Below are 71,353 nucleotides of genomic sequence, written 5' to 3' on the forward strand. Positions count from 1 at the left end.
AAACTACCTGGGAGTGGGGGAAGTGGTGATAAGGCTGTCATAGTGTTTGTCTTGGTGATACTGATACCACTTTCTGGACTGGTTCAAATACTCTGGGAGTTTCATCATGCTGCAGAAAAATGCACGTAAATAATAATACAGATTTCGGCACCCACTTTTTTCATTTGCTGAACTGTAGAAGTCTTACCTGAAGCTAAAGTGTCTTTGAAAACTTAACCTGCCATAAGCAGAAGCAAGCTATTTAAAAAAAATTGTGGGTATTGAGCATGTCTACTCTAAAATGTAGAATACTATATTTAGTAGCTTCTGTCGTGCTTAAATGTAGAAAAAAAGCACGTAAGCATCTTTGATCCAAGTACACTGTTTTATCTTTGTCACAAGTAAAATTTGATATCTGTAGAAATGCAACAATAACTACTTTTTATAATATTGTGAATATAAAAGACTAAAAAGTTATGCTAAGCTGAGTTACGAGTTTGTTGAAAGGTTAATGAACTGTTTTCCTAGGTATACTAAACATGATTTTTTTTTTTTTCTGAAATTTGTATTTATTGCAAATCAGGCACTCTAATATTGTATTCAACAATTTGATCCTTTTTTTTTAAGGGTAGATAAGGTTTAATTAACCATTTCTAAGAATGAAAACCTGGTTACTAACTTGCAAGATATATGTCATGAATGCAGCTGGCTGAGGATCAGTTTAGTTTGTAGAAACAGTTTAATATTTATATATGAGGTTATAGGAAAGAGAATGCCACTGTGTACTTAAGATTGTATGTGCATATTTTACACTTCACTGTTCAAGTGTGACTTGAATAACGTGTAATGGATAGTCTGGTAATAACCTGTTATTGGCAAGGCCTTGTTCTGACTGATACTGATAAATGAGAAATGATAGAAGAATGCAAAAAGTGAAGTGAGAGTAGCAAAATGAGAGAAAAATGCTTTTAAAATGCACTAAGCAGCATGCAGTTGCATTTGTCAAAGCGAAAGGATAATTTACCGTAATAACTGAAATAAAACACAGGGGGTTTCATCTGCGTGTGGGGAAGAACTTCCTCACTGTGAGGCTGCCAGAGCCCTGGAACAGGCTGTCCAGAGAGGCTGTGGAGTCTCCTTCTCTGGAGGTCTTTATCAGGAAAGAACCCCTAAGACTTCTTGTGCATACGAAAACAGCAGGAGTCAAGATGCAGAGGCTGATCATACAGTGAGCAACTGGCAAGTTTATGTGACTGAGAAGTATTTCAGCTTGTGCTTATGTTGCTGGCTGTGCCTGCACAAAAGTGTGTGAAAGGCTGACATCCAAGTCTGAACAGTAGAAGTCCCTGGGAGAGAGAAAGAACATCCTCACCGGTTTGGAAGTGGTAGCCATCTCATTTGGAAACATGTGGAGATGAGATGTGGAGGGGAGAGACAAATTGTAAAGGATAAGGCCCCGTGGAACACAGGAATATTGATTTTTACATCCAGATTTCTTTTGAAGTCTTCCATGTTTTATCAAAAATCACACAACTTCTTCATATGCCTCGTTAGTATCTAGTGGAGTCACTTCTATAAGCAATTTGTCAGCAATCAACTTCCCTGCTAGAGGGAATCTCCTTGTTTTTTTTTTTTTTTTTTTTTTTTTTTTGACAGTTCCTTTAAATCAAACTTGTGCCTACAAAGCTTCTGTGGAAGAGGTCAAGTCTACTCTTTGCAGCAGGTGGCTGCCTTTGTGTATCTAGAGCAGAATTACTTACAAAGTATTTCATGGTTATTAGCATGTAGTAAAGTATTTCATGCTCATAGTCTGCTCTTTGACTGCAGTTGTGAAATGTGCTGTAAGTGAAGATTGTTTAGTTGGAGATGAGAATTGTGTTGAGACCGTGTATGTGTCTTGTTTTGTTATTTTTACTTGTCTCAAGATAGAAACGTACGACTATAACTGCATTCCTGGCTCCTGTGAGCGTGTCGATTACATCTCTTTTGACTGTACTAGCAGCAGAGAGATGTCAGACACATGTACGTGTCTTGACCTCCAAGTCCTACAGATTGCCGTCACTGTTCATCTCTATCGTGGGTGCTGTGTTGCTGTGCATAGTAAAAGCTTTTCTGTTCACCCCTTAAAAGATGTTGAAAATTCTCCAGAGCATTGGCCTTCCCTTCTGAGCTCCCTTGCAGACCTTTTCTGTTTCGAAGGTGCTACCACGAGCAGTGGTTGCTTTGGCTCCGTGCTGGAGCCCGTGCAGGGCTGAGGGGCGCGCGCGCGAGGAGCCGCAGTCATTTCACAACTGCAGCAGTTCCTGAGCTGACCCAGCAAGGGGCTTGCTGCTCTCGTGGGCCTCTAGCAGGCAGAGCTGTGTTCAGTGTGCGCAGGTTTGGTGAAGTCCTAAGTGCCCTATTTGTCAGAGAACATATGCCATTCTCATTATAATGGGAAATCTTTTTTATAATACAGAATTAAAATTTAATGTAATGCAAAAGACTCACTGTTTTTAATGACCTAATGGCTCAATAATGTTACTACAGTAAAAGGAAGCAACAAAGTTGTGTCTTGGATACTAGCATGTTGTTATTCTTTAGTATGCTAAGGCATAACTTGTTCAAGAAACCTTGTCAATATGTGTTACTTATTATCTGGACACAGGGAATCTTTTATTTGCTGGTTTGTTAGTAAATATCAACTATACAAACTGGATTTAGCCAAATTAAGTGTGTATCCAGCGCACTTGATTGTGTTCGGCTGTGGACGGAAGCCATGCAAGGTGTCTTTGTTGCTCCTTGCTTGGGTACACTGCCACACTCAACTCCTGTGGCTTCCAGGTATGTTGTTCATACCTCTCTAGATAAGGAAAACGAGCAGAACACGTAAGCAGCTGCTTTTGGAGATGGGTCCTGATAAATCCCAAGTTCTGAATGTGCTGTAATCTTTGTGGCACAAAAACTATTTATTAGATGGATCAAAGGGGAAAAGGAAAGGTGGAATCCAGATAGTCGTGGAGATGATGGCTTAGGAAGCTTTTCATTTGTTTACTTCAAGTTTGATTATTTTTAGCTACCTTTGCATTAAAGGTAGACATTTTTTTTGAGCAGCTTCTATGTGCATGGCATTTTAGAAATCTCAAGATGACTGTATTGAGAATTTGTGGTTCTGGAAGAAGCTCGCTCATTAAAGCATCTTACAAATTACTCAGTTCCTGTAAACCTCATGTTCTGTGAAGGATATTGTTGCTGGCAAGGAAAGTATTGCTGTAAGAGCTCCATGGCCTGCTGGCAAATTCACTGTACCAGATTGAGACTCACCTTAGGCACTTGCTCTCACACATGCTTTCCCATCTTGATGAGACTGTTTTCCCTGTGCTCATTATTCTGCTATCCTTAAAATCCTTACTCTAGGCAGTCTGCTCTCCCTCCCCCATCCTGTTTGATACAAGTTTGCTGAGAAACAGCATTAATGTATTTTCGACTTCTCCAGTATGTCTAGTTTAAAGCTGAAAGATTGCATTAAGGCTTGCTAATCAAGGTCATAAGTGTTTCCATTTATGTAACATAATTTCCCACGCATTTTTTTCTTCTCCTTTATAAGCTTATACCTAATTCAGAATTTCCCAGCACTCATATCGTTTGTCTTCAAAGTGAATTTTGCCCCAGTCTCTCCATGTTAATTAGTCTGTATGCAGTATCTGAAAGGTATAGTTGTACAAGAACCTATTTGTGCTCGCTAAGTGTATTTTGTATGCTGGGGCATTATGCCTGCAGTTTGAAAAATAATGATCTAATGAAAGCAAAAATGAATGTGTTCCTCCTCCTTGGAAAGCTAGGATGACTTTTCATAATTTGAACTCTTAACTGTGGAAGAAAGCTCTTGTCTCCGAGTTTGCAAACATCTTAAAAATGTGTTTACTTAAACGTAACAGTAAATGTAACAGATGACAGCTTTCCCAAAAGCCAACCATGACACTGAGTAGGATTATTTACAAGAAAGTTAAAATATATATTCCTAAATAACATATTCTGAATGTGAAGTGAGAAGGCCTAATAATTGTGTGTCTGTCTACAACAGCAAGAAGATTTGATTGTGGAATTTTGGCACTGAATTATAAATTTTATGTTGGATTAGTATCCAAGTTAGAAAAAATATGAATCTGCAGTTGTAAAGGGTGCACAAAAAAGAAAGTATCACATGCTTCACAACTTTATTGCAGAGTATATCTTTACAACAGAAGCAGTAGACTAAGTAATACTTTAGAGAAGTCTAAGTTCCCATACAGAAAATGGCGCTCTCAAGAATTTTCTGCAGCTGTTTACAGTAAAGTTTGTAGTGATAGTCTTAGTTAATTTAAGCACCACTTCCCTTGTAAGCTGCCTCTTGCTGATTTCCTCCATTCCTGCATCTTAATCTCTGTTCCCCAGATCTTGTATTTTAGCTTCCACCATCGGCCCCTTGAACTCTTATTGCTCACATCGTTTTTTTGCCCCTACATCCCACCCAAAGGCTCTTCTTCCTTTTAGTTGAAGTACCTCCAGATTTTTTTTTAATACCTCCAGCCCCAGCATACCTCGTTTACATAAAGATTTCGATTTTTTCCTCCTCATTCCTCATCCACTTTTTTTATTATGAAGCTTCTTTCAGTTCTTTAACTATTTTCTTTCCGCTGACAGGCCTGATGTCTTACAAGAAGCTTAACTACCCATCCCTGGTGCTGGGGTAGGTGTGACTTGTGTTTTCCTTACCCAACAGAGCGTTGCACAAAGAGGTGAGGAAGGGAGGAGGCCTCTGCACCACCAGCTTGCTGCTGTTGCATGTGTGCAGTGCACGTCAGCCTGAGATAAACTCTTTTCTCCTATTCCATCTTCAGTGACCCCAAGTAAATGTTAGTCTTGATGCAGAAAAGAGAGACTTTAGTGAATGAGGGGGAAACACAACCCGGATGTGATAGTCCGCGGGCTGCTTCTTGCTGTGCTCTGCGTTTCTCTGCTTTTTCACCAGGCAGGACCAGGCTCTCCAGGTAGGAAGTTCCTATATTAAGGAACTGTATAGTGGAAGATACAGCTTCAGCAACTCTCCAAGCTGAGCCTGGAAACCACAGAAATGCCTAGTGCTGCTTCGAGTGAACTGGAAGTTATTTCCTGTTCCTCTCTCCCTGTGACAGTTCTCTCCAGAGCTAAGATGTGGGCATCCTTTGTAAGGAGGCACTTTGTCTTTCACTCCCCCCTCAGCCAGCCAAGGCAAATAGAACCATCGCTTAGCTTAAGACATTAAGTACTCATAAATGTGACCAAATGGGCTCCTGTCTGTAAAACTGTAGTTGAGTTTTGTGGTTAGCTGAAAAGAGGAAGAGAGCTATGAACATCCTGTAGTGGTACGTGTGCAGCGCAGGACCGCAGGCGAGCTTCCTCGTGCCTCCTGTGCAGAAAAAGGAAGCGGGCATTCTGATTAAAGAGAGAAAAAAAAAAAAAAAAGGCATCGCTGCCTTTATTTGCCTTTAGTCTAGCAATTTAGCCAGCAGTGGTTTAGGTAAGAAAATTGTTCCATATCTGGACCTACAGCATTATTAAATGAGCTTTTTTTTTATTTTCAATAACCTGCCATTTAACACTTTCAGAAAACAATAGATTTATGGCTTATCTTTACACAATTTTACATCAATTGGTATTTTTAATCCATAATGAAGAAACATGGTATGTTTTGATAGTTTGGACCTTTTCTGAATGGACGCTGGCCTTTTTAAGGATTTCATTGCCCTGTTAGCCACTCTTCAATCTGTGGATCTAGAATTTTTCATTTAAAAGTACAGAAGGTTTTTAAATTGTTAATGGAACATGAACTATTGGTTGCACTCAGTTTCTACTAAGAATTCAATATTTATTCAACAGAATAAATATCTTTAAGAAAGAAAGAAAAAGTTGCATTTCTGAAAGATTTGCCCATATTGATATTCTGGCAATATTTATACATTTGAGATTTCTCTGTGAAGTGTTACCTTCTGTGTCTTAATTCATAGTTATATATGATGAAACCTGGTGATCTTTTTTCCTCTGGTAAAATGGATTTGATGCTAGATGATCTTTCAGCTGACACAGCTCTTGCTCAGTCCATCTCCTGTTTTCATGTTGTGTTTTTATGATATTTGGTCGATATCTCTCAGTGCTTTATTTCTTCATTGAGACTCTTGCTTAACGCTGTTGCACATCTCTGCCCTTGACTGCCCATAAGGAACAATTTCTGTTAGTTACTCTGTGCTGTTTCTGCTGTGCAGATGAGGGCTGCTTTATGGAACACATGTTCCCCTTGCTGCTGCTCCACGCTTCACAGAGTGTCCCCAGGGAGTCTGTGTCTTGCACTTGCCATATCTGCCTTGGCTATACCTTTCTGTCCATGGTAACCAAAGCTGACATGTAGAAAATGTCAAAATGTAGGTGCTGTCCAGAAAGGATTTGTCCTGTCCTTTCATTCCCTTGTCCTGCTCTGCCAGCCGGCTGTGCACCCTGTAGTTGCACTAGTGGCCTCAGAGGTGATGGAGTGAACCTGGGCAGGGTCTCACAGCAGAGAGCGGGGTTGAGTTTGTTGGCCTGAGCTTTGCCCAGGCCTGGCTGGCGCCAGCGCTCACTGAAGTGATGAGCGGGGACGGTCTGGGTAGTGGCGTGGGGTGGACGCTCTCAATATGCGGTGTGTGTGTGAGGCCGCCCTCGCCCTATTTGTTTTGCTGGGAGGAGCAGAGGGAAAATTTATCTGTTTAGATATGAACTCTAATGTACTATTTGTGAAGAGGCAGCCCTGGTCTGATTTCCTAATGCAACCAGTGAGAGCTACCAGGAGGCAGGTGGCTGCAGTGCTGGACATGGGGCCAGCTGCTGTAGCTCTCTCCTTACCAGCATCTACAAGTACCAGAGTGAGGGTCAACTCTGCTGCTGTTCCCATAGCTTCCCGTAACACGATGTCTTCTCTGACATTAAGGCAGATTTTCTTGCTAGCAGCAGACCCAGTCTTATCTCTCTCTGCTCCTAGAAATTGCCTTGGAAACGTGGGAAGATTCAAGTGACTCTGAGTTTCCAGCAGATCAAAGTGCTTCTGCACGTAGCAAGTTGCTGCGGCTGATAAATTATCAAGTGTGTTTGACCTACTGTGAATACAAACTCAGAGGTGCCTGAGCACCTTTTCTGATTTCAGGGTGTGCCTGTGTGATGGGGGGAGTCATCTGGTAAGATCTGGTTCATTTCCAGCTGTTCCTTCATAAGCTGCATTAAATACAGCAGAATTTACCTTAAGGGCTGTTGTGTGTCATCTGTTTCCTGATTGCAGAGCACTGGCCTAACCAGAAACTATAGTCGTGTGCCTCTTGAGAGCTTCCGGTGAGATGCTGAGGGCTCTTGGAATCTGCAGCTGCTTTTTAGATAGTTTTAGCAGTTTTCTATGTCTTTAGACTAGCAATTTATCTCTTGGTTGAGTTTGCAGGAGTGACGTAGCAGGATTAATGACCACTTAATCACCACAGACATTCTGTCAATTCTGGTACCTCAGCTAACGCATTTGGGTCTCTTAGGGCTGCAAGAGTGTGAGCTCAGGCCCTTGGTCAGTTTTGTCTTCCATATCTCCTAGATGTAGAGCACATTTAGGCAGCACTGGTCTTCAGACACTCACCTGAAGCTTTTCAGTTATAATTTGTTGTCCTAAGAGCTCCTCTTCCCCCTCAATCTATTTTTTTTTTCCCCCCCCAAGGCCTGTATTTAAGTCAGCACTAGGAACTGGACCCATGGTCATGTTTGATGCTGTGTAAACGGTTCTTCCATGGCAGGTGGCCTTTCTGTCAAAGGAAAAGGAAGATAATAATCCATCATGGATTTAGAAGCTGGATGCTTTTAATGTTAGTTTTAGATGGTGATTTACACACCAGTAATTCTGGCTGTGGTGCTTGCGCTAGAAATCAAGCGGTGCAGTACCTGTATCCATATGCTGGGGTCACTCGTGGCAGATGATTTTGTTGCTCTGGGGTCACTGTGTGTGAATTAGGGAAGGAATAGCTGACTCGTGCCAAAAACATGAGCCATAAATGAGGATGGCAGCCTTATATCCTAGAGGCTCTTTTTTCAAATTGACTTTTTTTTTTTTCCCTTCCACACTGGACACTGCTGCATTGCAGCAGGGTGTCTTGTTATGGCAGATTAATCTCATCCTGGAATAAGGTAACTGGCAGTTGGATTCTCCAGAGGGCTATAATGTCTGTCACAGAGAACTGATGTTTTTATATGAAGATCCCATGGTCTGAGGTTGCAGATCAGCTACCGTGCTATTCTGAAGCTCTGTTTCATGTTCTGCACCACATGGATGTTAGAGGCCTTTGTCGCTTAAAAAAAACCTTATTTTGAAGGATGTACTTCTGAATAATAACTGTTCTAGTAGATCCTTTAATCACAAAGTTGATTAGTTTCACCTTAAGTAAATGTACCTTGGATTGAAATTTGGGCCTATAGGAAATCTGTATTTCTTTGTTTTTTCTTAAGTTTGGTTAAGACCTACCAGTGCTCTCCCATCAGTGTTTGTCCCAGCATGAAGTTTCTGGTAAACAAATTTATTTCCTAGATTTTTTTGAAACTCAATTATACAATAAGCATTTAATCTGATGTTCATTATGTTCACCAGATTAATAGGTTGCTAAAGGCTTGGTGTGGTTCTCTCATCTGTCTCTCCCATTCTTTTTTTTTTTTTTTTTTTTTTTTTTTCCCCTCTTCAGGAACAGAGATACTCTATTCCTATAGCCACACGAAGTATTTTGGGTAGTGTGTCACTTTTCTTGAACTCTTACTCATCTCAGTCGCTAGGGTAGGTGCATTATCTTAATCAAGATATTATGAGAGCGACTGGTGCACTTAGCTGGTCTCAAAGCAAAGCTCATGCAAAATGGGCAACCCAGTGTCTGCTTTGGCCAGAGAAGCTGCCTTCAGTCACCAGGGCTTCAGTTACATCTGTGCCTTTATGGAGGAGGATCTCCTTTCCAAACATGGAAGAATGTATCATTATATGTCACTAATAACCTTTTTTGTTTTTTCCCCACTTCTATTTAATGATTATAAGCAGTACTAACAAACATACCATTTCTGTTACTAGATACATTGCTGCACTGCCCTATATTTATATACCATCATGAGACCAACATAACTTATCATTGTACAAGTGGCAAATGGAGATTTTCAGAAAGGGGACAAACACTTAGGCTGACAGTAGAACTGTTTGAAACGCTCTCAAGCACAAGAATCACCAACATTTAACACGTGAGCCTCATTGCCAATAGCTCCAGAACAGATTGAAATACTTGGATAAAAACAGCTCAGAAAATGAAGCGTGTAATGCTTCAAATCTCATACTTAACTAGCGTAATGATAGTGGCTGATTGAGTTGCCAGTGCATTGCGTGTTGATTGTCTTCAGTATTTTCTTGTCATTAGGATCGAAAACAAAGCTAGGCTAAGAGTATTTTTCTTTTCATTAATTATTCTTTTGGCTCAACTTTTTGCCTTTTATTAATTCAGGCAATATTATCCTAAAGAGTAATTTTCAGTCTTAGTAATGCTTCTTCTAAATGTTCTTTAAAACAGCCATTTGCTATTAAGAGGTTATTAAATGCACTAAACTACTGTCTTTGTGTTATAATTATGTTGGTGACTTTTTATGGATTCTAAAAACTTTTTTTTTTCTTTTTGCAACTTTGCACCTCACAGAAGATGTAGTGCTCCTTCAGTACTGTTAAAAGGAGAGTAAAATCATTTTGGGTTTATCTGTAAATTCAGACCAGTACAGAGTTTTATTGTGCCATGTAATATGTTTGTCATACCTACTGAATAATATTGAAAGGCTGCACTCATGAACAGCAGTACTGAGCTAGGGCAGAGCTCATGGTCTTCAGTCTTTGCAGGGATGCTCTTACTCTGCCACATCCAATCATTAATATTTAAGAATAAAACTTTGAGAACAGTTTGCTGCCTCTGTTCCTCGTTTCTACTCTGAATAGCTCACTGGAAATGCTATGTAAAGCTGTGCAAGCAGCTCTGCACTAGAAGAAAAATGAGTGTCTTGTGATTTAAGCAGAAATTGGTGTTTTCTTCATGAAGAATAAGCAAGCAAGCATAGACACTCAATTGTTGAGTGTAGGAGAGAAATACATCCTGCTGCCTTCTTTCCACAAGATCCTTATTGTATAAAGGAACAACTTCTCAACTGCAGATTAGTAAATTCTTTGCAGTTTTTTTTTTGTGTTCTAGCAGAGCAAGCAGGCTCATGGCCCTAAGTGACAATCTGGAATTGTGAGGAACTATGGAGGAAGAAATTAGCTTCTTCAGTAGGCCTCTGCATTTAATTTTGGCTAGTGGGTGGTAAGTTCCAAAAGAAAAATGTTAACTTTGTTGTTTATGTTGAACTACAGAGCCTGTGTCATGGAATATCACTGAAGGCAGGGCCTGGATGCAGATTTTAAGAGGCAGAAATAGCAATGCCAAAATTGTGTAACTGGAATACTTCAAAAGAGAAAGAACCTAAATACGTGGGTAGTTCTTACTCTTTCTGGAAGACTGTGTCAGAACTAGTCTAGAGGGCTACTTGAGAAGTACTTCTGTTATGTGGTCATATAGCTCCTTTGATATTGCCAGGGTCAGGCTGCGTTTGTGCGTATGGATTGTGCGTAGCCGTATGGATTTCTGGATCCTTCTAACTGCAGGAGGTAGTGACTATTATTGATATTAGTTATAATAAGTACTACTTTAACCAAGGTTTCATCAGTCGTGATGGAACCGTATCAGCATTTAAGGCATGTCCGAGACACTGAAGGGGTTACATGCGTTAAATATAACCTGACGTTCACACGTTTTGGGGAGGACTAGCACTAGTCATGTATTGCTCATAGCAAATGGATTATATGGCTCCCTCGAAAGTAATGGATTTAACTGCAGGAGCTTCATCCCTTTTCTTCATCAGTAGTTCTCAAAGTGCTTTACAAAGGTAGGCGTCAATGTGTGTATGTTGCAAAGGAGGAAACTGAGGCACAGGGGAGAAATAAATGCCAAGGTCGGACAGCAGGCCACTGACCGAACCGAAGCTGAATGAGCAATCTCCCAAGCAGCCATTTGATGCTTCCACTATCAGGTATCTGTCCCCTTCCTAATGTGTGTGAGGCTTTTTTGTTTTGCTTCCTTAGCACTGTGTCCAGGGACTGAGCTTTGAAATTGGACAGCTATTGTATAAGTACTAAATCTGCTGTTTTTTTTTGTAATAGCATAATTACTTTTCAAGATTTATAATTGAGGATCATGTCTTTTATAGCAGACTCGAAGCTATAGATAGGAAAAAAAATATGTAGGGTTACAGATTTCCTTATTTTGACATAAGTGATCAAAACTTCTGTTCAAACGTAAAGTGTTACAGGAGGAATCAAAAGGTTAGTTGCTGCACAGCAAAAGTGGGAGGAGTTGCCTCTGGAACTACCTTTATGTAAGTGGCCTGTGTTTGCTTTATGGGACAGGACACAAGTCATACAGGATTGCAAGAGACCAGTTGCTGGCTATTACTCAGCAGGGTTTTACTTTTAATAGTCTTTTCTCAATCTTGGCTTGCAGTTTGAAGGGATTTCTTTGTTTTGCATTGGCACAAAATTAATGTTTTCTTATAGAAGAGATTTTAAAACAACTTAAGCTTTTTCATTCCATTGTTCTCTAGGTGTCTGAAGTCACCGTTCCTGAGTGGTTATGGTCCTGTCCTCAAATATAAGGACTTTAAAAAAAGTTCACACGAATCTCATCACTGCAAAGCAAATGTTCATTTCTATTTTTCATCTGTACATGGGAATGAAAGTAGAGGTTGGATAGAATTTTCAAGGACTTATTAATGAGTATTCCAGCATAAGCACAGTTCAGGAATTCCTGAGGTTTATACCTTACCTCCTTTCTTTAATCAGTTTAGCTGTTGCTCTGAAGACTTACGAATGACGATGCAGATACCATTGAGTGGATCTCAAAGAAACTTCAGTAGGTCTAAAACTTAAAGAGAAGAAATTGTGCCTGTGTTGGTTTTCCTGGCTGACAGAGGACTGTATTCTGCTTTATTTTCTTAAAGGCATTTTCAGAGTAATGTGAAGTTCTACTTAGGTGAACCTGCTTTAAATACAGAACTAGCAAATGGCATTTGGAAGAACATTAATGGGTAGAAAATGACCTGCTTCCTGGAGCACTAAAGAAAAAGAGGAGCTCAGTGCATGAAGGGAGAGGTAGTGGTGTTTGGTAGAGGAGCAGATAATGATGAGACACAAGTTGGTCTCTATTATAATCGAATAAGCAATGGTACAAGACAAAATAGATTGTACCCACAGTTTTGTCTCATGGATTGTGTAAATTCTCAGTGGTGGCCAGTGATAGGACAAGGGGTAATGGGTGTAAGTTGAAACACAGGAAGTTCCATCTCCAGGTGAGGAAGAACTTCTTCCCACTGAGGGTGACAGAGCTCTGAAAGAGGCTGCCCAGAGGTGGTGGAGTCTCCTTCTCTGGATGCCACCCTGTGCCACGTGCTCTAAGTGTCCCTGCTGGAGCAGAGGGGTTGGACTAGATGATCTCTAGAGGCCCCTTCCAACCTCAACCATTCTGTGACTCCGTGAAACTCTGCTGCTGTAAGCCATAGAGATTCATGGTGCGAGTCCGTGGCAATACAGTATGCAATACTGTATGCAATACTGTCAGTATGCAATACATTAATTGTTTCCTAAAGCTATAAGTATCTGTACAGTGCTTAATTTATGTAAGGGTCTCTTGAGTCTTGATATCTTAAACTATTTACATTTGATTTTAAGCCATTTTATCTAAAAATTGCCTCAGCTTTGGAAAAGAACAGTCTTATGTATGCCTATGTATCCCTTCCGAGGGACCACAGGACAGAATGTGTCTTTCGTAGCAGTAACTTTTCCTCCGTGGCAGCAGGACACAGTTCTGTCCAGTGTCTGTGTGCTCCACCTTTTCATTAGTGCAGAAAGCAGCTAAATGTATAACTGCAGCAGCAGCAGCACACAACTGCTGCAGCATTTTGTCATGTGCCTGCTGCTTGTTCAGCCAGGGTTTCGAAATACTAAGGCATGAGACACAGTTGATTAAGCTGGTAATAATGCTGTGCAGGTAAACAGGAAGTGACAGTATTAAAAGGTTATATGTCATCTAGCAAATTAACTGCTCATGGAGATGGACCAGGTCATGGTTACGTCATATCTCTGGAAGGCTGAAGATTGTCTGTGCTTATCCAGACTGAAATTGTCCATCAATTTTAATTAATGATAAGTTTTTTGATTTGTTTTTTGATTCTTAATTGCTGGACACGTGGCCTACAGTAGAGCAGGTTTTGTGATGTGACTGTTTTAGGAAGCGAGGAGCATTTGGAAGGAATCGCCAGGCTCTGTCCAGCCAGACTGAAGGGTTCTTGGAAGAAAGGACTGGAAACGTAAGCAAACTTGCACGTGAGCCCGCTCCGAAGACGCGAGCTGGCTCTAGCTGCCCAAGCAAGGATTAGGGGTCGGGGATCGCTTCACTAGGTAACTGCAGACCTGAAGCTGGACAGGCACTTTTTATAGTCACATAGTTACAGAAAAGAAACCATTTTTCAGTTTTGAAGCAGAGCACATAGAGTATGAAAAGAGTATCAAGATCTCTGAACTCTTTCCACTTTGCCTCTCTGCGGATCATTTCGTAAAACTGAATCTAGCTTTCCAAAAACATATAAACTAGGCATAATTTATCACTTTGAACTGTGTGTGTCAAAGCAAAAATCTTATAATATGCAGCATATAAAGTCTTGCTAAGCAAAGGAAAAACAAGAACACGTTATTAAAGTGTCCTTTCATGTCCTCTATCTATTTCATGGCCATTACTTCATGTCCTCTACCTATTTCTGCAAGTTCAGAATTTAGTGTTTTGAGCTTCTTTCTCCCCTGAATTTCTTAGAAAATAATTTCCCCCCTGTTATTTATGCTTTATTAAGTCTACCTGTATTAAGCACTATTCTCTTGCTTCATCCTCTCCCCTCCCCCAGTTTTATCAGTGTAATGTCACTTAGGGATCCATGGCAACTTCTTTGCATAAGTAAAAGTTTGTGAGTCAGGATGTTGCAGCTGATCAGAATAAGGTTATCGAGTGTATCGATGTCCCCTGATTAAGGAACCAAGTGACCAAAGAATTGAATATTTTGTGCTATGGTTGCCTGGACCTAGCTTAGATTAAGATCTTCATATTTCCAAGATGATACGAAATACTTAAAGTGGGGTTTTTTTTTGTTGAACAAAATCTTGTTCTGTTTTCAGAAAATCCTGTTCCTTTTTTTTTCTTCTTCTCCTTTCTGATAAGTAAAAGGCAACATCTTTCCTGCTGTGACTTTATTTAACAAAGCGTAACTGTGAGTAGGTGTTAAAAACAGGAATTTCTTAGCAACTATTCATAATATATTTTTAAATCTGTTGATAATTATGGGAAATTAAGGAGTAAGAAGCAAGCATTAAGCTTAAATTGAACACCGGTGATATTAACAAAAATATCTATGAGCAATAGAACTAATGAGGCCTCTAAGTCCTACAGTTGGGTAATTTTTTAACTTGCACCAAATAGAGCTTCTCACGTATTCAGGCATTTACAAAAAGTTATTTTATGTGGACTCTGTCAAATAAAATACAGAATTTTGGTTTAGCCCTCCCCTCTATGGGGAATCAAAGGCTGCTTCTCAAAATAACTTCTTATAAGTTGCATTAAAATTGCAAGATCTGTTTCCAGCTGCTTGACTTTTCTGAAGTCTGCTGCCTGTTTCAGTGCTCCCATATTTGTCTGTGTGGAAGTTAGTTTAAGATCCTCTTTCTGCATTGCATCTTAGGTTACATACACAACTGTATTGTCTGTAAAGATAAAATTATTAGCACTCTGTAATCAAAACCTATAGCAGCTCTGAAATATTAGTATACTTATCCTGAATTGCAAATATATTACTGAAATCAACAATAAGACAACATAACCAGATGTAAGACTAGGGGATAATCTGGTGCTAAAATACAATTTGTAAGCCAATCTAAAGATTGGAAAATACTACAACTTAAAATCTGAACCTAATAGTCAAAATATTGTAAACCCTTTGCAAGGTAATCTTAACTACAGCAAAGTCTTCATGGATCTGTTACTGAGGCACTAGTTGCGCAGGATTCAGCAGTCATTAATAGCTTGATCCCTGCTCTGTAAGAAAGAGACCGGGTCGGTGTGAGACACCTCTCCTGTGCCACCTCCATCATCTCCCTCTTCTCAGCATTGCTCTGTGGGCCACGGGCCTTGAGCTTCTTCAGACAGGGTCTGCAGGAGGCAGAGCCAGTCTGCTCATATGTTACCAGCCTCTCTCCTCTCCATCTGCAGCTACTTCCCATCTTCCCTTTCTGAAACTGCAAAGCCAAGTAATTGGCAGTTGACCTTGGTGAATATTTATTAAGGTATCGTTAAAAGCTGGGGAAGGAGCTGATTTGCATTCCTACTTCTAGCAGTGATGCCTGAAGTGGACCTGAACTGCTATAGCTGGCACCAATGCTTAAGAGATATTTGGATTACCTACGGTCCGGGGCTATGAAATATTGTAGGAATCTGAGCCTGTTAGGTAAACACACGTACAGGTCATCTGGGTGGCCTAATTAGTTAGGGATGATCCGGATAGTGAGAGGCATAATCAGTTCACCTAAGAGGCCTAGTTGGAGGCGGTGGCAGCGCTCGTCTTCCCTGGGATCCGCTGCACGATTCCAGGGCTCACCCTGGCCGTGGTTGCCTGCCCTCCCTCGTAAGGGAAGGAAGGGAACACTGCTTCTGTATGGTAGGAGAACATCCTAAATGCCAGGAAAATGGCAGCGTTTTCTCTTAAAACTGTGCAGAAGGGGATTGAAATTGCCAGAGAGAATGAGCAGGATTCAGTTCTGAAGGCCACGCGAGGCTTTTCTTTGAGCAGGGGAGAAGGTTCCTGAATCTTATCCTTGCAGCAGGCTTTCTGTGTTAACAGGATAAAACTCACAAGCAGTGTTGAGCACTATAGGCACGATTTTTTATCATCTCCATCTGTTTTGGACACTAAAGATGAGCTAATTGAGAACACTGTTCAGGTGTTACATTGCCTAGCTCTAATTTTGTTTGCTTTGAATACTGTGAATTTATTCAAGTATTGGCATTTAAATATCCAGTTGCATCACATGAGCTATTATTCTTTTGACATAATAGAGCTAATGCTTCAACTGACATTTCTACTTGATCAGTCATTGCTACCTGTTATCTCAGCCCCCTTTTCCCCTGTGTAGAACCCCTGCAATTTAGAGAAGGAAATATCAGCCACTGAATTACTTCAGTTGACCAATTTCCTGTGGAGCAGGGTGACTACACAGTTAGCTGCCCTGCATCGATCTGCTGCTTGTCTTTCTTTCCCACAAGTCTCTAAAGAGTTTACCTGTCTCCTGTAGTTCAGGCAGTGCTGGGCTGTTGGGGCCTCCTCAGCACTGCGGCTTCCTGCACTTGTGGTCGAGGTCAAGGTTACACCCTTCCTGAGCTCTTCACCTCCCCAAAGTGCTGCTTGGCTCTCGCACCTCCGTTGCTGGGCCCTGCCACCGTAACTTAGCTCTGGTTTAATGGCACTGAGCAGCAAGAGCCCCTCATTCCTGAGGAGTTGCTACAGGGATGTGGGATGTAGCAGGAGCAGTCAACACCTCCTGGTCCGTCTGCTTCTGTCTACTAGCTTGGATGCAGCAGGACTTCCACTGTGGTGTGTGCATTTAGAGCAAGCTTGCCTGTCAGGGGCACCCTGTTGCACCAGCAGCATGGTTGGTGAGGACAGCTTATATCAGCTGCCAGCTTCCCTTTTAGGGTTTTGAGAAACAGGCCGAATTACTGCAAGCCCGTGGTGAAGAGTCACCCAGAAACTCGTAGCATCTCAAGTATCTTCTGCCCAGCTTCCGGGCAGGAAGCTGATGTGATGACGCTAGTCTTCCTGCAAGCCAGTTACAGCAGGCAGAGGTGGTTTCACCGACCTCGTGTTGGTAACGCGAGCTCTGCAGGAAGTTTGCACGGGGACTAGACCCCAGCTCAGCCCCCGGAGCAGCCGGCACGGAACCGGCCAAGCCGACCTGCTCCTGCCCCAAGCGACCAGTCTGAGAGGTGCAAGGAGAGCACGGGCATCTCCAGGCACAGAGCACTGATGCTGGCAAGCTTGGAGGGAACTGAGGGCTTTGGTCCCCTCCTTTCCACCTACCACTGTTTTCCACCCCCACACAGCGGTCCCTTTGTGGATGAGCTTTTTTCTTCTCTGTCCACCTTTTGAAACTCTATAGGTACATAAGAAAAGCAAGGTCTCATCAGAATTGTTACATAAAGCAGTAGGATCAACTTTAAAATCCTTCTTCTGAAAATGCAGTAATGACTTTAGGTAATAACATCAAAACTACTCAAAGCTCAAAACATCTTGAGCTATTACTGTAGCTCAAGAAAAAAGTCACTAGAGTATTTAATGGCACTCCTGTAAAGTCAATGTCTTGACCTCTCTGGAAGAAATATTTACACATAATTAAAACCAAACAATCAGGCTTTTAGGTGGAATATTCAGCTTGGGAATGCTGGGTGAGAAATGAGCTGTGTGCAATAGCTGACTTCACAGCAAGCAAATTGAATGCTGCTCCAGAAAATGCAATCAAGTGTTTAAATTATGACACTAGCTTCAGTGTTCTCAGACCCTGCAATTCTGCAATTAAAGTTGAAAAATTTTTAATTGAACTTATTTGGCTGGGATTCATAATGAATAGCAGCAGATGAAATTAATGGCCCTGGGTTTTTGCAAGCTACAAGTTTTCCTAGTAGACCTGCAAGTTTCGAAGGCAGGGAATGATCAGAAGCCAAGTGTTTCTTTCAGAAACTGAGTAATGGGAGGCATCGCAGCATTGCTGTGTGCAAGGACAACTAACAGTACCTGAGTCAAAGGAGCTGGATTTTTTCTGAACTGCCTTCTCCACGCATCCCCAAATCTTTTCCTCCCTCTGATATCCCTTTGGAAAAAATGGTAGGAGCATGTCAGTAAATTTGTAATGTGAAAACCTCAGCGTAGTCTGAATGCTAGGAATTTGCATATGCTAATTAATAAGTTAAAGTGTAATTTAATTCTGAGTTTGGTAAGGCTTAAACACCACCTGCGTTAGATTCAGTGAAATTGATTTTTTAACATTCCAAATAAGCTTTACGTGCCAAAGAGCACCAAGTGTCAATTATGTCTATCGTGACTATGCAGAATGAGAGTTTACCCTCTTTTTTTATAGTATTCTTCCTTCTCCAATGGTAGGTGGTTTCCATGACTGGAAAATTCACAGGGATGAGTGAAGATTCTGTACTGGTTTAAGGCTGCTGTCATCAAGTTAAATGTGTAACTGATTTACTCAATTCAGGTTTTTTTTTTCTTTTATTTTTTCTAGGTGCAATAGGAAGCAGTATGTAGAAGGAAATCCTTGATAACAATCAACTTTAGTCTTCTGTGCTTTAAATTTAGGGCGTATCGGCCTTGCCGAGGCTGCCTGCTGCTTTGAGTGCTTAATGGTGGTGGAACTGGGCTTGTTTGGAGGGTTGAAAGCTTCTGAGTTCGGGCAGTGAGACAGTCGTGTCTGGGTGTGAGGCTGCCTCTGTCACAACTGTAGCATTCACTTGTAACATCCTCCCTGTTTTTTGTCTGCGAGATTTCCAGTTGAAGAACAAGCTGGAGTTGCAAAATCAGGAGAAATCTGTTAGCACAGATTTTGAGCAAACTCTGGCCATTTTGGTCACAAATAAGTCTTTACCCATTACAGTTGTGATATAAGGGAAGAGTAACTCCTGTTATACCCGCAGTATCCATCCACTGTCTACGTTGGCAGGTGATATGGCTAATTCAAGGTTCCCCTTCGTTATCTGACAAGTTCTGTTATGATTAAAATATTCGTGTTACTGTGTAAAGGTAGACGTATACTAAAATTATACCACCACCCCACCACCACCTTTAGAGCATTTGAAGAAGCAACTGTGAAGCTTTCTTCAAGTTATTTCTGCTAAAACTTTTACTGTAGGTTACAGGAAAGATTAGCAGTCAGTTCTAGTACCTCTGAAGAAGCGACTACAAAGAAGGGAGCAAAATTCATATCTTCACCCATGGGAGCTGCATTGTGGTTCTTGGACAAAGACTATAGATCTTTCTTAGGCAGTAGTTGACACTCCAGACAGTTATTCTGATGCTATTCTAGGGGAGAGAAATGAAGTTTGTTGGTAATAAAATCCTAAAAAGCTGGCATGGTGCTTCTTTTCATCACTGTTAACCTGTGGAAATGGAAGTATGATGTGAGTAGTGGTGGAACAGGCTGCCCAGAGAGGTTGTGGAGTCTCCTTCTTTGGAGATCTTTAAAACCTGCTTGGACGCAGCCCTGTGCCCCGTGCTCTAGGTGACCCTGCTTGAGCAGGGGGGTTGGACTAGATGACCTCTGAGGTCCCTTCCAACCTTGGGCATTCTGTGATTGTATGGTACTTAGATAATCTTGTAATGCAACAAGAGATGTTTTCATTCTGCATGAGTAAGCCACTTTGGCAAGATGTTGATAAAGGGGTTGAGAAAAACCTAATTTAGAGCCCATTACTCAGATTAGATATGGTCCTTCAAGAAAGACCTTGGAATTGCAGTAGATCTGTGAAGCATGAACTTGATGTTCTGTAGTTGAAAAAGGAGGTAAGGATAGAAAACAGAATTACATCTGCGAAGTGGTTGAGGTTGGGCTGAATCTCCAGAGATCATCGAGTCTAACCCTACTCAGAAAGGGTTAGCTAGGTCTTCATGATTGGAGACCCAACGGCCCCTCCAAGTAACCCATTCCAGTGTTCACTGTAAAAAAATAAGAACTAGAAAGTCTACCTTAGATTCAGACAGTGTTCCTGTATTCCCTTTCTTTTTCCCCAGTGTCTCTTGCCCTGCCACTGGGCATCAGTGAGAAGAATCTGCCTCTTCTAAACCTTCCTTCAGATATTCATACGCATTGATAAGATTATCCCTGTCATCTTTTCTTCTCCAGGCTAAACAGTGCTATCTTTCATTTTTATATCATATGAGAGATGTTCTAGCCTGTAATTACGTCCATAATTTATTATGCCTAAATGACGCCCATAATAAAAAGTTTGCTTAGGAAAATTTCTGCTAATTGAGGCCATCTGGTCTGGAATAATGTTCGTCTTATTTTTAAAGGAGGATGGTTTCATAGAGCCAACTGGGAATGATCCTAGTGAGTGTGAATTCTCAAACCATGCTCAGGAATTATAGGAAGTGGCTAGTAGCTGTAGACCAAAATCATACTGGGAAGTCATCAGAGTTGCTGCCCCAAATAAAGGACAAAATTAACAGATATTTTGCTAAAAGATGAAATGTATACTTGTAATTTGATCTAAAAGTAATAGCTGCTTTTCCTTTTAGACAATGTCTTCAGCAGTCGTTCAAATATATGCAGCAGATCGCAATGCCATGTGGTCGAAGAAATGCTGTGGTGTAGCTTGCCTTGTAAAGGACAATCCACAGAGGTCATATTTTATCAGAATATTTGACATCAAGGTAAGTACCCTTTTTGGCTTCCCCCCCCCCTCCTTTTCACTCTTTAAATTCTGTTGTATTCTTTCACTATTTTGAATTGAATGAATTGTTACATGTACAACTTCATACAAGAATGCTGAAGTCAATAGATGTCATACTGTAAGCAGTGCATTGCAATTACAATGCTTATTAATAGGTATTTGTGCATTTTTGTGAGCTATTCTAAATTCCATCATCTCATAGATATCATTTCTTAGGAAACAAAGTTCATGTATGATTTCTCTTACAATTCACAGAAGCAGTTTTCTACTAATCTAACTACTAAAATTAGTAGAAAATAGTATAATGTCACCTGTATGGGTACGTGTCAAAGCTTCAGCAGGTTTCATTGTGTTATATTTTCAAATTAGATACTGTCTTTGTAAGTGTGAGAAAAAGCAACTTTAAGATTGATGTGTTGGGGTATGTGGAAGTTGCAGGGCAAACGTGTATTTTCCATGATGTGTGTGTGTTCAAACTGAGGATGTTTATCCTGCTGTAATATTTCGTTCAAGACAGATTAGGGAATAGGAGCTATATAGGGAATAGAAAAGGAAACAGGGAATAGAAAGTGTGCATGGCACGTTTTCATAACCTGATACAGAGAAACGTAAGTCCTAGTGCCTTTCACCAAGGAGGTGACTCTGGAAGTCTCCCCGTTGTCCCTAGGGCTGGGAGCAGCATTCGGAGTTTGACCTCTGTCACTCGCTCCAGAATGCCTGCTGGCATTCTTTGAGATTTGGCCACTTAATTATTAGATTTGAGTGAAAAACTTGGTCCTTGGCTATCATACTGCAATGCCATAGATAGCAACTTCAAGAAATTTTCACCTTTGTAAAGTTTTATTTGAAGGCTGACCTGCAGGTAGGTAGCATACTGGCAGAAGCCTCCCTTACTGTAATTACTATTATAGCTATGTGATTGTTGTCACTGATATCACTGTTATTACTGCCAGTATCAGGATTGCAGATTGGAGAATTCGAAAGATATTTTTGAAAACATGCAGGAATTTGCACAGAAGGCAGAGACTTGTAATTGTCTGGGGCCTCTCCATGTCCCAGTGCACTTTGAACCCATTCTTTGGGGAGTGGCCAGGGTAGATGCTTAACACGACAGAGATCCAAACTTTTCATAAGTTCTAATGTGAAATGAGTTAAGCTTGGCAGTGTGATTTCAAAATATTTAAATATGTATATTTTTTTCCCTTTTTGTTTCCTTTTCAGGATGGGAAATTATTGTGGGAGCAGGAGCTGTACAATAACTTTGTATATAATAGTCCTAGAGGATATTTTCATACCTTTGCTGGAGATGTGAGTCTTAATGTCTTTGAGTACTTATTTTAAAATATTCTTTACTTATTTCAACAATAGCTTCTTCTAGTACAATTGAGGTCTTCACCTTCATTCTGTAAATTTCTTATAAAATACAATTTTAATTGTTCCTTGAAGATTTTTCTTTATAAAGCTTTTATTGTGCCTCAATTAGAAGATTTAATCCATAAGGCAAGCATAGTACATTTTCACTTCCCTGGTGATGCAGATTTCACGTATCCTTAAAGCATCACGAGTTTGGGGCTTTTTTGCCCCCTTTGATTTCAACCTACAGGATCTTGCTCAATTTTGTTGAAGTATGAGCTTTAGAAACTTGATTAATAGGTGAATATCCCCTAGTTAGAATATGTTTTCATTCAGATTTGGTGCCCAATTTACCATGTGGTGTTTTTCTTGTTTTTATTTTCCTGGTTATGTCTTCAAAAGGTTTAAGAAAACAATGAAGAAAGCCTTTAAAGTGTTTTCTTTAGTCATAGGTGGGGGGGAATATTAATGTTTTTCAGACATGTCAAGTTGGTCTTAATTTTGCTAATGAAGAAGAAGCTAAACTATTCCGAAAAACGGTAACAGATTTACTTGGACGACGGCAAAGAAAATCTGGTAAATATTCAAATTAATCTTAAGTTCAGGCTTGTTTATGTTGTTTTTTGGGGGGAGGCAGGAAATAATGTCTATGTTTGAAAGCTCCTGGAGCCATTTCTGCCATATTTCTGTGTAGAAATAGGAAAATATGTTTCATTTTTCTACTGAGCAAAAAATATTTTTCTGTTAATATTTTTTTATTTTTAACCAAGTTACTTGGTGCTTTCACTGCAAGTTTCTCTGCAAGTTGAACTCCAAGGTTATGGTGTTTGAAAATATAGACAAGAAGCAAAAAATTAAGTTGTCAGTGGGAAAACTGGAAATTTTCCTGTAAGCTGTTTTCATATTTGATTAGACACTCACTTAGCTCTGGGCTGTTCATAACTAATTTGTTTAAATTCAGCCCAAGTGGGTTGTAACGAAGGCTTTACCATCTGGGATGCTCAGGAGTGCATGTGAATGAATTACTGGCATCGGTCCAATGTTTAGCAGAGAAATGTCTTTTATTCACAAGCAGCAATCTTGTGAGAAGCCAAGAACAGAGACGCAGTGTGCCTATAGTGTTCCTAGCAGTGCAGGACGCTCTGAAGCATGACGTGCATTTTGCCAGCTGCACGGTGATGCCCGAGAAACATGGCCACAGTTCTGAAGGGAGTCTGGGCTCTTTACAGATCCTGTCTGGGTCCTTTTATGAGGAGCCCATAAACAACTTGCCCGTCTGACAGGCACGTGACTGCGAAGGATAAGCTGATGTTAAACATGGGCTGGGCACGCACGGATGTTCTCAGACTTGTTGCAGGCAGGAACATGGGCTTGTATACAAGCTGCGAGGTGCAGTTTTGTGCTCCATTCTGGACTGGAATTGCACTAGGAGTTCAGTATAGTCCAGTGTAAAGAGAGGAATCTCTGCTCTTGCAGTGCCCTCCTTGCCACAGTAAGCTCCTCCTTCCTCAGTAAGCTACGTGATCTGTGTAGTCATGTAGGTTTCCATCAGGGAAGGTGCCTCAAGCACAGAGCTTTTAGTCTGCAAGCTTAAACGCTGTTTTAAAGTTTACCTACAGGCCAAGTTAGAATATGTGTGTGACTTCTTGAGAAGAGTGAGGGCACTAAGAAATGGTGGAATTATGTATGTTTTGGAGATGTAGAATAATTTCGCATCAGCCTGAATCTCCTGATCCTGAAGTTTCATTCTATTAACTATCATCTGTCTAGAATACTGAGGTACAGTGCACAGACCTGACTAGGGAGGAAATAGATGTCCAAGTTGTTGGCCGTGATAAGCTATGTTTGAAAATGAAGTGGTTTAGTGAAAAACCCTTCTCCTGTTCACAGGGCGATCACAGTTCTTCCTCATGTAATTTTTCTTCACAGGACAACAAAAAATTTTCATGCTTGTTTTGAGCAAATGTCTTGGTTTCTGTGCTGAAAGGCACACTGTAGTATGAGCTTACTGATATGTTTTTAACTACATGTTGAAGATGACTTTTTTTTAAAAAAGTTTTTTTCCTTTGTTCAATTTTAAAGCAAGAATTCAAAAAAAAAAAAAAAGAGGGACTGGTCCTTGAACAAGCCACCGGATGGAGTTTCATATTTATGCCGTGGATGGGATTGTATCTAATTGCAAATCTAAAATAACAGGCTTTACACTTATCCAAGTCATAACCTGAATTGCAAATTGGCATAATACTCTTTAATGCAATTAACCTCTCAAAAATAGACCTTGTGTAGTCAGGTAGATGCTCTTTCTTTTTAAAGGGATTTTGCCACTTCTCTACCATCCAAAATATATTTCATTTCATCATGGCACCACCTGACATATTTTCCGCTGAAATGAGCGCTCCTTGTAATCACTTGGTAGCATCATTTGCCATTCAGCCTTGCTGCAAGATTTATCCAGGAGTCTTTCAGAAAGCCCTTGTCTTTGGGAGGTAGCAGGAACAACCATTCTGCCTCAGCAAGCTGAGGCTCCTGTGCAGAGTACCCAAGAGCTGCAGACACGGGCAGGTCCTCTGCCCTCTTGCACGGTGGGTGACATGTGTCCCGCTGTGGGGGCAGCTCTGGAGCCAGCGCGTCTGCACTTGCACTGAGGTGCAAGTCCACACTGAACACACACAAGCAGTTTGTTCATGGGGAGGCTTTAAATACAGTAGAAAGGGAAAGGGGAAGGAAGGGAGGAAGGAAGGAATTGATGTGAAATCTTCCTGTACCAGGGTGCTATCTAGTTAAATTGTTATTAAAAGAAAAAAAAAAAAAGTCAGAATTATATTCTCATCTTTAGGAAGAAATTACTGTAGTCATTTCATTTCTCTTGACTCATTCACATGGCCTTTATACTTAATTCTTAAAGATTCATCCCAAATAGTTCCTCTTAGTAAGCAGAGTGAACACTGTGTTCCACTTGGTGCTCATCAGCGTGATACGTTGATGCTTTGGGTCCATCTGCACTCAGGACCATGAATTATTTTAGTTTCTTATTTTCCATCAGGAATGTCGATGGGCCTATAGGCGCAGGGCCTGTCCTCGCTGTGTGCTGAGCTCTTAGCCATAATGGTGCAGCAGAGTCTTTTGCCTGGTTCTTAGCTTCCTTGGAGGTAGAAGCAGGTTTGAGTGCTTGGCTGACTTTATAGACAACTTGCACTTCCAGCGTGAGAGCTTTGTTGATGCTCGCAGAAGCTCTGCTTACTGTGTGAGCTTTAGCTCTTTACACCCTTCCCAATGCACTTCAGGAGCTTCATAGAGTGGCTGCTGGATATGGAGAACATCTGGCAGCTATAGAAGAACTGATGACTTGCAGCCACAGATGCACCTTTGTATAAACACCCAACAAAAATTTCTGGAAAAAGTGTTTAAAGTGTCTCAATTTGTTTTCTGTTACTTTATCTCTTGAACTCTGTTTCTCCTAATAAATATTGTAATGGATTCCTTTGATTTAGCACAAGGTCGCTCAGCATTTCCTGTGGATGCAGAGTGCTTTTGCCAGCATCCCATCCTGTGCCAAATGACTTGCTCTCAATCCTACGCTCTCCTTTACCATTTCTCCGAGTTGCTGCTTCCCAGATAGGACTGTGAATGTGCTCCAGAAGTTGAGTAGCCTTTTGGCAACCCAACACAAGTAGTTCTTAGGTGTTCAAGGAGAGAAAGCACAGTATTGGGCAAAAAAAAAAAAAAAAAAAAACCACCTTTTTTGTCCTCCAGACCTGGTAGCTTCTGCTGAGGTTTCCCTGCATAGGCTTTCCATCTCTGCCTGGCCAGGCTCTGCTGTGAGCTAAGAGGCGGTGCCTGTCCTTGGAAGACTTCTCAGCCAAAGAAGATTTTCAGAGCATTTTTCTTCTGTTCATCTCATGAAGGTTCCATGATCTTGAAAAGTTCTTTATTCTCACCTGAAGATCAGTTTGCCAGGCCACAGTGCCCTGCATACTGAAGTGTGGAGTGGATTTTACTGTATTAGGTCAAACCAGTCTGGACATGCCTGCTGGCTTCCTTGGGGAAGACCAAGTGTGTGTCTTGAAAGATACAGTGGACTTGGGCTTACTGAAAAGTCAATGGTCTACTAAAAATTCCCGTTACTACAAAACTCTTTGGAGTCCCTGTTAGGTGCCAGGTATTCTGGATTTAAAAGTGAGGATACAGTGTCTTATGTGTTGTATGGCAGGAGAGATGATAAACTGTGCTTGCCCATATGGGTGCTGTTAAACCCCAAACTTCTGAGAACGTGTGCACAGGTATGTCAGTGGTGTAAATGTAGCTGAACTACATGTCTTGAAGGGTGATTGTAAATGTCTGAGGCAGAAAAATGTGAACTGTAAGTGAGGGAAACACCTTTTAAAGGAGGGTTGACCATTACAGGCTGCCAGGAGTGTCTAAGGGTCCTGAGGTGTGAAATGCTCGCAACTACATTTTGATATTTCAAACCAATTTCTTCAAGCTCAGCGAAACAGTTGGGCTTAGTGCCTATAATAACAGCATTACTAGTTAGGAGAGTGGGTGCTGATTTTTAGTTATCTGGTCACATTAGGTAAATCGACTTGTCTCTTATTCTTTGCGTATAAAACAATTGTGAAGGGCTTTGGGGTCTGTGAGAACATCACTGCTTGGAAGTGCTATTTGTGCTTCAAATTAAAATGAAGGACGTGGTCTCATTTCCTAGTAATCAAAAAGTGCAACACATGATTTAGAAATCCTGTGTTGATGGGTTTTGTCAAAACAAAGTCATTTGAAAGCTGCTTGAGGACTACAAAACTTGGTAAAGTATTCAAAACATCTGAAACTCGGCCATTTCATTATGTTTGTATTTGGTTTGCTTACTTAAAATTCATGCCTATTTCTAAGTTTTTTTTATAGTTTTATAATGCTTAATTTTGTTTCAGTTGAGTTACAAGTCTAAAAACAAGAACGTTCTTAGGTTCTTAAGAGTGAGTTCAAGGTCATTCAAAGCTTCAGTAGAAAAGTAATATTTAGAAGGAAAGTTTCCAGTGATACCAATGAATAAACAGCTCATTTTCTTTTTCTCTCTTTTTTTTTCCCCATCAGAAAAAAGACGAGACCCACTGAATGGTAAGCTTCTTGCATGAATCTCTACGTTTTATTTGTTTTCCCCCAATTCTGTCCATTGTTGTTGCTCTACATATTTGCTTTGGACTTGGTGAGGATAGTTATGTGGTAGAGAAAGCAGTAAATTTGTATGCTGGAGGCCAATATATTTGTTTTGCTTTTATTCTTTGGTATTTGTTTAGTTCTTGCTTGGAAGATTTGTGGCTTTTGGAGGAGCATGATTTACAGCAAGTAGAACAGAAACCCTTCAGCTTAACCTATGAAGAAAGCTTTGTATTTTTTATTTGCTGCTGGATTTGCAGAATACATATATAAAGTTGATATACAGAACCTTGCTGAAATCAAAGGGCAGTTATAAGGGAGGTATTTACTTAAAGATAAGTTTAATCATGACTCAATTCATGAAACACTTATAAAATCTGAGTTTCAATATATGCCGCTACCGCAGTAGCATAGTCTTTTGGACATATACTGTATGTTTTTTGATGGTAAACATTTTCCTTGCATACAAGGATTATTTGAACACATCTTGCTGACATGAAGATACAGGCTCCCTGAGAAGATCTTCCCATCACTAAATTGATGGAAGGTATCAAAACTAAATATAACTTTGATTGAAACATGTTATCGTTTTTTCTAAGATGAAGTGAAAAATGCACAGCAGAGAATATCAAGCTTAGTTAAGACTATTATGAACCCACACTGAACCTAAAAAGTGATTTAATCTGTAGTATTTCTGTTGGTGATTGGAGCATAGGTAATATGGTAACAACTATTAGTTTGCTACTTGAGCAGAGATATCATCACCTGATCATCTGATATCCCTCAACCCTGAGGACAGCTGTAAACCTGCAGACTTGAGGTGGTCTTAGGCTTATACTAACCAAGGTGTCTAAGCATCTTGGTAGTTGGGTAACACAAGTAGGTAATTGCTAACCTATTTCCAAATAAAGCCTTCGTAGGGTCGAACATGGCTCAAATAAATGAATGTTTCTGTTCTCATAAACATTTAAGTTTGGAGGAAGCCCAGGCAGTAACGTGGGTAACTCTGGGTTGGTTGATCATTTCTGATACCTGTTTCTCGGTAGGATTCCTTCAGTTTCTTTGATCCCTTGAATTTCTTTAGGCTTCAGCTTGCAGTTGTTTTCCTTTTTCAGCAGCGTTTGCCTGCCCTCCCCTGAACAGTGTCTGCTTGATAGCAGCGTCTGCAGGGCAGAAGGGAAAGCGAAACAGCAGTGGTGGTACCACGGGCCACAAAATAAACCAGCTTTTGTCTCTGCTATGTTTACCTACAGTAACACAAACAAATCATTTGTCTGACTTGCCATCTCTGGCAGTGGGAGGATTGGAGAAAACCTATGAAAACTTTTGTACTAAAAATATAAATGGAAGTCTCCATTATTCATCCTGTTATAGCCAGGATGCCAAGAGCAGCTTCTTAGGAGAGCGCTGATGAGCGAAACTTGCCGTACTTTGATCCTATGCATTTTTGCTGGCCTCTTCTATAAAAAAACACAGGTTTATGCCCAGTGTTAATGCTTGTAATCACTAGTCAAAGCTCTGCGCACCTCTGTGTTTACTAACCTGGGCTGCCCATGTCCCTTTCATGTTCTCCTTGAATTTTATAAAGCTCAACTGTTTTAGTGATAAAGGTTTGGTTAGCCGTGTTCCTGCCTTCTGTAGTTGCAGGTGAGACCCCGATGGCGATGGACTTCACACTCCTCAGTTCTTGTAAGCCAGGCTAGAGCAGACACACATTGTCAGGGTTTAACTGAAGAAGCAGCTCTTGTAGGGTAAATTGGGGGTTGTATTGTTCTCTGTATATAGTGAAAAAATATTTTTCAAGAATGGTTTACCTGATTTTTTGTTTCCTGCTGTGCTCTGTATCAGTTACATGGTCTCTTATCAACTGAGGAGCAGGAACAGTCACGTCTCTGGAAGCGTGTGATCTGTGCCCAAACGCTGTGGGGCATTTGGTTTTAGCTGGGGCTTGGTTAGAGTTTCTGCGTATGCCGAGGTAAATGTCAAGTTGTATAGGAGAAAATATTGCTTTCAGTGGTAGGGATTAAAACTTTTTTTTTAATTTTATTTTTGTTTTGTTTTACAGAATTGCAGGATTAAACCAAATTAGCATTAACAGTTATGTAAAGTGTGTTAGCCTGTAATTTCCTGGGATTTACATTCCGCTCTCGTTTGTAATGACGAGGTCTCTATGCAAATAAAGAGGAGTTACTGTGTTTGGACTGACCTCTTGGTGAAGTCCTGCCCGAAAGAGGGATTTGTTGGACAACCGGGCTTGGAGGGAAGCTCTAAGCACCATGCAACAGACCTGTTTCAGCTGCTAACTGGAGCAGTTTGCAGTTATTCTTAGGCATCTGTTCGAGGCTACAGACAGGCCAGAGACATTCTAAAATACAAGGAATTTTCTAAAGTGGAAAATACTTCAAAATGTTTTGTACCACCTTTTCTGGACCTCCTTCTGAAGACATCGCAGATACTGCTGGCAGTGGGTGCTTAAAGCCGCTGTATTGTCAGGTTCTTCCTAATGATGAACTCTATGTGCCCCTCTCGTCTTCATTTATTGAGCTGTCTGTAGCTGATGGGGAAGGTGCATGTATTATGATGGGAAAATTTTTGCTGGATATAAATATGGCAGTTCTAGAAGAGTATAATTCTTTTCAAGGTCCTTATATCCCTCACGGACATCTAAGAGCTAAGGCTGACGGTAAGAATCACTTCATCTTAAAGATATTTCTGTAATATCTAGAACGGATGTTAGTGTCGAAGAACCAGGCTGTCAGCACTTAAATTGAGTTTGGGTAAATAATATCTCATTTTGTAAGTGTCTTTTGCTTCATGTAGCTTTTTATGGTTAATCTAGGCTTTGCATGCAAAAAGCAAGGCGTATATTGAAAGCTTTGGTCAACTGTGAGGGTATTGAGGACTTGCTGGCAGTTCAGCAGTTGCATTTTAAGTTTCACTGTAGCTTGAAACTGCAAATACCTATAACAGTAAGAGGGTATAATCAGTGGTGGAATAAAGAGGAAATTGCTGCAGTGTTTTATATTAAGCTATGAAATAAAGGCTGTAATTGTCTCTTCATCCTAAAGAAGCACTTAACTGCACATTTAAGTCTGCCATTGATAGTATTGATCAATTAGTGAATTTAATGCTAATGCTGAGTGTTGCTGTGCACAGCAGTATGTGGTCAGTGTGTGTTTGGGACTCTCACAAGACAGCAGTCTGGACTGTAGCCTTTCTGCTTTTGTAATTGCTGCCAGCAGCAAACACTTGCTGTCCTGTGTGCCCTTTTCATGCAGTTTTAAATCTTGTCCTCGCCCAGTTACAGTGGGATGTAGGAGCTGCCAGACGAGCTTTGTCTAGCTCAAAGCCTCGTCTCTTGTTCTGTTTTTGTTTCCCGTTCTGGCCATCACTAGCTCCTTGCTGCAGAGGTGTTAAACCACAAGGTCAGATAACGCTGCTGTCACAGGCCCCGCTGCATCGGCCTGCACGGTGTGATCCCGGCTGTCGGGGGGCTGGTGCTTTCAGAAGGTGTAGGGTGGCTGTGGGCTCCCTACAAACACCGTTGTCAATAGCTGTCAAAAGGCTTTTGTTCTCTTGTTTTTGCTCCTCCGCTTCAGCATGCGGTCAGAAGTCTGAGTTTGAGATAAACTGGTTAAATTGACTTGCTGACCGTTGCATGGCAGATTGGAGGGGAATGGAAGATGGCTGCAGTTTTGGAAGAATTAGATTAGTGATCCATGTAGATAGCTTTGTTTTGCTTTTTGAGGGCCTACGCCATATGAACAACAAGCTTAAATTGCTTCTTAGTGTTTAAATACCGCTAACATGTAAGAGCTATCTTCAGTGGAAATGAAGAAAAAAATGGGTGGAAAAGCTGCTAGAAAAGATCTCTTACTAGTGCTGTACACACAACAGATACAAGTAGAATGCCAAAATTGACAGGAGTTTAATTCAGATACATTTAAAATAAATACACTAATTATTTTAACATTTCTGATTTGTTAATCTCAAGAATGAGGTATGAGAATTTAATAATTTGAGTGTTTAATTTGTTTTCCCTGCTGCCTTTGTTCCTAGTACTCTTCAAGCTCAGTTTTTGTCTGTCTTTGATTATTTTGTGTTGTAATTTTGAATTATTTTGTAATTTTGAATTATTTTGCAAATACTCTGGTGCTTCAGAGACTTCACAACACATACAGAGTGAAGCCTGTTTACAGTCTGAAGTTCTTGTGAAGTTGTGTGTGCTGTAACAGAAATCATTCCCATTTGATGCTTGCTAAGCCACAGATCCTCTTTAAGATCAGTTTACTGTGCTGTCAGGTTGTGCTGCTGTCACTGTTTTATTTATGGAAGTCAGAATACCTACATCTAGGATTGTAGTTACAGTTGTTTCCTTGTACAGACACGTCTTGGTGTTTCTTGTTCTGATGAGTGAAAAATTTCGCGAATGCTGTACCTATCATAATTCAATTTCAAATCATCTCCTATGTCAAAATTACAAAAATTAAATTCTAGTTCATAAAACTATGCTGGCATTGCTCTGCTCCAGCAACATTTTTCTTCAAACAATTTGGTTAATACTTCTGACACCCAGCACTCAGCTGCATGTGGAACACTGGCTCTGGTGTGAGTAGTTTCTCATTCACAAGAAGTATATATGTATGGAGAGGGGTGGGGACTTAGTAGGTTAAGAATGATTTTGTTGAAGAAATAGTAAAAATCTTGTATGTTTTCTTCACAGGTCCAAATCTACCAATGGCAACTGTTGATATCAAAAACCCAGAAATTACTACTAACAGATTTTACACACCACAAGTCAACAATATTTCATATACCAAAGAAAAGAAGAAAGGAAAAACTAAAAAGAAGAGATTGACAAAGGCAGATATTGGGACGCCATCTAACTTCCAGTAAGGACATTCTTGAGTTTTGCCAGTCACACGTGCAAATACGCCAGGCTTAAACTGTGTGACCGTTGAGTCACCTCAGTTATAGTGGATATGAGCCAGCACATTGTGAGGTTTCAAGCAATTACTTTAGACACAGGCGAAGTTCACTTCAGTTCTGAACACAAGTAACTTGCTGTCCTTAAGTCACTTAGCTGCATAAAGATGCCTTGGTTAAGTGGTCAACCTAACAGCCTCATTGATCATCTTTTTAACACCATGTTCTTAGGCTGTGGCTGTAAGTTGTCCTACAAAGTGCACCTGCCAGTTTGGTTTTGCAAGGTGATGGAAACAGTAGAGCCATGTGCTCATCTCTGGCTTCCTGTTTGTAACGTTACTCACTGTGGTCCGTGGGCAGGCGCTGTGTCTTGTGATGGAAGCCCAGAATGCCTTGGACACCTGGTAATCAATGGAGTTTGCTTGCTGTAGTTTCTTACGTGATAGCTGTTGCTATGAGGGAAGATACTGTTTGGAAAAGCTCTGCCTAAGTTTACTGAATTGCTGGTTTATTGAGTGGTAATTTGATTGTTTGATCTTCAGCATTTTAAAATAAAATGCTGCTGCTTTAACAAATAAAAAACTTGAGTTAATTGCAGGAAACATCAGTTTGCTTGAAATCTTAGAAAGCAAATGTTAGGAATGCATCTGAAACTGGTAAGCCCTGTGCTTTTGAAGCACTCCCTGGCATCATTTACACTGATGCACTTTTCTAGATTGAAAATCCCTAATATAATTTTAGGGCTACTAGTTACCATAATATTACAATTATAGCAATATAGTGTTTTGAGAGAGTGTTCTGTAGAATAGAGCAGAGGACAGAAAATAAAGGAGAGGCTGAAATCCATCCCCGACCAGGTTGTGCTTAGATACTTCAGACGTCTTGCTGAGTAGAGAACTGACGGGCTGCATCTGTTCGGACAGGCTACATCTGTTCATGTCTCTTCATACTGGAAAAACAGAGGAAATTGGTAGCTGGTCACTGCTGTAGCTCTGCTGATGGTCCAGGCAGACAAAACGGCAAATCACAGTTTGCCCTGATGTACCTGGCCTCTGATCAGAGCTCTTGAGGGGTGTAAAGCAGTCCCCATAATATACTGAGTATGAGACTGTGCTACAGTGTCTGTCAGACTCTCACAGTTGTGGAACTCTTCATGTGCAGTCATAAAATATTCAGGTTGTCCTAGAAAAGCTGAGAATAAGATGATATGAAATATTGAATGAAGTTCAAACAAAGGATATGTTCTAGTTTGTGTCAGGATTTGTATACAGGCTAAGGTTAAATGTAATTTTAAATCAAATATAGTGAATCTTTGCAAAAGGAGCTTGAAAATGTGGGAGTAGCTTTTCAGTTTCCCTATTCTGAGCAGTTAAAAAAATATACTTATATAGCATACTGCTGCATGCACTTAAAAATATCACAGAAACTGTGGTTACCTCATGAAGATTTCCAGAGGTTTGTTTTTCATTGCAGGGCATAATGTTTATGGTCATTAGGTACAAGTAACTTACTTTTTTTACCTTCCTTTGAGGTATCAAAAAATGAATAACAAATATTAGTATTTTACTTCTTAAGAACTTTAGTATCCATGAAGTGCTGTAATCATGTTTGATTAATAGTTATCATGCTCACAAACTGTACAGGTATGCAAGGGTGTAAGATTATATTTGTTAGTAAACTTCTGTTAACTTGCCTATGCCAGTTTAAAACAGTATAATTGGATTTGAGACTATACATTTGGAAGTACATGTCCAGTTTGCATGAAGCAAGCTGTATTGTAACATCCAGAATAATACCATGGTGATAAGTCTGACTGTATGTTAATAATAAGAGGAATTCAATGTGCCTTCCATTTAAATAAATCTTACATATTTATATTAACATTTAAGCAAAGCAACGGGCTTTTAGTTCTGCCTTTTCTGTATACAAAGCAAAGGGCTTTTAGTTCTGCCTTTTCTGTAGCATAATGCAACTTTTAAGTCAGACTTTCCCCTATTCTTATCTCTTAAGCTAAGAAATCAGCTTCATGTAGTTACATCAAAACCAACAACTAGACGTAGAACAGCATCATCACGGAGGGAACTTGGCCTCTGGTGGTAGTAACAGCCACAAGCCTGGATCCAACAGCCCTTGTGCTGGGCACTTAAAGAAAAAAAAAATAAATAAAAATAAATAAAACAGAGAGAAGGCAAGACAGTCTTTGCAATTTGGCAGGCTTCTCTCTTCTACTGTCTTTTTAGATTAGAGTATTGAATAATATCTTTAATATCCACGTGAAGTGGGCACCAGATTTTTAGAGGAGTCAGGTTGGAGTGAAACCTAGATGAATGACTACTGAAAATTGTCCTTATTTTATTTCTCTGCAAAAACAAAGTGAATGAGAGGCATGTCAGGAAAGTGAGAGCCAACCAGGATGGGAGGCAGGAGGAGGACTGCAACCCTGTGACGCTCTTCAGTGTGACAGATGCTCTCCTTGGTCGTGTGCAGCCCTTGCATTGGTATCAGTATAAACTGCAGGATACTACAGAGCCTTAACGTCTTCCTGAAGACACCCCCTAAGGGTGAAATTGGGGCTTTGTCTGTTTTCTTTTTCTCACGAGACAAAAAGCGAGAAGGAGAGTTGTTATTTCCCTCACAGATGAGGCTCTGATGTGTCCAGTGAGATCAAGGTGGAAGCTAGGTGGTGATAGTTATGATAGTTATCTAGGGGTTACTTTCATATTTTTAAAATTGTTATTTTAAAATAATTATTTTAGTTAATAAGATCCTTTTTACTCTGCAGATTAAATAGACTTTTCTACTTTTTTTTTTTTAAGGCACATTGGACATGTTGGTTGGGATCCAAACACAGGTTTTGATGTAAGTATTTTATTATATTGCTCAATGTGCTGAACAGTTACAAGCTACAGAGCTTTTTTTTTAATTTAAGTGGTTGAAGTTTAGCGTGAACTAGATATTAACTGCACTTCACAGTATTTTTGATTACTTTTATTTCTGTAATTTAAGCAGAGAAAGATGGTGGAGGAGCAGAAGGGAACAGAGATGGGATTGAGGGGAAAACATGTAAAACCTAAGTTTTTGTTAGGTACATCCCACTCCTAAAATAGTCCTAAAATTACTTTCCAACTGTAAACCTCCTTTTTCAGGATACTTGAAACTAATCTATTTAATTTACAGGTAAACAACTTGGACCCAGAACTGAAAAACCTTTTTGATCTGTGCGGAATTTCAGAGGCCCAACTTAAAGACAAAGAAACTTCAAAGGCCATATATGATTTCATTGAAAAAACAGGAGGTGTGGAAGCTGTTAAAAATGAACTTCGTAGACAAGGTGGGTTTCCCTTTACTTTCACATCAGATTTTGCAGGTGTTCTTCTGCCTTAAAAATTGGATTGTAACCTGTTGATGATGATCAGTTCTGATCTTCTCTGGTCTTCACATCGCTACAGATATATTGGATTGTAATGCGTTTGTACATGATGCACTGTGGAAGAGACAATCAAAAAAAAAGTCTGTGCCTCACTCATGAGAGTGCTTTTTCCTAAAAAAGTCTTTTCTCTGTCAGCTAAGTAACTTCCAGTAATGTTTTGCTGATTGCAAAGCTATGCAATACATTTCATATGGATTTTTTTTTCAGATTGCAAATGTTATATATTTTATTTATAGCCTGAACCTCATAAATAAATTAAATTCTTAAAAGTCATATATCTGTTATTAGCTGTAGTAGTACAACAGTATGTGGCTGACAAGGATGTGTGCAGCGCAGTGTCCCTTTAGCCCTGGTGGCAGTGTATGCTGTGCCTTGCCGCAGCCAGAGACCAGGAAATCTGATGTAAATGTTTAAAGAAACCAAAGGTGTCACCTCCCTTTTCCACCTCTCCTCCCTGTTTAAAGTAAAAGGTAGCACTTGCTCATTAGGGAGGTCTGATTAAATTTCTGCCTTAGGAAAACTCTAAAATACGTAACTTCTGATTTTTAAATGCAATCTCAGCTGCTGCAACATAAAAAGTCAGTGTGAAAATTACATTGCTAATATCAAACTTCAATTAAAGATTGATATTGAAACCATTGAAATTATAGCCATGTAAAACTGGTGAACAAATTGTTCGAGTGCTTGAATAGCTACAGATTTGGGGTACAGTAATTTATTACATTTATTTCTTAGGTCCCCCACGTTGGAGTGGTATGTATTTGAGTTGGCATCCAAGAATGTGTTTGAAACTATTCCTGCTGCAACTGTGTGATTCTTTTCTAACGGACAGGAAATCCCAGTCCACATTTGTTTGGTGGTGATACTACATGCTAGTCAGACTTTTTAGTTGAATTTCAAGCAAAATTAGAATTCTTGATTTTGTCTCAGTAACAACTCTGTTTCTTTATATAATCTTAACTCTGTTCAGATGTGTACAGAGTTACTGACTGAAGATCTTAGATTGACTTCAAGATTTGTCTTGAAGTTCCTATGACTAGATTAAAATAAGTATAAAATGCTAGTTTTTTTGAAATGTGTGCATTAACGTCGTTAAAACAACTTTGCATGTATGCAAGTGAAAGATTAGCTGCTTTGTCTTTAACATGCATGATAAATATGATGAGGCTTTTGCTGTGTGGTAAAGGTAGATGAATAGTGAATAATAAAAGGTTAACCCTAAAAGTTTAAAATTCAAAATTTCAGTGGTTTTATCCAGAAATACGTTGTGGTGTGTAGTTTGCCTGCTGTTTGAAATGTTCTCTTTTTGCCTCTGAAACACGTTCTCCTGTCTTTTGTTGCAAGAATTTCTGTGCTGAAGTGTTCACCCTGCTAAGATGCTGAAGAGAGTCACAACCCATTTGTTGTTCTGTTGAAACAGACGTTATTTCTCATTTTACTTGCCCACCCTCTCTCTCTGTTATTGCTGTTTTTGGAGGTTGGGTGTTTTGTGGTGGGGACGCTATTGATAGTCTTTACAGCTTCTTTATTAATATCCATGTTCAGATTAATTTGCGTTTTTAAAACTTACTACTTTTTTCACTTGGCATGTATGGGTTAGGATGAAGTAATGGCCTTTCCTCCTTGTTTAAAGGAGAGCAAAACTGACAGGTGTTATAGCTACCTATAGTCTGCTCATAGCAGGGGCTGCAGTACAGGATATGGAATTTTCATTCCTTTCACTTCTCAGTTACAGTGCAGTTAAAGCTTAAAAAAACCTCCTGACTTTATTTCCAAAGTTTGGATGTTGCATATTTCCCTGGCTCTCATACTGATAAATCCTGTGCCTCTGGAAACCTCAGGTTCAAGGCCTGCAGATATTAAAGGCTCTGGAGCGTGTCCGTGTTGTGTACTGGTATATACACAAAAACTGTACGTACTACTTACTGAATAAGTTTCTAGTTAGAAATTGTTGCCCTCAATGGCCAAGAAAATAAGTTAAAGTCAACTGAAAACTGACTTAATTTTTCCTTTCAAGAATGTTGATAATAATTCCTTCTGAGAAAAAAATACAGAATTTGAAAGGAGATTTTCTGCTTGTGGTTTTTTTTTTTTTTTTTTTTTTTTTTTTTTTGAGGGGTGGGATAAAAGAGACAGGAGAAATTTATATAAAGCTTAGGAAAATGGCACTTAGGAGTAATATGCCATTCTATAGGATGTGCAGGGAAGGAGGAATAGGTGGTTCTTCCTTCAAGTGACTTTTTCAGGGATTTCTCCCTGAAATTTCTGTTCCCTGTTCTCCCTGAAATTCTCTGTTCCCTTGCAGACAGGTTGCTTTCTCAGCCGTTAACAGGAAGAGGGTAATAGAGGAGGTAAAAATCAAGCAGGTTTCTTGAGGGCAAAGGCCTTTTCATAGTTAAATCATGTGCAATTAAATCTGATTTTCAAGAAGGAAAGAGAAAAAATCACATATATATGTGAGATATAATATATTATATTTTTTAATCCAGGCACTGTCATATTACTAAGTAGTTATATGAAACAACTGCACAAACCACAAGCCGTTAGATATTTAGTGGAAGAGGAAATCGAATTGTGCTGTTTAAATGCTCTTAGCAGAGGAAGTGCAATTCAACACAAGCTGTTAGCAATGATCCTCTGCTCTGAAGTATCTTTGAAGCTGTTTTTTTCTTATAATCTTGTACATAACAATGTTGTTGGAAATTATTTTCCACAAAAGGGAACAAGACTCAGTTTTGTAAGGGTTGGAGGGGAGAGACAAGTACTTCAATATGTATTTCACTTGAAGTTTGCAGGCATAAAATATGAGAGAAAGGCTCAGAGTAGCTTCTGTTAGCAAAAATGAAGATCACATAAAGATATTTTTGTTTGTTTGCCAATTTCTTCAAGATTAATCTACCCACATGCTTAGAATGTAGATGCATGGTTGTAGTTGCATGTGCTCATGAAGCAGGTTTTTTAGGAGCAAATTTTAAAAAATGCTTGTGCTGTTAGCGAGATAAAACTTCTAAATGAGTGTTAGACTTCTTTTTGCGTGGAAGGGGACTGTTTCAGCAAAACACGGAGATTCCTGTTCGTATTGCCTAGTGGTGGTGGGAGAAGTTGTTTAGGAGGTGCTTTCCATGACAGGAGGAGCAAACTGAGCGGTGTCGTGAAGGCGGCTTTGCCCTGGGAAGCAGTAGCCAGCAGAGAGAGATGCGGGTTTGTGACAGCTCCCTGCCTTGCCCACCAAGGCACATGAGCTGGAGGAGACTCAAGTGGGTCTCTCTGGGTGTCCCCCGTAGCTTGGGGTGCTCTGCCAGGGGCTCTGCTGCCCTGCTGGCTGCCAGGTCAGGTCGGTTTAAGGATGCCAGTGCCCACACTGAGTGCCACGTGCCTGGCACCCTGGGCCTCCTGCTCCCACTGGTAACACGTTCCCAGTCTTTTAGTGCTTGAAGATAATGCTTCAAAAATAATTCCCTCAATAATTTCAGTATAAATTAATAATAATAATCATCATCTATGGAATGGAAATGATGTATACTTCATTTTAAGAGTATTTTGACATCTTTTTTCTCCTTCTTTCACAGTTCAACAGATTTTTTTGAAGGTTTCTTTTGAAATCTTGCCAAATTTTATCAAGAGAAATTGTAATCTTTTAGATATATTTTGGATTTTGAAGGAAATTACTACAGTAGGACATCTCCCCCCGCCCCCCAATAAATAAGTAATGACATAGCTTGTTTTAGAACTTGGGATTCTCTTTATATATGGCAGTCATAGTCTATGCTCTCGAAATAGTGACAGACATAGGGGCTGTGTTCGCCTTAGCTTATGTTCATGTAAATGTTATTTATCTTCAGCCAAATCCAGGATTGGTGAAGCTTGCACAGGCACAGAGATCCGTGTAAAAGGGAAGGCAAAGCTTGGTGGTTGTTGCTTTTTTTTTAAAAAAAAAAAAAAAAAAAAAGGATCTTTCTGTAAAGCTCCTGAATGCTCAGGAGTAGTGAGTAATTCTGTGTTCTGTCTTGTTCTGTTTCAGCTCCACCTCCGCCGCCGCCATGCAGAGGGGGACCCCCTCCACCTCCACCACCACCTCCCCATAGCTCGGGCCCTCCTCCCCCACCTGCTAGAGGCCGAGGGGCTCCTCCTCCTCCTCCTTCAAGAGCTCCCACAGCAGCACCGCCACCCCCACCTCCATCTAGACCAGGTGCAACAGTGCCCCCTCCTCCTCCAAACAGGATGAATCCTCCTCCACCACCAGTGCATTCATCATCTGCACCATCTGGTCCTCCTCCACCACCACCACCACCAGCAAGCGGGTCATCAGTGCCCCCGCCTCCACCTCCACCTCCACCCCCTCCTGGTCCTCCTCCACCACCAGGTCTTCACTCAGAGGTTGACAACCAGCTTCCAGTTCCTGCAGGAAACAAAGCAGCACTCTTAGATCAAATCAGAGAAGGTGCTCAGTTAAAGAAAGTAGAACATAACAGTCGACCAGTGTCCTGCTCAGGAAGAGATGCACTATTAGACCAGATACGACAGGGTATACAACTGAAATCTGTAAGTAAAGCAGTTTCTTCTCCAAGTCCCTAGTGGAACTTGCAAATGGATAGAATACCAAAACATAAACAGTAACTTGTAGCTTTTCCCTTTGGGCTGGATCATATTTTTATTTTTTTTTTAAATAAGGCTTTACTAGTGAAGAAAATGATTAGAAAGTACGTTTGCTACATCGGTTTTTCTCATATCAAATTCACTTCTCACTTTCAGTAAAGTTTTAAATTCAAATTGAAAGAACTTTTGCAAGAAGTACTATGCAGATGCTGCTAATCTCTTGAATACTTCAGTGGAAAAAGAACTGCGGGGAGTGGGCTCAGCAGTAGTGGTACTGTAAAGCAGTCACTAGATCACTTCTTGCCACCTTAGAAGAGTCCTGTGCTCTGCAGATGTTGAGGCTGCCTCTGCCCCTAGTGGTTGTCTCTGTTGTTCCTGCTGCAGCTCAGGGAGTTTCTCGGTGTATTCTCTAGGAAACTCAGTATGTGCAAGGCAAGTTTTGCCCGCAGATACAGCAGTGCTGTTAGGGTGCCTACTCTCTGCGTTGTATGAAATGCATTTATAGTAACATGTTGGCCTAAAAGCCCGGTCACTGATGTCTAGAAGATGTTACACAAGAAAGGTGAGCCACTTCTAACATTACAGGAAAATATACCAAAAATGCCCCATTAATAACACTAAATTGCAAATACTCCTAATGTAAAACTAGCCAGTAGTTAGAATGATTGTAGAAGGAATGTGGGAGGTAACAGAACAGATCATTGCTTTCTGTAAAGTAAGAAAGTCAACATCTTCCCATCTCAAGCCCCACCAACTGGTCCCAGTGTAGCCATGCTAAAGAACAAACTCTTGGCTTTCCTTGCACATGACTAAGTACTCTTTATAAACAGATTATGCACCTGTAACATGTAAATCTGTAACTTCTGTCTGTAGTCACTTCATGTTTAGGAGTATGCTTCTTTTAAGAAATAAGTTTACAGAGAACCTTTTATGCTGTGAAAGTTTTAAAAAGTATTGAAAGCAGTCACGGCATTGAGTATTCCTCATAAAGGAAATTTGCTTATGTGTCTAGGTTGATTAAGTATTATGGCTATAAAAAGGTAAATAAAGACTGTGACACCTTAAAGAAAAAAAGGGAGAGGGAAATAAAGCATATTTATGTGGTGTAACAGTCTTTAATTTACCAGTAAAGTGTAACTATTTCAGTTTGAGATGTTAGAAGCAGTACATTTCTTTGTTAACAAAGTAAACTAGCACGTGCTGCACAGATGTGCAAAGCGTAACGCTATATCCCTCTGGCCTTTGTGTTTGAGGGCTTTGAAATATGAGGGTTTTCTAGAGCTTATGGATTTTCTCACCTGAATTAGTCAAATCTTCTAAAAAAAATTTTTGAGATGATTCTAACACTGAAGAGGGAGAAAATATTTCTAAAGTTGCTTTAGGCCATGTCTCTCTGCTTCCTCCTCCCCGCCCCGCTATATTTTAACTTAAGTCTTTTCACCCTTCTTAAGTCCCCTATTCAGTCCTTCATACTCTGTAAGTGCAATTTGTTTCTTTATCTCTCTTTAGTTATTACTTGTCACCATCTTGCATTGTGCTCCTTACACATTTGGTTTAAACTGCTTTTTTCACAACACTGATTCAACTTTCAGCTAGTCTGATGTTCAGTAAAAGTTTTCTACTCGACCTAATTTTTTTCTCTTAATCTTTGACTCTCATTTCTGCTTTTTTGGTCATTCTTTTGTGCATTTGATGCTTCTGGTGCAAAATGTGTAAGGGCATATTAATATTTAATTGTTAGTACAGGTATGCTCTATGATACTCAAGGCTACTTTCAGAAGGGATTATTGTCCCAGAGTAAACTTGACTAACAAACTTAACAAACAAGAAGAAAAACTGTTGTATACTAGGGATAAAAAGGGTGTCTTTGGGGGAGAAGGGAAGAGCTATACGATCATTATATGTATACATCAAGGTTTCTTTACATCAGGAAGCTTTCTCCTAACTGAGCACTTGCTTCCTGGTGTATGAGTTGCAGTATTGAACACCAGTTCATTCTCAAGCTTAGCTGTCAAAAAAGTTCTGACTTTTTTTTACATAGGTCTAGTTCGAGCTAAGAAAACTGACTCTGTACTTGTCCTTGCATCTGAAAACAAGCTCAGCAGTTTTATAAGGACAGTTTGTCCAGAAATACACAGGTTGTTTTTCTGACTACATCTTTGTGTGCTCTTTTTTCCCCCCTCGAGGTATCTGATGGCCAGGAGAGCGCGCCGCCTACGCCCGCACCCACCTCAGGAATTGTGGGTGCACTAATGGAAGTTATGCAGAAAAGGAGCAAAGCCATTCATTCTTCAGGTAAGCCTGGCAGGATTTTCCTGACATCAGGCTGTCTAAGTGGTAAGGTTTCAGTGGAACATAAAATATTAATAGGAAAAAAAAAGATTTCAGAATACAGTCAAATATAGAATGCTCTAGACAGACCATCAGTGATGGGTTCAGTAGTTACACTGTGGTACTTTATATGTTGTTTGTATATAGTAGCTTGCAGTGATACTGAATTAAAAATTACTGATCAAGGTTAGTAACCACCTCTTCTAAAGACTTTTTTAGATCTGATATATTTTTTATCCACTAGATACCTAATGTAATGTTAGTCAAAAGAATATTTTGGAAAGCAGGGTTTTTAAAAAAATCTGTTTCTAAAGCAAAGGCTCTTGCAGAGTTGGACACTTAGATCTATGTGGTTCCCAGTGTACTTTGGATGCCACCTGCTGGATAGTAAATGAATGGCTAGTTGTGTGCTTTTTACTGAGCAGACTTTTCAGACTAAAATACATTGAAAAAGTAAGACTACAGCAGTGACTAGAGGATTTGCATTTTTCAAACATGAACTTGTACATGCAACATACACATACAATAATAAATACAGTTCAGTAGCTGCAGTGCAGCCATTTGATTGCATCTCTTCTTTTTCAGTCTGATACCTTTTTTCTTCCAGAGTTTGTCAGAACCAAATCTGCACTTGCACTCTGCAGACACTTGGGTTGTCTCCAATATAATTACGTATTGCCTTGTTGACCTCCATAGTAATTTCAATTTTTACACAAATTGCTTTACACAAACACCAGAAGGATACTAAATTCAAAGGTATTAGGAGGTGAATTTCCTGACCTGACAAATCAGTATTTTCATATGTACAATAATTTAATAATTGTCGCCAAATAAATGTATAAAGAAAAATGGAAGATGGAATAAAGTTAAAAATAGAAGCACTCTGTAGCATTCCAGTAACAGTAGCAGTCTGTAGCCAACAAGAACTCTTTTTTTCCTGCTTAGGTAGTAAGAAAAAAATCTTTTCATGAGGTAAGTTTGAGGAAGCAGTTCTTAACTTCAGGAGTGAATCTGTCCCTGAAGTTAAGAATTTAGCGTGAACATGGGAACATGGTATCTACTCACTTTTTTTCAGAGAGAAGTAATAACAGTAAAAGCATGAATAAAAACTTTTCTCTGTCACAGCAAAAGAGAAGTCTGCCCCGCACACACCCTCCCTCCCATAGTAGGAAGTCAGTGAGAAATGAAAGGAATTAGAATTTATATCTTGATAGTGGTTGCAGCTTAAGCTGAATGTCACATGTAGTGTAGCAATTTTAGTAAAATACTTCGGGGTTCCCAAATACATTGTCTTGGCTTCATTGAAATAATGTTTCTATTCCATGAAAATTGTGGAACAAATATGGAAGACTTTTGCCCAGCATGCAAGTGACTTGTACTTCCTTGTCTTGCAGATGAAGATGAGGATGAAGATGATGAAGAAGACTTTGAGGATGATGACGAATGGGACGATTGATCATATATTATATTATATATATATATTTTTTAAGGTGAATGATATACTAAACACACTTTCTGTCTATGGATTCTGTAAAATTTATCATGTAAATGTTCTACCAATTTGCTGTATATTTTTGTTGCCTTTTGCTTTTTTATTAATCTGTGCAATACCTCATTTAATCTGTAAAGGTTTGTCATAATCCTCTACAAAGCTACTCCCTGTTAATGTGTGCGAGTTTACACCTGGATGATCATGTGAATACTTTCCATTCCATCAACAAGGGAGTTTAAATGTAATATGTGAGACTGACAAAAACCTTAATGTAATTTAGTTATAATGCAAGAAGGAAAACACTATTTTCATACCCTACTTTTTCTGTATCTAAATTTTCTTATTAAAACCTAGTATAGCACTATGTTCTTTAAGTGATGCAGCTCTTAGTTTGTTTAGCCCCTTCATTTCACATGCAATATTACATGAATGTTGAGGCTGGTTTATAATATTGCACAGTTACAAGTACATCACAACATTGCAGTTGAAACCTTTCTAGTACACTTTACATAAAAGCAAAATCATACAGATATGCACAGCTAGTTGTGAAGATTACCTTGCCCCAACTGTAGCAATACGGACTGCTCTTGAACAGCAGGGAATAATTGAGTGCTTTAATTAGAGAACTGCCTATCTGAGGTCAAACAGGGTAGTAAAGTAGTGGTAAGGATATCTTTGGTGCAGGCCAGTTCAGTCCTCTCTTTCCAGCTCTTATCTTTAAAAATGAAGAAGTGTAAACTGCTGGGGGGCTTTACTGGAGTCTGGCAATTGCTACAGTTTGATTTATTTTTAAAAATCAATTTTACCTGTTATTTGGGCTGAAGGGCTGCATTTAATGCTTGCTTCAATAATGTTTAATTACATTTTAAAATGTGTAGGGCATTGGTGTACTAATAAAGTAAACTTTAGTGGTATTATTTTGCAGTCTTTGAGTTATGGTACATAACAAATGCTGAAGCACCAGTCCCACGTCCAGGAAGTCGGGAAGCTGTTGACTCGGAATATACGCTTTGAATATGTGCTGAACTTTATGGCAATATTCTGTCTTCATATGCTGGCTTTAAGACCAAGGGTTGTGATGAAGATCAAGGACCCTGTTCACGGGAATGGTATTGGAGTAAGTGGACAGAAAATTGGGTTTCTCATTTCACAGCTTGCACATCTATCTAAGTTGTACTTTTATAGTGTGGTAAACATTGGCATATCTGCCTATTACAAAATATTAATCTGTGTTAGGTGGGTATTTAATATCTGCAGCGCTAATTACTGTTACTTACTGTAATTTTCAGGTAGAGTGTGGTTTTTTCTTTGTTTTCTTTTTCTGAGAGAACCACATTAACTGATGCAGAATATTTAGTTAAGTCAGTCATATTTGGAGCATAGTTAATACATAGTGTTCCTGGATCTCTGACTGTAGTCAAGGTATCAAATTAAATTTAAGTTATCGGAATTGTATTGACTGAAACCCAGTGTTGACCTGATCTTGACAGGCTGGACCTGCATGATACGGCTTGGATTTCTAACACAGTTATAACCTAGTCTTTAGAGAATGAGTTTAGACATACGAAAAAGAAAGGAAAGTTGCTGAAAGATAGTGGGAGAGGTATGGTTGTAGTTAAATTATTCAGAGGATGCTGACTTTCTTCCAGGAGTAATTTAAGCACATAACTTGAGGAAAAAGAAAATTGCAAGTGGTCTAACTTTCCTGCGGTAGCTTTTGCATTGCCCTCTGCTACTGGAAACCCTTCCTACCAGCTTTGCTGCTGTAATAGCTTGAGCATTGAGTCAAGTGCAAGTGCAGCCTGGGTCAACTAATGTCCGTGGAGTTACAAGCTTGTGTATAAAGAAAACAATTGTATGGCTTTCATATAACTTCTGGCTCTGCTACCTTATTCTTACTGCATATAGGGCATTTAAAATTAAGCAGATGAGGCCTAGAGATTTTCCAAACACGCTGATTAATAGGTATGTTTAGCTCTTATGTTTTCTGAGTTGGGATTTCTGTAATATAATTATGCACATTACAGTTCATTAATCAGATTTTGATTCCAGGTTTTGGGGAGCTCTGGTGAAGTTTTATTATTGAATAAAACTTTTTATTTGTAGATATCAGCCAAAGGGATGGCTTTTCTTTTTTTGTTTTTCCTTTTTTCCTTTATATTTTTTTCTCCATATAAAAAAGTACACCGACATTCTGTGGTGTCCGGATTAATATTCGCTTTACGGTAGTGCGTGTCCATGACAAAATTCAGGCACAAGGACTGCAATAGCAATGAAGGTAAAGTCTTGCCCGCGTGCTTCAGCGCCCACCGCTTGCACTGTGAGCAGAAGACAGCACTTGGTGACACCGGGGCCTTGCAGCAACGGCCTCTCCTGTGTGCTCTGGTTCAGTGACTGCCCAGGTGGCCTTAGCAATGCGCAGACTAGCATGAGGCTTGTGTATCTCAACACTCTGTGTGCATAGACGGTATCAGCTCGCCACTTATACCTATGAAACCCGTAAAAGAGAAAAAAAAAAAGTCTCAAATCATTCAGTTTTCCATTTATCGAACTGAAATTTTTAGTATGTGAATTTTTGAAATGTACAGTGAATAGGATGTTGCACTGGTGGCAATTCATCATGGAGCATAATAAAATTCATTTGACCCAACTAGTGTAAAACTGTGTTTCTTTTTTATTTGGTTTCTAAGTGTTAACTGTAGTGCAATGTTTTTTTTTCCTCCTCTCCTTGAAGGTTAATAGTCTCATGTCTGAGTTTTGTTATACAAGAATAGCTTTTAAAATAGCTGTACGTATTGATTACACACTTAGAAAGTAATTTTGGTCGCCCAGCCAAGTTCTCCGAGCAGTAAATAGTTGCTGTCAAATCTCGGTAGATTTCACGTCTCTGGAAAGTTGGATAGTGCTGGTGAATAAACACAGCGAGGACGGGAATGCAACAACACCCTGGCCCCGCTGGGAGCAGCCCCTGCGGCCGGCAGGTTCAGTAGCACAAGAACCTTGCAAGGTTAAGCAAAAATAGCTCTGTTAAGAAACGGCCCGGAATGAATGCTCAGTAGTTGGCTCTTTTCAGAAAACTCTGATTTATTAACCTTTTTTCAAGGTGTAAGTGTCTTGTACCTAAGGAAGTAGTGCTGGAGATCGTTACATGTCATAAATCTGCTTTTCTTCTCTAGGTCAGACTAGCGGCCGTCTCAGGTGTATATCTGGTGTACACAGTTGCGCTTTCCTAGTTCCAGGCCTCAACACCAAGTTCAGGTGGTGGTTGATGGGGCTGGCGGGGCCTATGGTGACTTCCTCTGTGGTGGTTGATGGGGCTGGCGGGGCCTACGGTGACTTCCTCTCCGCCCCGTGAACAGAAGTTAAAACAGAAGGGCTTCTGAAAGGAAGCTTTTCTTTCCAATTTTCATCATTTGGTTGACAACAGTTACTAGCATTGTGTTCCCAAGTAACGTACACATAAAGAGGGGAAAAAAAAGGAGTGAGTTTTTTTGTTTTGCTGCCTTTTTTTTTTTTTTTTTTTTTTTTTTTTTTTGAGGGCTGTTTGTCAACCCATTGTAACACCCTTTATCTAATCACTAGAGGAATTCCTAGTCCAATTAAAGTTCCTGAAGCTTGAGTGCAGTGATAAGCAGCTTTATTTTTAGAAAAATGAAAATGGTTTAGGGAAGCTTAGAAGATATTAAACTGTTTTCTTTCAAAAGGAGCAGTGTAACTGCGTGGCACTGCCATGAGAGAGCCTGTTACTCTATATTTGTTTACTGGCTGGGGTTCTGTGCGTGAGGAGAAATAAAACACGGGGCAATAGCAAGCTAGGACATTAGCTGTGTAGGGCTAATGGGGATGGTGAAGCTGGCAGCCAGTTTCTAGCCTGACATTTTTCTCTCTCTCGGATAATACCTGAAAGTTTGAGGGTGTTTATAGAGATGTGGAAGAGATTTTTGTTGATTTTTAACAACTTAGTTTTTGAAAATTGAAGCTATGAAAGAAACACGTCAGGAAGAGAAATGGAAGCAATCACTGTATCAGGTTTGAAATGCAAATACTAGGAGTTGTTTTCTGACAACATTTATCGCATGTGCTGAATTTTACAGTGTTTGCAGAGTAGCTTGCTGGAATGAACCAGAATAGTAATTTGTCTGATACTCGAGTTCCCCTCTGACATGGTTCTGGGCGACATGGTTATGGCGCCTACCTGCAGCGCTTCCCCATCTCTAGGCAGCTTAGTGTTTTACATTTATGAGAGGCTTTTTGTCTATTAGCACTAAAATACATATTTAAAGGCCTTGCTGCTTGTGCTCTGAAGTGCTGTTGGAGTCTTTGGGGAGGGAAATTCTTAAGCTGTTACTTCATGTTTCCTTTTTTCTCCCTCCCTGAAGGTTAAATTGTCTCCGTTCTGAGTTTTGTTATTCAGGCAGCATGGATTTTCAGCTTGGTACTCGGTCATTAGAGCAGGGAGCATAATATTTTCCGAGAAACTTCAGGGGAGTTTTAAGAAGAGAACAAGTTGGAGAAGAGCAATAACCATGTGCTCTTGTTTGTGCAGACTGTGCAAGGTAACAACCTGGAGTTTAAAGCTGGAGACTAAGAGCTAAGAGTTGATGATAGCACTTGTGCAGACGCAGTAATTAAGTACCACGGGCAGGCAGTTAAAGTCACTTCTGTGAATGTTGATGCCAAAGAATAAACAACTGCCAGAGCAGTTGAGCTGGCTCTGGAAGCCTTTGTAGGTAGGTGAGACTTTCCTAGATATTTGGGGAACAAGTTACACTGATTAGAGAAGTTCACATTTGGGTTTTGTGTGTGTGAAAGAAACAGTCTGTCCTGTTAGGTGCTACTGTCAATCTTTCATTTTTGAATATTTTTTTTCAACCAAAGCAGCAACTATTTCCTCATCGTTGAGGGAGAAAATAATCCTCAAATGATAAATCCTTTGGCAGAGCTAAGTCTGTTTACCTGTCAGCAGGGAATCTGTATTTATTTTAATGGTCAACACGAAATGGAGAAACATTCAAGCCCTAGTTTAGGTAAAACCCATGGCACTCTGGAGCCCGAGCCCGACCACAGCGAAATTTTGTAAACATAAAAGGCTGGTGGCTAGAGCAGGAGAATGCAGTCTTGTGAAGCACCCTCTCCAAAATTAGAGTTTTGCCTGTTGTAGTTTAAATAAGCTGGTCCTCAGAGAAAGAATTACTGACGTTACCTACTGTCCCCAATGCCTGTAAGAAAAGTAGTTCTGGAGAGCATGTGAGAAGCCCTGTTATCACTCATATTGAACAGTGGTCAGGCCTAAATTTGGAATTTGGCACTTCAAAAATGCTTATAGTGGCTTATAATTTAAAAAAAAAAAAAAAAAAAAAAAAGCTTCTTGTATCAAAGTGGCTGATAAGGTCACATGACAGGGAAAGTATAGACCATAATCTTGCTGTTTTAATGGGGATGCTATTGATTAGTTCTCAGCATCCCATTGGAGTCGTACCTATGCACTGCACTGCCTTTTTCCTACATGAATAAATCTGATTTCTGGAAGAAAAGCATAGCAAATGGTATGCAGAGCTTTTTGTTTCTTCTGTATGTCTCACATTCTGACAAAAATAACACATCTTTATATGTACTTCCTAATGGCTTTTCCACAGCCTTGGTCTGAATGGTGTACTCTGGTTCAGAGAAAGAACTGCAGACTTTCTTGGCAGGTGCTCTCTTGGCAGATTTTTCATGTTCTCAGAAAAGCATTTGTATATAGCACATGGTGGTAATGTGTTTCTTGGCCAGGCAGCCCATCGGTTTTCAAAGGGAACAGAAGTTGTTCCTGGTGTGGATTCCTCTTGGAGAAAAGGAATGATCTTAACTACATCTTTATTTTAAGAGTTCTTAGGAACATCTAATGACCAATAAAGAAGTTGTTCCTAGCTTGCTGCAATGGCCAAGGTGAGATGGGTGGCTGAGAAGATGATTCCTCAAGGATTCAACCCAACGTAGACCTTTGTTGGTATCCAAAGTCTTAGAAAAGAAACTGATTGGGAATTGGCCAGGAAGCACCCCTAGGCTGCAGGGTGTACTGCCTGCTTCGTGTGTGTTTTACTTCTGTGCTACCGACCTCCTGAAATGCCCCGAGGCTCCGGCCGCGGTCGGTCAGGACAGCCAGGGTGGTTGTGAGGGTCCCGGCAACTCCGACTCGTACGTGAGGAGCCGCCCTGCTCCGTAGCCTCTCAGCGTTGCCCTTCTAGCCTAGCTACGTTATCTGGATTTGAGATTAGAGCTGTGTTCCTTATACTTCACAGTATGGGTGCTGGCTGATGAGCCTTAGCAAAGCGAGTCTTCAGCTGAAGGACAAAACAGCCCTATGGAGCACACAAGGCCTGCAGGCCTTCTTCTCATTTGCACTCAATGATATAACCAAAAGGATTCCCAAATGGCTGCAGGCATGGGCACTGACTAAAATCAAGTGTAGTGGTTCTTGAAGTTATGACCCATATTACTTATTTCACTCTCAGAACAACCCCTCTGTTAGATCAGAAATCTTCTAGGAGATGATTCAATATGAGAAGATAAGATCTTCATACCCCTAACTGGACGCTAAAACTAGATTTATGCTTCTCAAATAGTGTTTTTCCTGAAACCATTTCAGGGCTAAACCTGTTACCCTGAGACTGCTAATAGCCCTTCAGAAGGGTAGTAAAAACTCAGAGTATCTGAACACCTGCCACCTTGCTCATTTTTCCCTGTGAGAACTCACGCCGTTTGTTAGGGATGGGACAGGGCCCTGGATGCTGCTGCTGCTGTGCGTGGTTCAAGTATCTCATCTAGCCCCAGGCAGAACAGCTTCACAAACATTAGGCTGGACACTCAAAAAGCCACCTCGAAACCACAGAGCTAACCTGAGCAGTTAGATCATTTCTGTGTGCAAATGCTGGGTCATCCTCTAGGTCCACCTTAAGCTGTGCTTTTGAGTTCCATCTCCAGGGTCAAAACCCTGGAAAACCAGCCACAGCTCCTCACGGATTCAGCTTTAATGAACTCTATGTGAAAAACGTGACTTGCGAACAATACTTGGGACTTTCAGCTAGAGCACTGTGGCTAATGCACTGATTTATGAGTGAAAGGTTCCCTCCGGACCCGGCAGCCCTGGCTATCGCCCGGTGGTTCCCACCAGAAGCTCCTGGTTGTGACTGACAGTGTCAGCAGCTTAGCTGGGGCCGAGCACAGTGTCCTTTGCCAGGGCTGGCCATGGGAGATAAGGTCTGTGATTGCTGCAGGCGCTGTTTGTGCAGCCTGCAGCAGCTCTCCCCCTATCACATGGCCAATGTGATCTGCCTATGAAAAAAATAAATAAAACAGACTTTATTGCTGACTGCCCATGAAAAGTCACTCATTTCTCCTCAAAGACTCTTAGTACATTGAAGTCATTAAAGTTAATAAGATGTATGTCATTAAAAACCACAGACTCGGTTCCTCTTCTGAGCCCTACCCGGCCTATGAGACCACAGTGCGGCAGTGCATTTGCTGCACTTTGGGTAAGCTCGGGGGCCTCTGAAGGCTGTAAGTATAGAAGGCATTTTGTTTATGACCTGGATTTATTGCAGCTCTCTGTGTGCTGGCTCCTGCTGGTCTCATCTTACTGCCTTGTCTGTCTGTATCCTCCCGGTTTGAAAGGGGCCATCCTGTTTCCATCAGCGTGCACATTAAAGCTCTGACTTTATTTGAGGAAAGGCAGCCAATAACTTTGAAGTGTGTGATAATATTTTTGCTGTGTACTGACAAACACCTTCTATATCCAACAGCCCCTTGGATCATCATGGAATATTACAAGAAATTTTCAGTGGACGTGGCTGGAATTAGACCAATTTCTTTTCCTCTCTTAAATTATAATTAATTTTATTATTTACCCTTGATAAATAGAATGCTACGGCCACATGGCAGAAATGTGCCTAGTTTCTAATTCAGCTGGAGAATTTGATCCATCCTATTCTTCAAATTGTTGGACTTGCCATACATTTTGCAATTGCAAAGAATTTATTAATCTTTCTGTGTAATTTCCTATGAACAGCTGCTCTGTCAATTTAGGGAGAGAATTCTTCCAAGAAACACAAGGGCAAATGTTGCTTTTTAAACCTAACCTCCCATTTTTTTTTTTTTTTTACTGAATGTAGTTGGGTTCTAATTTAGTAGAATCTATATCAACTTGTGAGGCTCTTCCTAAGTGGAAGCACATATATATACTAACCCCAAGTTTTTGATTCAGTTTAATTATTGCTTATTGCCTGCCTATGTGTCCCAGCATTTTTATCAGGACCTCTAGGCATTTCCTCACACTTACAAAACAGAGTTCAAGAAGAGTTCACACAGTAAAATGCTGCAGTAAATGTGGGTCAAAAATGGCTCCATTAAGGTTCTTAGAAGTTTGTGACAGACATTCGCATTTAGTCCATTGCTCCTTATTTTCAGTGTTACATTTTATCCAGTCATGAAATCCTTCCACCAACTGATACTGAGGACTACTAAGTTGTTAAGCATTGTATTAAACATTGTAACATTGTATTGACTCGATCCATTAAGTTGTGTGTGGTGAGGAATAGGGATATTGCGTTTTATAGAGAAAGATTTTTTTTTAAGTGATCTTTATTCTTATGATAATACTCTTTTCATGTACCATGGCTAGCTGTTCAGCACACGCTCTATGAAGTAGACTCTGCATTTTGCCATTGTTTCCCTTTAAATGCTTGTTATCCCAACGAAGAATGTAAGTGGTGTACCAAATATAAGGTTACACAGGGATGGGAAGCATCTGCACAGTCCGTATGATCAAAGCCTCCAAACTTCTCCGCAGGGCACATGAACATTTGGCAGAATCCATAAAGCAGAAACAAAGACTGGAATTACAGGCTCGAGAAAGGATTTGGTAGGTTATCTGAGGCAGTGCCCCATTACACAGAAAGATAACAGTCAGTACAAGACTATCCTGAGAGATCACAAGTTCACATTACAGTTTTGGCAATTCTTAAAAACTGCAAAGCATTTGGCCTTCATAACATAATAATTGTTTGGCTGTCCAGAGGCTATATATATGTATTTATATATATATAAAGAACATGGCCCTATAGTCCTGAAACATACTTTTAAATGTAAGTGAGGTTGATTCTACATACTGCATTATTCTTATTGAATTCCTTTGATATAGTTTATTTTTTTTAAGATCAGATCAAAGTTACTTTCTCCTCTAAACTATAATTAGATAGCCTGTACGTGGTGAAGGTGATAAAGTAGCTACACTCCTCTGTTTTCCAATGAAGTACATGAGAGAAATATTAGCATATAGAAAAGCTGGACAATGAGTAAAAAAAAAAAACAATGTGGATTTTTTTTGGCTCTAGAGAAATTAACTATAAACAGCATTTATTTATACTCATAGTGGAATTAGAGTTTTATCTTTCTTTATCTGCTAAGGAAACCTCTCATTTCTGTTTATCAGCCTTCCAGACACCAGGACAGAACCCTCTACCTGAAATTTAAAACTTTTCCATAATATGAGGTCTGCTTGGAAGTATTTTCTTCATAGGTAGTGAGACATAAGATCAAAAGATGTTTTCTTCTTTGTTTCTGCAACAGAGGCAGTGGGAAGAGAAAAAAATGTCTTGCTGGAGCTTTGATTCAGACTGTCTGTATTGTTTTGAGCTGGCTTTTCTTTGCCTCTTGTATTTACATCTCATGTGACCAGAGTAATGCTAGGTGAGGATTAAAGGGGAAAGAAAAGATTGCAGAATGTCTTTTCACTTGACAACATGCAGCACAGCACAAAAGTGTGTGAGGGAAAAATTGACATTGATGAGAGCTACCTGAGCCCGAGATCATCCTTTGATCTCACTGAATATGTCTCTGAGAGGAGCTATTGAGCAGACAGGTGTCCCAAAGCAAATGGAGGAAAGCAAGCCTCTTCTATGAGAAACACAGAAATGAAGGCAATGGGAAAAAGAAGAGAAAATGGGTCATCTTTGGGTCATCTTCCCTTCAGGTTTTTTTAAATAGTAATTGGAGGAATGGGAATGGGCATGACGGAGGGGGGAAGTAGTTAAATTTCTCTCTGGCCTCTCAAATTGGGAACCTGAGAGTATATAATATATTCATTTCATTATATATCTTTATGCAGGATTTATTCTTGGATCGCAATGGAGAGTCCAGTTCAGAAGCACTGATGTTGAGAGCATATGTGATTCTCTGCTACTTGTTAGCCTTCATGTTTGCATTCCAAAATGCTATAGATTTTCTCTTCTAAGAGGCAGGAAATCAGAGAACTAAAGCTTTAGCATTTCCAGCCTAAATCCATGTTTTCCCATAAAAGCTCTTCACGATAAATTATGCAACTCCTGAACTGCCTTCAGTTGATCAATCAGCCAGCTTCAGCTGAACTAAATGTGCTGCTTTCAAGGGAGCAAGGATGATGTTCCCTGCAAAAGCTCTATGTTTGTACTGCAAAAAGAAAAGGTGTATGATTTAATGTACTCGAGTCCATTACTTGCCTGTGCATGGTAGCTAAGGCTGGAACGAGATGGATAGGCTTATAATCTTCTTTTTCTTTGCATGAAGATCATTGCAGCTCTTCAAGCTCCAGCGAGAAGATTGAATAACCCAGCAGAGCTTTTCCAATCCATGAATTTTTGAAGAGATAAGTGGTTTCACAATTTTCCTCAAGAAAAAAAAAAAAATGAAATCTGCCAGAGTTCTTTATGAAAAGCATTGTCAGAAGGACAGACATCCTTAATCAGCACAAGATAGGAATTAACCTTGAGTTCAAATGAGGAAGTACTCTGTAAACTAAGCTATGTTCAGACTCAAATTGTTTTGAGACTATCACTCCACTTGTAGAGAGCATTCAATATTTATCAGCTCAGAAAAAGACTGATTTGGGAACTGAGCGTTTCAACAGCCACTGAAATACAAAAGCGAGAAATCCAGATTTTTTTTTTTTTTTTTTTAATGATTTCTGGCACATGAGTCCTACTGCAGAGCCAGAGAGACCAGGCCAGTTCTCTCACTCTTGTCAGAAATTGCACCCCAGGGATGGTGAATTTGCCCTTTTCTGATGAAAGAGCCACCTACCAGTGGCTGAATTCCCAACGTATCCCAGGAAGCACTGTTAGTATCAGTGCAATAAGAAAACAGACCAGAAAGGCAAGTGATGAGAGAGAAAGCTGGGGTGCTGCAGATTGCCATATCCGAGTGGCAGGACATGGCAAGGGCTGCTACCAAAGCTGGCTGCTGCCAAAGGAATCCAGATACTGCTCTGATCAGAGCTGATCAGAGCTTCACGTGCAGTCAAGTGTGGGACCTCTCTGCTTTTGCATGGGTGACCTTGGAGGGCCCAGCAGCCTCATCATCAAACTGCTTTGCTTAATTGCATTTGATTAAGTGGTAGTCATATACTTCATTTTGTAAGATTAATGTGCCAATACAGTAAATCACAGATATGGCCAAACATTGCCACTGTGAAGCAGCTAAATTATCACTATCCAGGTTAAACAGTTCTGCATGTCTGTGTAGATGTCACCAGAACTAACGACCTACCCTCCACTCTGGGAGATACCTATTAAGTACTAAGGAAAAGCTTCCAGTGGCATGGATGGACTAGATGTTCTCTAGAGGTCCCTTCTGACCTGAAATGTGCTGTTATTCTGTGATGGTTGTTGAGGGACGTTAGGAGCTCCATGCAATAGGTATTTTTAAAGGCAAGTTTAATGCAGGCTTGAAGTTGTCTTGGAGCAGAGAGAGCACTTTCTGGACCAGCCTTTCATGCTTTACAGAGGTTCAAAGCTGACCCGTGGTGCGCGGTGCCCTCAATGCTGCGGGGCCGCAGCGGGATTCAGGCCAGGCCGTGTGGAACACGAGCCCCTCTGGGCAGGGGAACCTGAGGGCAGCGCTGGCACCGTGGCGTCTCCTACATGGGTCACAAAGAGCTCAGCGTACAGATCTGTAATAGCTTAAACCGAACTAAATCCATGTTGCCTGGACACCCCTATCCCGCCATTCCTGGCCAGAAGTTCCCCTCACCTTCCTAGTGCCAGGAACACAGAGATAATCTGTTTTTTAGAGGTCGAGGGAGTTAAATCAAAATAAAACAACTCCTTCTCCTTCTCCTTCTCCTTCTCCTTCTCCTTCTCCTTCTCCTTCTCCTTCTCCTTCTCCTTCTCCTTCTCCTTCTCCTTCTCCTTCTCTTTTTTTGACACATTAGTTTTCTGAAGGATTGGATCAAGAGAGGCCACAACACTTCACAGCAAGGCAAGCATAAAGGGAGCAGCCGGTACCAGGGCTGGTATAAAGCCTCAGTAGTTCCCCTGGTGCTGCCCTCACAGCTCTTTTCACCTAAAATTAATTATTAAGGTGCTTTGAGCAATTGTCTCTCACTTGGACTATTTTGAGTCACCCTCAAGGAAGCTGTGGCAGAAACTGAGAACTGACCAGACAGAAGATAAGCCTGACAGGAGACGAGAAGAAGATAGAAATGGGAAGGTGGAGGCAGGCATATAAAACATGTTTCCCTGTCCTGCCAGGACCACATGTGTGCATCACAGAGTGGAGGAGCAGTAAGCTGAGACCCCATGGAAAGTGTAGTCTTACTTTGTATACACATAAACACTTCCTTCAGGTGCCTGTGAAATTCATTGCTGTAAGCGCTGCTTGTTTACAGCCCTGTTTGTGGACATGTTAATAAAGAATAAGGCTATAATGCCAACTGTGCCTGGGAAATAGCCCAGGAAATATCATAGGCCAAGGACTAAACACCCTCAGCAGAGTGACAGAGTGGATGCAGAAGGGAAAAGAGATTCTTACCTATGGAACTGAAACTGTTTCTTGCATTTCCTATGCAAGAAAAAGGTGGTCTGACTGGATATAGAAATACCTTCTTACATGCCATGAGCAGGTTTTACTTCACTAGTCTTAGGAAATTATCTCCCAGGTCTCTTCCAGGAAACAGCCCTACTTCATTCTACTAGGCATGGATAAACAATTTGGGTTGTCCTTTCAGTTCCTTATATGCTTGTTTCAGTTCCTTGTTTGTGACAAAAACTACTTATCTTTTTGATCGGAATTCTTGTATAGCTGGAACAGCTTTCAAATTCATACGGTTGTGGTTTATTTTACACTTATGTACAAAATCTTTCATAAGAGTGGCCAAAACAAGAACAATTTTGAGCCTTGTGCTTAGTCATGGGACTTGCATGACAACCTCTAACAAATGGAGAAGCAGTGGAGAGGATTTCCTGCATTTAGTAATAAACTATATTTCTTCCACAGTTTAGAAGTTACACTGACACTAGTTATATTCAGTTAGAAGTATTCCTCCACACAACATGCCTTTATTAGTTTAGTAGCAATAATAATCTTATAGCTCCTGCTGTCTCAAGATCTTGGAGCAAGTTTGAGTCTTGCAGTTCTGTGAGACAAGTGAGTGCTCACATCTCCAAAGCAAAGCAAAGGGTTTTTTTTAAAACAAAAGCAATTTAAGCTGAGTACACAAATAGCAGAAGCACAGCTCAGGCCATAACCCAGCAATCTTGGCTTTGTTATGTGCAATGTGGCTCTTTCCAGAAACTCACTGAAAGTGAGCCTGAAACTCACAGTAATTGTATTTTACAGGCAGGCAAGGTTCTCTGTGTTAGGAAATGGCTGTCTTCATGAAAATCTGCTCCTTGGCTGTCACGCATTCTTTCACCTCTCTGATTTCAGGGCAAAGTTACATGGACCCTGCAAATCCAAGGCTGTCCCTGACTGCCTTGCCTGCAAGGCTGCTACCAAGCTGACGAGCTGGAGCTCTGGGTGGGCAGGGGGAGAACGGGCAGCCCATATGGGAGCTGCACGGCCACAGCTCCCTGTCACCCTATCACATCATGCAAATTCACACCGCTGGCTCATATGGCCACACTGCAATCACGGCCCTCAGTTGCAGTCCAGCTGCTTCTTAATCCTCCTTCCTCTCGGATCCAGTGATGAAGAGGGAGGGAAGCCCAAGCTGCTATGCTGAGAGGAGGGATTTGGAGATGTTTTCTCACAACTTCTAAAGGTCTTTTCTGGCTAGTAGCCATTAAAGACTAATCCTTTGCACTTCTAAGAACAAGGCAATTGATAAAAGGAACTGATCAAGGTGTTACAAAAATCACAGATGTGTTCAGAAACTTCACTTAAACTTGAAAAGCTGTAAGTGGTCTGACATTTTACATGGCATAGCTTAGCTGTGTCGAAAACAAAAATATCTCATGCTCCTGATATAAAAGTGGCTGGTCCAAATCAGCAGGTGCTTCCTAAAGAGCACCTTCCAAGGGACATTTATAGGCACATAAGTTCAGCTTTAAGCAAGCGTTGTCTCTTGTTTGAAGGTTTTCTCCTTGCTTCTAAAGCACCATTTTCACAATCATTTTCAACAACTTGACATGCAAAAAGAAGTAGTTGAACTGGCAAATTGAGAGAAAATTCTATTTTACTTACTGATGAATGCATCTAAAAGTGCTTTGTTTCTTATGTGAATGAGAAGTCAACAATTAGACAAGAAATCAGTCAGGCCTAGGTGCATACAGTGATTTGTGAACTAAGTTCTGGTCCTTGCAGCAGATATTGGATTCTTGCTGGTATCTAGTGTAATTAATAGTGAGCTAGAATCTAGTAGAAGACTTTGGCTTTCATGTGATAGGCTCTTTCTAACATTACATGTGCTTGGCATCAGTTTGAAGCTAAAGAATTTTTCTGCAAAAGATAGGAGGTTTTTAAAATTTTCAGTTCTGTTCTAGCTTGAAGGCTTGAAGGCCTTGCAGGCCTTCACTCTTCAGAACATTAAAATAACAGTGGAAGGACCTTATGCTCTCTATTAGATTCAGACTTCTGCTACTGAAAGCATCACACCATACTATCTTTTCCATTATTTTAAGAGTGAATTGGCAATTTTCCCCACTGTTCTTTAATGAGAAAACTATTTCAAGAATGTCCTTGTTCTAATAGCTGTGAAATTTCCTCTAATTCCTAGCTCAAATGTAGCCATTCACAGTCAATATCTTTTTATTTTCTCTACTGCTAACAGTGTCCTGTAGCTGAATAGCTCTTTCCCCTTTGCAATATTTATAGATATGAGCTGAAATCCTTTAGAGCCTTTGTTTGGCTAGACTGATCTCACCACCTGTTCTCATCCCCTCTCATGGGATACAGCCTCTACAGTTCCCCAGTTACCATAGCCATTTTTTGCCCCTCTTCCAATTCAAATTGCTTTTTTTGACTCTTAGTTACCAGAAATGTATGCAGTTTTCCAGATGATGTTTCACTTGGGCCCGTACCAGTGAATAGTTCTTGGAACTAGCTCTCCTGTTACATCCAAAGATTGCATTTACCTTTCCATGATTACCTCATTTTAAGGTAGCAAACATTAATTCTGTCATCACCCTGCAGACAATTATTCTCATCTTCATCTCCCTTAATCTTTTACTTTCATATATTCATATATGGAGATGAGCTTCTGAGGGAAGAGTGTGAGAGAAAGAATGAAACTTTTGGATACTCTTTTTTTTTTCTGTTTTGGATTCTTTTGTGTGTGTGCAGCTGGTGTAGAGGTGAGAAAGAGGCCTTGGCCATAGCCTTCTCCCATAGCTAAATTCCTAGTTAAACCTCCCCCCATAGCTACAGGACAGCATATGTCACTCTCCTTAAGTTTTAACAAAGGGACTCAACAAAAAGAGGACTCTCAAGAGACCTAGAAATCCTTTTCTGTAGAAATGTCAGTCCCTTCACACCATGTTATATGGCATGGGTTTTATTTTCTTCACCCTTCACATTTTATCCACCCTTTATGTTACCGTTCAATTCATTTTGACAGGTCTTTGTGCGTTTGCTTTCTCTGACCCGTCTTGGACAGAGAAGGGCCTTCCTCCCGTGGCAGAGAATGGGTTCACATGAGGAGGGCAGCTGTCTCCCTGGACTTCCCTGTCACTGTGTCACACTGCGCCCTTGTCACAGCACTGCACACGTGGCAGTTGACCCAGGGGCCACGTTCCTGACAGGTCAAACAGGCAGCAGCCAGGCCTCCAGAGGAGATTATCTGTCTCCATAGACCTCGAGAAAATGGTGCAGAATGTGACCTGAGCTTCCAGGTAGGACCTGGTCACAACTGCAGCCATGTGTTCCCAGGGGAAGCTTGAGCTCAGCAGGAATGCAATGTGGAGACCTCTGGTCTGGGCTACACTGCTTTTCAGTTCAACCCTGTACGTCCCAGAAGGGTTCTATATGCTCTTCTTATGGTGCTCACTCATCTATTTGACAGGAAAACAAATTGCTTCTTGGAAGATGCCTCTCCATCTGAAGGGGAGCTCAGCACCATGAGCAGCAGAGTTGAATTCTCCTGAGGAAGGACATGTTCTACTCTTCCCCTCTGTGGGGCAAAACAATGTGTTTTCAGGGACCTGCAATAGGACTGTAAAGAGGAGATGGACTTTGAAATGTCTCCAAGTGAAACTGCTATGAAATTTACGTAGACAGAATGTAACCAGCCAGATTATAATTTGGCTAGGACAGGCTGACACTTCACGAGGGAGTGTGCTATAGGTTCTTAAATAACCACTGATGATCAGAGCTTCTGTGACCTTACATTTCAGTGGAAACTGATCTGCATCAGCAGAGGGACCTTGGTACCAGACAGGACTGATGAGCAACTTGTCAACAGACGCAGCCAGCAGGTCAAACTGCATCAGTCTTTTTAAGGTTTCTGTCCAATCCACCCCCTGCCCCTCCTGAATATACAAGCTTAAAAAGAGCAATTCAAAAAGTTGCTACTCACCTGAAAGCTGAATTTTATCTTCTTTTTTTCTGCCTTTTTCTAGGTTTTCTCCTTCTGTATTCTTCTAAGTTCTCTTCTTTCCAATATTCATTTTTTCTACACTATTTTCTTTTTCCATGTCACTTTTTATCTCCTGTGGCAAGTTAACTTCCTCACTTCTTGCTCTCCCTGTTCTCTTAGCGTACTTTTTTTTTTTTTCCATTTTCTTATTTTCCTCCAAAACCTCTCCAACGTGCTTTCGCTGAGTCCTGTCCCTATCTTTGCATTCTCCTTTGGAACTTCTTAGTTGCCCTCTCTCATTTAATTACACATTTTGCTCTGTCTCATCCTGCACAAAGCTGCTAAGTGTAAAGCCAGGGCTTGTGGGTCTTCTCCCAGTTACGATCAGAGTTCCAGGAGAGGGTTCCAGATGTTATGGCATTACTTCCATACTCAAAAGATCTCAAGTTCTGGCTTCCTTGGAGTCATGGAAGAACAATGATGCGTTTGGGTTTATGGTATAGTAGCTTATGTAATTATAAAGGCAGCTAAAGACTAATGGCATATACCATACACCCTGCGGATACTGGACCTAGAAATACGTATTAGTTGTTGTGATCCTGAGACAAGAGGAAACATTTTGGGAAGCATTTCGTTTGCTTTTAATTGGTTTTGGTAGCTTCTACTCAGTAATTATAAAAGTAAATTCATTTAGGATAGATAGAACCTTTCTGACCATTCACTGATAGCTCCACTCTCAATTAAGGTGTATTTAAGGTTTATCACTCAAGCACTTTTCTCCGCCTCCTAGGGAAAACTACATCATGACTCTTTCAAGATGTAAACTTAGCTGCATTTTTTTTTCGGCAGCACTGCAGTGTACTTTTTGGGTAACCTTAAATAATTACTTCTCTTCAGCATAGTTTATGCAAAAGAAATATGACTTGTTGCAATGAGCAAACTCATTAATAGTTGTAGTGTTTCAAAAACTTGTATCTCCTCTTCACCTTCAACATTTTGGCTACTGCTCAGTTTTCTTCACCTTATCACTGTCTTCACACTAGCTGAAGCACCCAGGACTGTAATTAATCTGACAGAGGGAGACAGTCTAGTACTATATGAAGAAGGGCTATTCATGCCGTTGTCTGTGATGTGATACCTCGTGCATCCCCAAATCATATTGGCTCTGCTTCCAATGTACCATACTGAAAATTCACACCCAGCTTGCTGTTCAATTGATATCATATGAAGGTCTTTTTCCACCTGAATGCTAGACTGCTCTTCAAGTCGCTCTGTCTGACTGAATCTCTGCATCAGGGTTATTTCTGTCCAGATACTCTTGTAATTTACACTCATGCTGAGTGGATCTCATGTGAATAATTCTGCTGTATCCTGGTCTTCAACCTTTTAGTCAAGATTAACTATGTCACCCACTTTAACCTTATGTTAATCAAGGATTAGGAGCTTGCATACTGGTGGCTGGATACAGCTCACAGCTTAATTTTAGTTGTACATAGCCTTAGGAACCAATTTCTTCCATGCTGTATGAAATTGCACTCACATATGGGCTCGGTACCCTCCTCCAGGCAGGCTTGACTGGGGCACCTGAGAATGATCCCAGGGACTTTTCTGTGAGACCTTACTAGTGCTTACAGATTTGAAACAGACATTCACAGAAATCCAGGACTATGTTTCTGCTTAAAAGCTTCAAACCGCGTTTATTGTAAATTCATGGAAAAAAAAAAGAAAAAAGAAAAAGAAATGGCAGGTCAGTAAACTATTACATCTCAGTGCAATGAACTTGTACAGTGATGTGCAATCAGATATTGAAAAGAATATCTAAATAAGCAGAAATTTTTCAACTGAAATTTCATTAAATAAAAAAAAAATTATTTCCATATTTACAGATTACACAGCGGATGTATCCTTAAAGCATTTTTTAGTGTTTAGTGGGTTCATTTCTTTTAAAAGGAAAGAAAAATGGTTCATATCTAAGAGTGTGCTCTGGAAGCAGCTTGCCATACAGTCTATTTTACCACCGGTGAACAGATCAGCAACCTCCCCTCGACCGCTGCAGTGTTCTGGTTCATCTGTCGCTCGCGCTCTCACCGAAGGGCTTCAGGGAGCTCCACCTGCAAAACCAGGGCCGCAGAGACTGGTCAGCCTGGAAACCACCAACCGAGCTGTCTGCCTGTCTGCCTGATATGATCATGAGAGGTGATTGTGATATCCATATGTTCCTAGTCTTAATTATGAAGATCTAGTCATCATAATACCGCAGCTCGCTATAGATTCTTGGAAATAAATTCATTTATTCTATAAAACATTTTCTTTTCCTCTTTTGCCTACAGCTGTTTCAAAGGGCATTAGCACTGAGTGATTTGTTTGTTAGAGCAAAAACCAAGCCCATTTCTCAGGAGGCATTGGGATAACAGACTTGACATATGTTATGCTCCAGAGATGGAAAAATTCCTATTTGAGTTCCAGTCACACTCTCAAGATCCCAGTGCTAAGCATCATTTGTTGTAACAAGGCTGAACCCAGGTTGCTGTAGTATCCCACTTTCTGTTGAAACTATAGCCAAAGAGAAACAGAAATGAATAGAAGAATGAATAAAATTAAAGTGAGTAAAATAAAATGAACAAAAAACAGAGACAGTCATTTTGAAATATATAAAATAAAAATGAAAAAATAATAAAATGAAAAGTAATAAAATGTGTGCTGAGAAAAGATTAATCAGAGGAAAGATTCCTCTCAAATATTTTCTTGTATTCATGTTTTTAAAGATCTTCTTTATTAAATATATATGTACTAAAATTAATTAAGCACATGCTATATCTGAGAGCTATGATCAGTTGCTGAAAGATGATCTCCTACTTACCCTCCTTAACTGCTTTATGCTGCTTGCTCGAATTGCTTCCATAAGATTGTCATGGAGAGACCTCTGTGGGGTGGACGGTCGAGTGGAGGGTCGTGAACCTTCTTCTGATCTTCTGTCTGAGACTGATTTTAGAGAATCTTTGATTTCTTTCAATATACTGTTCTCTCTCTTTTTGCTCTTTTTGCCTTTCTTCTTTTTCTGTCCATTTTGTAAGGCTTTTTTTGAGCTTTCTTGCTGTTTGATGACCTCAGCTATATTCCTAGTTGGTACCTTTTTCTCTGGGAAAACTAGGGGAGGAGGTGGAGGTGGGGGAGGAGGAGGAGGAGGTGGAGGCGGTGGAGGTGCTGCAGCTGGAGCTGGGACCTGGTTTTTCGTTGCTGGTGCTTTCCTAGGGAGCTTGGGGGAGGACCAAGGTGAGCTCTTAGGTGACACATAAGGTGAGGACCGAGGAGTTCCTTTCTGCAGGACTTTGGTCTTAGGACTGACTGCTCCATTGCAGCTGGACTCTTGTTGCCGTTGCTCCTGCATACGCTTTTGCCTTTGCTTATCCATGTTTCTTGTCAGGATACTCGTCATGCTCATTCTTGGTCCCGCAAGCTCAAAGTGGTATCCCAGCTTGACGAGAGTGGTGTTCTCTTTCAACAGCTTAACTATGTCCATTTCTACCTGGCTCCCCATAATATGCCTTTGATTATGGAATCGTAATTCTGTTAGAACCTTGTTACTCTGCAGAGCTCTCATGATGGCCAGTATCCCTTTGCCTGTGATGAAATTTGACTCGATGTTCAGACTAGTTATGTACTGATTCACCTTTAACATCCCGGCAATAGCTATTGCAACATTGTCATCAGCACGCGTGTTAGCCAGACTGAGTGACTTAACCACTGTGTTGTCCCTGAGGGCTTGAGAAAACTGGATAAGCATCTGTGAAGTAATGTTTTCTATATTATTCAGGTTGACCTCTGTGGTGTCAGGATCGTTGCTTCTAACTTTTTCCAAAGCATCCTCAATAACGGTGGGATTTCCACAAGGGTGAATGGCGCTGGATTTAGAGCTCAGGCTGTCTGTGTCTTTGCCATTGTGGCCGTTGAATAAGGCTTCACTATCCTTCTGGCTGCTACATTTCTTGCGTTTACTGTGGTCAGAACTCCTGCCACCTTCACAGTTCAAAGTTCTTTCGCCAGCTGCAGCATTTTGCTTTTCTTCATCCTCATCTTCGTCACTTTCATCTTCATCTTCTTCTTCATCCTCCTCCTCTTCTTCTTCCTCCTCATCCTCTTCAGTGTATGCTTCCTCAGACACTTCACTGTTGCTTTCTGTGAAACATTCTTCCTGAATATCTTCTGCATTGTCTCCCTCTTGCTCTGATTCCTGATCAGGAACGGAGGTGTGGGTGTTAAACATGATTGCAGTAATGTAACTACCGTCAGTTTGAACAAAAAAATATATCTTGAAACTATACAACTTACTGTTAAAAGCTAAAAATAAATCCACAGAAACAGAGACAGTTGAGAGAACAGAAACATTGTTTCAGTGCCTAATACCTTTTAATTAGTATTCCTTTCATTTTCTTTAAAGACAAATGCTTAGTGCAAATAAAAATAGTTTTACTGACGTCAAGGATTTCTACCAAGAGAAAACTTGACATAAGATATTGCAACATGAATATACTTCATGTTTGCTATGTGTTTGCATGTTCACAAGGCGATGTAATATAGATCTGGATGGATCCTTGCCAGCAGAGACACAAGACTGCATTTTCAGAATGGACATGGTCTATGAGAAACAAACTTCTTGATTTCATAAAGACTCAACACCCGCATCAATGCTCAGGTTTCCATGCGTGTATTAGTACATCCCTAGTGGCTAAAGAATATCCTGCAATAGTATATAAATAGTGTTTACATGTGTAAACATGCATGTTGCCATACAAAATAATAAAGTCATATAAAAAAGAATATAGATGCTGTCTGAGGCTGTGTGTGCTTGGAAGCTCTTTGCAGAGAAAAGATTCGGACATATTCCCACAGGTGCCAAGTACACATCAGTGTTCCCCAAATCACCTCAAGTTTTCCAAGAGCTAAGAATGTGCTCCAAGCTACTGTCCCAGGTCAGTTGCCATAGTCTTTGCCTACCCAGTACTGCTCTTGTCTAAACCCCAAGGTATTTTAGTGTGCTTGGAGAACCAAATGGCAAACTTGGCTCCACTTCTCTAAGAAGTTCTGCATGGTGCTCTTACCTGTTACTGTGGAGAACCATTCAGCGGTTCTCCACAGTAATGTGGAGCAGCCATGACTGGACCCTCACAGTACAATCAGTCTCAAACCCCTTGTCCCCAAAGATCTCCAAGCCACAGTATATACCTATCTACTTACATCTTTAAATTTTGGTAAAATTTTGCAGAAACATAGTTCTTCTGCATGTACTTCTTTATCAACATTCATATTTTAGCATGTGTAAAACATGAAAGAAAGATGAGGACATTGAGTGGAGACATGACTCCATTTTGTACTTCCAGCAGACTAAAGTGTTATAAAAATGACAGCATATTTTTAGAAATGTGTGCAATTTTAAAATTAATTATTTAATTATTTAGTTCTAAAAATGTGCTTAAAGGTTAAAATACTCCTTCCAGTAGTGGTAGATTGCATGGTACTGTCTCTAACTCCTGAGCAGTGTTGGGATAGACGCAAGACAGTGGTTAATTCAATTGTTCACTAAAGCTCGACTCTAACAAAACAGGACACTTAAGGGTGCCCTCCTGCCCTCCTGCGGGTGCTCCCGCCGTGAGTTCGGTGTGTGGAGGACTTGCTGGGTCAGGACCCATTGCCATGAGGGTGAGTTCTGGGTAGGAAGGCTCTTACGCCAATGCACACTATACTGCGTTTAGAAACAGGGGTTCTCTATGGGGTCAAGATTTATGTATGAAACTTCTGTAAATACAGGCAAACTTCTACAATTCAAACCCACCAAGTATTCAGGGAAGCCTTGTTCTCGCTATATGTTTATCTACCTGGATATATATAATAAATCTTCTACAGGACTTCTACAAGAACAGAACTTTGTGCCTCTGAATGGACTGGTGTTATGTTTTGATGGCACTAGATTAACAAAATAAATCTCTCAATTGTTTCAATTATTTTATTTTATTTTTTACGCTTACAGGAGCAAAGGCAGAATCAATTTTGTGTCACAGGCATCATCTGGTGTCATAACCAGTAACAATTTGAACACCATTTTTTTGAGATCGATCACTCTTCCCTTAGCTCCTGTATAGATACATGCTCTGTTACTGGGTTAGCATTTGCTGCAGGATTGCCAAGGGCAGCTTGCAGGTCTCCCTCTTACTTTATATTATAATAGTAACTTGTTGAAGAGTTAGGCCTAAGATAGTACAAACAGATAAATATAGCTCTGGAAGTCAAGTTATTCAACCTAAAAGGTAGGTAGGATGTTTGTCTTCCATAGGGGCAATCTCTTTCCACTAGTTATAGAAGAACCCTAAAGTTAAGTGCTTAATTTTCAGACATATGAAGGCAAGAAGCAGCTCATTTTTAAGAAACTCGGAGGTTTCTAATTGTGGAGAGAATATTTGCCATCTACATTGGTGCATTTTCGTATTTATGGATGCATCTTATCAGACTAAAAGTAGAATAGTTTTTGTATGCACGTTAAGGTTTATCCAATACCCACTACTCATTCTATCTAAACAACAGAAAAAAAAAAAAAAAGAAGAAAAAAAAGAACTGCCGTAGAAGACACTAACCTAGACTTGTTCAGGATCTGCTTTGGAGATGCCCAAGTGGGAGTTAAAAGACTCGGCTAGAAGAAAACATTAATCTTGCTGTTCCTTCCCTACGACTTAACAAGGAGGGCAGCTGATGTTTGCAAGCTGATACTAATGGTCTGATGACAGCTAGTCGCCTGTGCTCTTGCTTAAAAATACATTATACCACCATTCACTAGTACTTTAAGCCAATCCTGAATATTATTATTAGAGGCTAATTTAATCCAAATGATTTTTTTCTGATTAAGAAAATATTTTATCTAATATACAAACTGCAAGTTATCTCCTGGGCACATGAAATGAGTTCAGTGAATTAAGTCTTTTGGAAATTCTGACTTAGCTCTCATCTCTAATTTACTGCCCTTACCTTTTAATAATACATATTTTTAAACAACAAACAAAGTTATCTCTATAAGCAGAGACAGAATTTGGTCTGAAGCAGTACTTAAAACTTAATGAGCTACACACACGCTAAAATTTTGTTTTGCTTTGAAAATATGTGGAGTCAATGTGAACACAAAAGTTGCTTTTTGAAAAAGCGCGTTTTCACAAACTGTTTTTGTGAGGGCCCAAGGGGTGCCAGCTGAGCTGAAGTTAAACTGAAACTGGTTGGCCACCTTACTCCACTTCTGACTTCATACAAAATTCCCTTCCTGACATATTCTCAGGAATGCTGAGATTTTTCTTCAGTGAAAGAGAAACAATCTTTGGTCTTAAACAACATCAGAAGTTACCTCAAAGTCCATATCACTCCCTAGCTGTTATTTCTACCCAGCCATTTAGAACTGTACTCCTATACTCTTCTCATCACTAATGACAGTTACTTTCTACAGGATTTTCTTTTGCTCTCATGTGAGTTTTTAGGGTACTTAGAGAGCAAAGACTCGTTGAGCAAATTAATTTATATGACTCTAGCAAATGCAAAAGTATCACTAACAATATTAAAAGATTGAAGAGGGGGAAAATACAATAAACTCAATAATATCATGCAAGAACAAGCCAACACATTCTTAGAGAACAGCGAAAACTTTAGTGTCTTACCTTGTCACATGCACCCAGCCTTTCTTTTTCCAAGAGTTTTCTGGTCTCTCTCTCCCAATAGGCCATCAGCGCTTCCCTGCTGAAAGTCCCTGTTGGGGTTTTCTCTGTCAGACTCTTTTGCCGTTGTCCTACTGGAAGGTTACGGTCGGGCTCTATGTCCTCCAGCTCCCTCTCCAATTCCTTCAGCTCCTCTTCGGTCAGAGAAGCGAGGAGCTCATCTTCATCAATGTCCTCATATTTACTAAGCTCTCTTCTGTAGCCAAAGGTAGACATGGTCCCGTTTGATCAGGCTGATATCAAACTAAAATGATCAGGCATTCAAGAAGCCTGAATCAAGCAAGCTGGATCTCGTTTGTTCAGCAACTGTTTCCCTGTCTAGCTGAGGCACCCTTTTAAGAGTAATCATCAGGGGCCTGCGACAATGCACGGCGGGATGAAAGCATGCTCTGTTTTAAGCATCAGACGTCAGCGAGACATCTGAACAGAAAGAATGTCCCAACACCAGTGTTTGTAGGTCCCTTGAAGAGGGGGATTATTGACACACTGACCATTGCCATATTTAGAGCAGGCTGCTCGCAGGAGAATACCAACCGCACGGAGGGGAAAGCACAAAATAAAATTACGGGCGCAATTACATTGACTTTGCATTCAAACGATGGTGCAGAAAGAGCAATAAAAATGCATTTAATCCTGAGCCGCCATGGGGCTCACAGCTACGCAGTGGAGCTGCTCTCATTTCCACGGTTATCTTGCGGAGCCACGCGGTTATCGTGCCAAGGCACTCGGAAGACGTCGTAATCAGCAGGAATGCGACAGGAACGGGAAGGGCTGGCGTGCCAAAGGGTGCAAGAGGCACCGTGTCGGCACTGTCACGCCTGGCCTGTGGCAAATCACACAACCGGATTATTTATCAATCATGCCAAGAACGATCTGAGGGAGAATCAACCTGACATGTTTATTTGAAATTAGAGCAAACTTTTTTTTTTTTTCTTTACATGGAGGATTACACTGTGCTACTGAAGTTAACAGAATTTCACAGAGCTTTAGGGTGGACCAGGACCCTCCACGCACAACATAATTGTGTCTATAAAATCTGACAGAACGTAGCACATGAGGCCTCTAGTGGCCATTTTGTAAGAGGCAATGGCTTGCTATAGCTCATTGATTTGCAGTTGGAGAGTGCCCTTAAGCCCCTCTTTTCATGAGTATACATACATTCTCCTCCAATAAATGATATATTATTCTGATACCATCTTTTTATGGATCATTATAATCTCTACTAGCAGTGAGTGACGATCAACTGCACATGTTTTCCGGAAACACTGAGGCCAAGCAATATCTAAGCACTTCTATTCTGAGAGGAGAGAGAAAAGGTTGTTTTTGACAAAGTATCACATCTATACTGATAAATGTTAATGCTATAAAGTGATAAAACCTAGTGTTTCTAGTCTTACCTAATACTTTAATGTACAGTTTAATGGAAGAGGAGCTGAAAAAAATCAGTACAGACTAGGGGTTGACCTGTTGGAAAGCAGCTCTGCAGAGAAGGATCTGGGAGTCTTTGTCGACAATAAGCTAACCATGAGTCAGCAGTGTTTCCTCATGGCCAAGAAGGCCAATGGGATCCTGGTCTGCCTCAGGAGGATGTTGCCAGCAGGTCAAGGGAGGTGATTCTGCCCCTCTCCTCGGCTCTGGTGAGGCCGCACCTGGAGTATTGGGTGTAGTTCTGGGCTCCCCAGGACAAGAGGGATGTGGAGCTTCTGAAAAGGGTCTGGCAGAGAGCGACAAAGATGATTAAGGGACTGGAGCAGCTTTCTTAGGAGGACAGACTGAGAAAACTGGGCCTGTTTAGCCTGGAGAAGACTGAGAGGGGATCTGATCAGCAAATACCTGAGGGGAGAATGGAAAGAGGATGGGGCCAAACTCTTTTTGGTAGTGGCCAGTGATAGGACAAGGAGCAGCGGGTGCCAGTTGAAACACAGGCAGTTCCATCTCCATGTGAGGAGGAACTTCTTTCCACGAGGGTAACAGAGCCCTAGAACATGCTGCCCAGGGAGGTTGTGGAAGCTCCATCTCTGGAAATCTTCAAAACTCGCCTGGATGCCGCCCTGTGCCCCATGCTCTGGGTGTCCCTGCTGGAGCAGGGGGGGTGGACTAGATGATCTCTAGAGGTCCCTTTCAACTTCAACTATTCTATGATTCTATGAAAAGGGTTTAGACAATTGTTCTTGTCCAGGACCATCTATCTTAGTTTAGTCAGGACTAAAAGTTAGTACTGAGTGCATAATGTTTATCCAAATTGGTCATTCATTTTTATTATTACACATATAGTTTTGATAGCAGTGACAGAGGAGATTCAGCCTGATTCTCATGGATAGATTTGGTAAATAAATTCATTTTTTCCTCTTATCATCATTTCTGTTTAGCAAACTAAATGATGAAATTCACAAAGCTGCAGAATTAAAGAAGCTTTTTTAACACAGAAAATATTAATAAAGCAGACTGAAGAATATTGTGAATTTGTAATCAAAATAAATATTTGCAGGTTATTTGTATTGACAAAATCTTTGCATAAAATCAGGAGGAATGCACAAAATAATCTGTCTTATGAAGATATGAATATTAGCTTCGTGATTTCATAAGATATTGCAAAGAATAAGAAACTTGGGTCAGACGTATGTAGGCAAAACTGCAAATGATAGAAGTTCTGTTCACTTTTCTTTTTGCACTTGCAAAAATGATGTTTGCACCAAATTTCTATAAAACATGAAACAGGAGATATGAAAGAGGGTGAAAACCATGAACTTCTAAAGCACTCTTCAAACCAACTGGAAGAAGAGTGAGTCTGTAACATATGGCATATTACACAAAGAGAAATGATGCTAAGATCAAAAAATCAAGCTCTCACAAGTCAAAAATGCTGAAATTGTGTTTGATATTGCTAATCTGTTGATGTGCACT

At 40.4% G+C, this 71,353-nt stretch overlaps 2 protein-coding genes across 3 annotated transcripts; one reads left to right on the top strand and one right to left on the bottom strand.

Moving 5' to 3' along the window:
• Positions 1-20,469: 20,469 nt before the first annotated feature.
• Positions 20,470-45,919, top strand: WASL (Wiskott-Aldrich syndrome like). 2 transcript variants are annotated; one of them, XM_026051664.1, is made up of 11 exons: positions 20,470-20,601; positions 21,843-21,929; positions 22,454-22,550; positions 27,063-27,086; positions 31,849-32,017; positions 34,868-34,910; positions 35,229-35,382; positions 39,503-40,023; positions 42,264-42,372; positions 43,803-43,898; positions 44,826-45,837. In XM_026051664.1, the coding sequence occupies exons 1-10, from the start codon at positions 20,470-20,472 to the stop codon at positions 43,862-43,864; spliced, it is 1,398 nt and encodes a 465-aa protein (XP_025907449.1). In that variant the 3' UTR covers positions 43,865-43,898; positions 44,826-45,837. The 2 variants fall into 2 exon arrangements, with proteins under 2 accessions (XP_025907449.1, XP_025907448.1); XM_026051663.1 differs by having other exon boundaries at positions 43,803-45,919.
• Positions 45,920-62,788: 16,869 nt separating this feature from the next.
• On the bottom strand, positions 62,789-68,665 carry LMOD2 (leiomodin 2). The gene is made up of 3 exons (XM_026051696.1): positions 68,393-68,665; positions 63,565-64,926; positions 62,789-62,815 (listed from the first exon to the last, which is right to left on the bottom strand). Exons 1-3 carry the CDS (start codon positions 68,663-68,665, stop codon positions 62,789-62,791), a joined length of 1,662 nt encoding a protein of 553 aa, XP_025907481.1.
• Positions 68,666-71,353: the final 2,688 nt, after the last annotated feature.

Source organism: Nothoprocta perdicaria, unplaced genomic scaffold (genome assembly GCF_003342845.1).
Source record: "Nothoprocta perdicaria isolate Ctin4 unplaced genomic scaffold, notPer1 scaffold_79, whole genome shotgun sequence".
NCBI lineage: Eukaryota > Metazoa > Chordata > Aves > Tinamiformes > Tinamidae > Nothoprocta > Nothoprocta perdicaria.

What these genes read in the sequence shown, in the direction of transcription:
- LMOD2 (XM_026051696.1), bottom strand. Translation starts at nt 68,665, where the DNA reads ATGTCTACCTTTGGCTACAGAAGAGAGCTTAGTAAATATGAGGACATT. An exon ending in GGCTGGGTGCATGTGACAAG is followed by an intron (nt 64,927 to 68,392) that starts GTAAGACACTAA and finishes CAGGAATCAGAG; the next exon opens with CAAGAGGGAGACAATGCAGA. An exon ending in GCATAAAGCAGTTAAGGAGG is followed by an intron (nt 62,816 to 63,564) that starts GTAAGTAGGAGA and finishes CTGGTTTTGCAG; the next exon opens with GTGGAGCTCCCTGAAGCCCT.
- WASL (XM_026051663.1), top strand. Translation starts at nt 20,470, where the DNA reads ATGTCTTCAGCAGTCGTTCAAATATATGCAGCAGATCGCAATGCCATG. An exon ending in ATCCAAACACAGGTTTTGAT is followed by an intron (nt 34,911 to 35,228) that starts GTAAGTATTTTA and finishes TTTAATTTACAG; the next exon opens with GTAAACAACTTGGACCCAGA. An exon ending in AAATGAACTTCGTAGACAAG is followed by an intron (nt 35,383 to 39,502) that starts GTGGGTTTCCCT and finishes GTTCTGTTTCAG; the next exon opens with CTCCACCTCCGCCGCCGCCA.